Genomic DNA, 72,089 nt, shown 5'->3' with positions numbered 1-72,089 from the left:
AACACAACGTTAACTTGGAGTTATTTTAGCAACTTCATCAAATCTTTAGGCGGGAGAAAAATTATTTAGTAATTACTCACTGTAATGAAATAAGATTATCATTTTCATTTACAAATTAGTTAAATATCAAACCACTGAATAACACAGCGAACACCACAGTACCATTTTAAAAATACGTACTGATATTCGTATCTTTCAAGCGAACACATGTATAAGAAGGCAATAATGCCGATTAATATTTGCCTGGTAGCTAAACAACATTTGCTTGATGGATTTTTTTGTATGCCTCTGGACAGAAAGTATTTGTGAGAGGTCAAGATAAACAGGAAACTCTGTATTTATTTATTTCATACGTCACATTACAGAGGCGTTTGGGAGCTCCAACGTTAGACGCGTCATGGGGCCCCTTAGGGATACGGCTGCGAAGGATGGGAGGAAGCCAGGGTGCACGGTGTACGTACCGGGAGGAGTCATTCGAGATGTGGACCGAGTGTTTCCGGATGCCATGCCAACAGCAGACGGTGGCTAATGTTGGTACCAACGATGTGAGTGGCTTTCGATCGGAAGAGATTCTCTCTGGTTTCGGCCGGCTATCTGAGGTAGTAAAGACGTCCAGCCTTGCTTGCGAGGTGAAGGTGGAGCTCACCATCTACAGCATCGTTGACAGAAACGACTGTGGTCCTTTGAAACGGAATCAAGTGGGGGGTCTGAATCAGGCGCTCAGTCGATTCTGCAAACGTGTAGGTTGCAGATTGCTCGACCTGAGGCATAGGGCGGTGGGTTTCCGGGGTCCGCTAAATAGGTCAGGAGTCCACTACACATTGCAAGCGGCTGTGTGGATAGGACCGGGCTGTTTTTTAGTTTAGAGGGTCTCAGGAACGTGCAGAAAGCGCTTCAGTTTCAAAGGGTGCAGGACGAACACAGGTAGTAAGTAGACATACGAACAACCAATATTATAGTCTTAAACTCTCGGAGCAGTGTTGGAGAATAATCTGAGCTCTAAGCGCTAATAGAAAGCATGAATCCGAAATCGTTATAGCTACAGAAAGCTGGCTAAAGCCGGAAATACGTCCAGAAAGAATAGGTTAAATACAGTTGGTGGTGGAGTGTTTACTGCTGTCAGAAGTTGTTTAACAAGTGAAATTAAAGTAGAGAGTACCTTTGAGTTGGTATGGGTAGAGTTTACACTCGACAACTCGACAAGCAGACTAAAATTATAAATGGTTCCTTTTACCGACCCCACCCCCTCCACCGAGTCAGATTACATAGTTACTGAAAGGTCCAAAGAAAACTTGAATTTCACTTCAAATAGTTACCCTACTCATAGTTATAGTTGGTGATGACTTCAATCTACCCTCGATATACTGGCGAAAATGTATATCAACATCGGTGTTAGGGATAAAACGTCGTCCGAGATCGTACTGAATGCCTTTTCAGAAAATTATTTTGAGCAACTTGTTCAGAAACTGTCAGTGTATGTGGTTGCGAAAACGTACTTGACCCTATAGCAACAAATAATCCTGACCAAATAGGAGCATTATGACAGATACAGCGTTTAGTGTCCACAAGTTTGTTGTAACTAGAATGAATACCGTAACATCCAAACTGTAGTGTTGGCAGAAGAGCCAACACTGTGTTGCAATAGGAGGCCGAAATGCACGCGTTTAATTCACGCCGGTGGCGCTAGGTCTGAAACAGGATGCGGAATGAATGCTATAAAGAAAAGTACGTAGCTGCTGGAATACTTTAATCCATCATTTGTATACAGCATTCTTGATGATACAAGTGAGACTCTCTAGAATTGGTTAATGGCGCCTTGCTAGGTCGTAGCCATGGACTTAGCTGAAGGATATTCTGTCTCTCGGCAAATGAGAGAAAGGCTTCGTCAGTGTAGTCGCTAGCAAAGTCGTCGTACAACTGGGGCGAGTGCTAGTAAGTCTCTCTAGACCTGCCGTGTGGTGGCGCTCGGTCTGCAATTACTGACAGTGGCGACACGCGGGTCCGACATGTACTAATGGACCGCGGCCGATTTAAAGCTACCACCTAGCAAGTGTGGTGTCTGGCGGTGACACCACACAAACCGCCCAAAAATAAACACATAATACGTGTATTTAGAAAAGAAGATAAAGTCTCGCTTGACATCTCCCTAAGAGACAGACTCAACTCCTTTCAATTTGACTAAGTAGGAGACTAGATCCCCCGTGGCACACAAAACGTGACAGAACACTATTCCAAAAGCAACGAGAAAAGATGCCAAATTTAAAAGAGGGCAAAATTCCCAAGACTGGAATAATTATACACAAGCTCGAAATTTAGCACAACCTTCAATGCGAGATGCTTTTAATAGATTCCACAACGAAACTCTGTCTCGAAATCTGGTAGAAAACCTAAAGATCTTCTGGTCGTATGTAAGGTACACCAGTGAAACACGCAATTAGTGCCTTCACTGCGCGATAACAATGGTGATTTTATCAATGACAGTTACTAAACATGATTTTCCGAAACGTCATCACAAAGGAAGACAAAGTATATATTCCAGAATTCGATCTAAGAACAACTTCCAGCATTGTAACTTAGAAGCTCATATCCTCGGCATAGCGAAGCAGCTTAAAACATTTAAGAAAGGCAAGACTTCGGGTCCACATTACAAACCATTCAAATTTCTTGCAGAGTATGCCTATACAATAGCTCCATACTTAGCAATCACACACAACCGATCGCTCGTAGAAAAATCCATACCTTAAGACTGGAAAGTTGCATAAGCTACACCGATACCCAGAAGAAAGAAAGTAGGAGTAATCCGCTAAATGACTGACACATATCACCAACGTCGATATTCAGTACGATTTTGGAACATACACTGTGTTCGAAAATCATAAATTACCTCAAAAAAAACGATTAATTGACAAACAGCCAACAGGATTCAGAAAACGTCGTTCTTGTGTAACACAACTAGTTCTTTATTCTCATGAACTAATGAGTGCTATCTACAGGGTATGTCAAATTGATTCCACATTTTTAGATTTCCAGAAGTGTTTTGACGCCATTCCAGGCCCTCTGTGGTTCCTAAATGATTTTGGAGACAATCTGAGCAGTCCTCTTCAATTGTATGCAGATGATGCTCTCATTTACCGCATGTAAAGTTATCAGATGATCAAAACGAATTTGCAAAATGATTTATAAATGATATCTGTATGGTTGAGAAAGTGGAAATTGACTCTAAATATTTAAAAGTGAGAAGTCGTTCACCTGAAAACAAAAGGAATCCGCCACATTTCAGTTACGTGATAACAAATAAGACAACTGTAAACTCAATTAAATGCTTAGAGATTACAATTACGAATAACTTACATTGGAAGGATCACGTAGATAATGTTGTGGGGAAAGCGAATCGAAGGCTGCGATTAATTGGTAGAACACTTACAAAATGTAAAAAGTCTACTAAAGATATTAGTTACACTATTCTTGTCCGCCCTCTTCTGGAGTATTGCTGTGCGGTGTCAAATTCACATCAGATAGGGTTGACGGAGGATATCGAAAAAGTTCAAAGAAGGCAACTCGTTTTGTACTATCGCTAAATACGGGAGAGACTGCCACGGATACGATACACGAATTCGCATGGCAGTCATTAAAACAAAGGCGTTTTACGCTGCGACAGGGCCTTCTCGAAATTTCAATCACTAACTTTCTCCTCAGAGAGTGAACATACACTACTGGCCATTAAAATTGATATACCACGAAGATGAAGTGCTACAGACGTGAAATTTAACCGACAGGAAGAAGATGCTGTGATATACAAATGATTAGCTTTTCAGAGCATTCACACAAGGTTGGCGCCGGTGGCGAAGCCTACAACGTGCTGACATGAGAAATGTTTCCAACCGATTTCTCATACACAAACAGCAGTTGACCGGCATTGCCTGGTGAAACGTTGTTGTGATGCCTCGTGTAAAGAGCAGAAATGCGTAACATCACGTTTCCGACTGTGATAAAGGTCGAATTATAGCCTATCGCGATTGCGGTTTATCGTATCGCGACATTGCTGCATCGCGGTGAACGCACATTGGAAGCGTGTATTCGTCATCGTCATACTGACGTATCACCCAGCGTCATGGTATGAGGTGCCATTGGTTACACGTCTCTGTCACCTCTTGTTCACATTGACGGCACTTTGAACTGTGGAGGTTACATTTCAGATGTGTTACGACCCATGGCTCTACCCTTCATTCGATCCCTGCGAAACGCTGCATTTCAGTAGGATAATGCACGACCACATGTTGCAGGTCCTGTACGGGTCTTTCTGGATACAGAAAATGTTCGACTGCTGCCCAGGCCAGCACATTCTCCAGATCTCTCACCAATTGAAAACTTCTGGTCAATGGTGGCCGAGCAACTGGCTCGTCACAATACGCCAGTCACTACTCTTGGTCAACTGTGGTATCGTGTTGAAGCTGCATGGGCAGCTGTACCTGCACACGCCATCAGAGCTCTGTTTGACTCAATGCCCAGGCGTATCAAGGCCGTTATTACGGCCTGAGGTGGTTGTTGGTACTGATTTCTCAGGATCTATGCACCCAAATTGCGTGCAAATGTAATCACACGTCAGTTCTAGTATAATATATTTGCCCAATGAATACCTGTTTATCATCTGCATTTCTTCTTGGTGTAGCAATTTTAATGGTCAGTAGTGTATTTTGTTGACATTCAGCTTCATAGGCATAAATGATAATTATAATAAAGTAAGAGAAATCGGAACTTCCGCGGGAAGATTTAAGTATTCGTTTTTCTCGAGCAATGATCGAGAGAGGAACGGTAGAGAACTAGCATAAAAGTGGTTCGATGGACCGTCTGCCAGGCACTTAGTTGTGAATTGAGAGTAATCGTGTAAATATCGATTTAGATGTATACTCTCCTCGCCGAGTCACGTGAACGCAACGATACCAGGCGGTACTCATGGTCGCGATTGTCTGTTCACCGTCTTGTTTTCCTACCAGCGCGCCGGGTAGCGTGTTTACGAACAATTTTACTTCATCCTGTTGTAGTAATGTTTTGGCCCATCAGTGCAGATTCGCGAGTTCTTCTTGCGAAATAGCTTTATCTGAGAATATCATTGCGTATGTAATCGAAAAATACACGTATTTTTAGATATAACGTTGCTTTCACAATGCATAGCAAACACACTGTGACACATCATAAACACACAGACAGATTAACACACATAATCAGGCATTTACAAAATAATATGTGACATGGCCCCGCAGGCGTTAGGGTAGATACCGGGAAAAACAGCAGACAACGCACAAAGCACACTGCTTTCAAACGTGGAAGTTGTGGAGGGTACGGACAGGCACCGTTTCTCTAATAAAGGCCATTTTTTAACTTTAAAATTTTGCAACTTTAGTATCTTGATTTTAAAATATTATGTGAACATCCGTTATCACAAACAACAAGATCCTCAATATAGTTTGTTAATGAAAGTTGCTAAAGTATTACACTACTGGCCGTTAAAATAGCTACACCAAGAAGAAATGCTGATGATAAACAGGTATTCATTGGACAAATATATTATACTACAACTGACATGTGATTACATTATCACGCAATTTGGGTGCATATAGCCTGAGAAATCAGTGCATTGAGTCAAACAGGGCTTGGATGGCGTGTACACGTACAGCTGCCCATGCAGCTTCAACACGATATCACAGTTCAAGAGTAGTGACTGGCGTATTGTGACGAGCCAGTTGCTCGGCCACCATTGACCAGACGTTTTCAATTGGTGAGAGATCTATAGAATGTGGTGGTCAGGGCAGCAGCCGAACATTTCCTGTATCCAGAAAGACCCGTACAGGACCTGCAACAAGCGGTCGTGCATTATCCTGCTGAAATGTAGCGTTTCGCAGGTATCGAATGAAGGGTAGAGCCACGGGTCGTAACACATCTGAAATGTAACCTCCACAGTTCATATTGCCGTCAATGTGAACAAGAGGTGACCGAGACGTGTAACCAGTGGCACCCCATACCATCACGCCGGGTGATACGCCAGTATGACGTGCGTTCACCGCGATGCAGCAATGTCGCGATACGATAAACCGCAATCGCGATAGGCTATAATCCGACCTTTATCACAGTCGGAAACGTGATGGTACGCATTTCTGCTCCTTACACGAGGCATCACAACAACGTTTCACCAGGCAATGCCGGTCAACTGCTGTTTGTGTATGAGAAATCGGTTGGAAACTTTTCTCATGTCAGCACGTTGTAGGCTTCGCCACCGGAGCCAACCTTGTGTGAATACTCTGAAAAGCTAATCATTTGCGTATCACAGCATCTTCTTCCTGTCGGTTATATTTCGCGTCTGTAGCACGTCATCTTCGTGGTATATCAATTTTAATGGCCAGTAGTGTATTTAACAGATCAAAGAACAGCTCTCAGAATCAATTTGCAACCCTTGAAACTCAAAATCCCTTTTCAAGCAAAGAAAAAAATTGAAAAATGCAAGGCTAAATAAAAGATTCTAACTCCACATGGCTACACTAAAATTTTCATAGATACCACCTATGATCTCTAAAGGCCACAAAATACTAATCACAATTTTTTAAATTAAGACAACTTAAATGTAATAAAGTCTGATCACTATTTTCCTTCCTTTTAAACACTTTACACCATAAACATCCTTAAATGTGATGCATACTACAGGCAACGAATTACGACAAATAATTAAAGCATAGATGTTATAAATAACTAGGTATGTAAAAACTTTTCCTTTCAGAACCAAGAAACACAAATCAACTCTTAAGCTCAGTGGTTACATCCATTAAAAAAAATATACAATACATATCTTTTGATTTCGTCGTGGTCATGCGCTGTTGTGCACCGTGCTGTCCTTAAAGGATCACATGCGTCACGGGAAAGATTTTCCACGTAGTACGAAATGGTAACAGGGCGCTACCAACTTGCATTATAGGATTATACGTCGATGTGGGTACGGCTCGCAAATCTTAAAACGGGTGAGGGAGTAGATGCTGTACTACTAAACACTTGGACTATACCGCACAGCAGCAAACAGCAGTACGGTGGGGTAGACAAGATACAAATCAACAACTGTTGCAATGCAGCCTCAGCAGGGCAGTAAGAAAATATTTGGGACTTCAAACTCTTGGGAGGACCACACCAAACCAGAGAATGACGTCCCAAACTAAATTATGAAAATACTATCGTCGATTTCATCACGACAAGTAGAAGCGTAAAATACCATGAGAAGTGCAGTGGAATTAACACAATTCTTAATCGTCCGACTGAAAGACTCCACAGTCAATCTTACCCTCACTAAAATCTCTTGACAGTACCTCCAAAGTTGACTCGTGGACACTACCAGAGTGTCAATTACTCGTCATAACTGTAGATAACAGAGTTTAACACGCTGAGGCCCACTTAGGTTTCTTAATAAGACCAGCAATGATTCGCTGGTTCACTTCGTTCCACCTTCGATCAAAAACAGTCATTTACTTTAAAGCACTTAAATAGTTTACAATGTCGATATCAGCGCTCTCCTCCGAAGCAACGCGCCACAAACATGCACTTTTTTAGAATTATTATGTTCACCTCATACACCAAACTTCGTCGGAACCCAAGGGCAGAACCAAAAAATCACTTTTCAACCCTTGAATGACGACACGATGATAGCCAACGGGACAACACCCTCCCTCCACACAAGGATCTTCCAGCCCATGGCGGACCATCCGCAACCGACTGCTTCTGCGGTGCCCACCGACCAAGCGGCCTTGCCCTCCGACAACGACGTCGCTCCTCACGCACAGTCCTGAGCTAACTCACTGCAAGCCCCTTCTTCCTCCTGTCCGCCTCGCGGCGCGAGGGAAGCCAACTCGCCAAAGATATGCGGCGACCAGAGAGTCCAATCCGATCTCGATATTGACATCGCAGCGAGTACTGAGAAGGCGGGTGGTTTCAAAAACCAAAAAATTTGAATAGCGAGTCGTATCGGCTCAGTATGTAGTACATGCAAAGTCCTCTATTCAGGCCAAACTGGAAGACTTCCAGAAACGATACAAGGAACACTAAATGTTTGCTACACTAACAATTATAATAAATCACCCACATGAACGACACTAGGCATCCATTCATCGATTAAATGTTTGCTACGCTAACAATTATAATAAATCACCCACATGAACGACACTAGGCATCCATTCATCGATATCATTAATGATTTTCATATTTTACATGAAATGGGCAACGGTCATCAAATGGATGTGTATGAGGAATTAGACAGTTTCGTTCACGGTATATGTTGCTAGGTAATAAGCTAGAAAGTGACAGTGTAGATGTCTTCAAATGTTCCCGCAAAGTGGACTGTTTCTTTGATTAATAGAAGGAGTTCACGCTGAAATTGTCTTAACATTACAGTAAACCCAAGAAATAGGAAATAATCATACTATTTTACGTGTGGCCTGACAAATATATATAGAAAACATTGTTTTTGTTTGTTCCGTCTTAGCAACTGAAATAAACTCATGTTAGCAGTTAAAAGTCTCCGGAATGAAGTAAACTTCTGAATATGAACGTGCTTGGCCATCATGATGTGTTTATTACCGTACTCTGGGCTACAGACAAATAATTTAAGTCTAAAACGTGAGTAAATAAACTAATGAAATCATTGAAGTGTGCAAATCACTCAAGGGAGACACTGAAATGTATCGTTCTCTACAGGGTTAAATTTCAGTACATAACCTCAATGGGATACCCATAATAATTCATTTTAATGTACATGTAATTATAAAAGTAGTGCAGCTGATGATAGTTCAATTGGATTAAAGAATCTGGTCCATTCCATGTAAAAACAACGCACAACATTATGGAGCCATTACCATCTTCCACAGAGTCTTGTTAACTACTTCGGTTTACAGTGCGAGATGTCGCTGTGGTTAGCACACTGGATTCGTATTCGGGAGGACGACAGTTCAAGCCCGCGTCCGGCAATCCTGATTTAGATTTTCCATGATTTCCCTAAATCGCTTCAGGCAAACGTCTGGATGATTCCTTTGAAAGGGCACGGCGAACGTTCTTCCCCATCCTTCCGTAATATGATGGGACCGATGACCCCGCTATTTGCTCCCCTTCCCCGAATCAAGCAACCAAAAACTTGGGGTCATGATTTCGTTGAGTGTGCGCCGCACTCGAATCTTACCATCAGCTCTTACCAACTGAAATCGGAACACAGCTGACCAGGCCACGGTTTTCCAATCGTCTAGGGTCCTACAGAGATGGTCACGAGCCCTGGAGGGGTGCTGCAGGCGAAGTCATACTGCTAGCAAAGGCACTCGAGTCAGTCGTCTCCTGCCGTAGACCATTAACGCTAAATTTCGCCGTACGTCCAACATCGATTTCTGAGAATACTACATACATTGTTGCTTGTCTGTTATAACTGACAACTAACTATACGCAAACGCCGCTGCTCACGGTCGTTAAGTGAAGGCCGTTGGCCACTGAGTTGTCCTTGGTGAGAGGTAATGCATGAAAATGGATATGCTCGGCACATCCTTGTCACTGTGGATCTCGGAATATTGGATTCCCGAAGGATTTCTGAAATGGAATATCCCATGCTTAAAAGTCCAACTGCCATTCCGCATTGAAAGTCTGTTAATTCCCGTCGTGCGGCCGTAATCGCGTCGGAAACCTTGTCACATGAATGACCTGACTACAAATGACAGCTCCGCCAATGCACTGCCCTTTTACACCTTGTGTATGCGATACTATCACCGTTTGTGTATGTGCATATCTGTGTCCCATGACTTATCTTCTCAATGTATGATGTAATTAGAGATGAGCCACAGTGTGTGGAAAAATAATTTGTCTTACTCGAAAAAATTAACACTGGCAACAGAAATCAACCATTCTGTGGGTTTTCCCCATGACTTGCAGCTTTTATAACGAGGTCATTTACACTTGTAGGTGACTTGGTTTCACATAAGCATGAAAACCAGTAATACAGCGTTGCTGTGACCATCTAAAATACAAATAAATTCAGTAATCGTTACAAAAGGACATAAGGTACTTGATAGTGCCGAAAAGTGATTTTAAACCGTCGATTCACTTGCTGAAAGTTGACAACAAGCGCAATAGACATGTAGAGCAGACAACTAGACAGGCATGTACAGTGTAAAAGCTGTTTTTTAGTTGGACCATGTCAAGTGTGCAGCGATGCAGCAGACGACGAATTAGTTTTTCCTGTCGCACGTCTTCTGTAAAACGAGCTTCAGCGCAGTGCGGTGCGCGGGGACAAACTACGCGTAGTGTTTCTCCGCGGACTTCCTCGGAAACATTTGTAGGAGACCCCTAACATTTCACTGGGGTCTACCAATATATAATCAGTTTAAAACCGCTTTCACCAGAAGGACTGTGTAAAAATTCGCTACCTTGTGGAAAACTGACATGTTAAGACACATAGCTGCCTCACAGTTATAAGATTTAGAATTTAAGCAATTGCCAGCCACAACAATCGTTGAAAGAGGTGTGTTTAAGTTATATCGTAGCCGCTTTTGGGTTTAGCAAAAATCTCCAGATGGGCCTTACAGCTTCCCTTTCTTTGCTACCGGGCCTTAGACTGTGTTACTTACTGTTGTGGTGATACGATAAACAATAAGTTTTTCACTCACAATACGATAAAGTTACGAGAGACTGTTTTCATTTTGACCTGCGCAGAAACATGTTACGTAAACTGAAGTTGGGAGGTTGACAAAGGAAAGGAAAGAAAATGGAAATATCTATTAATGTCAATAGCATCGGGACTTTATGCGTAATCATCAATGACGAATGTAAATGTGTACTGGAATGGAACCAGTGATCTCCTGCTTACTAGATGGCTGCATTAACTACTGCACCATCTGGATACAGTGTTTACTGCAACTGCGCGGACAAAATCGAGACACCTTCCGGCCGACCCTGTTGTGTTAACACATTGCAGGGCACTCTCACTTCTGATTCGGTGTAGGGAATACGATCTACTGCGATTTGACTTCATACATCATGATGAAATGGTGGGCAGTATTTTATGCTCTTGTTTGTGTGCTCGAAGGAAGGAAATACGGTAAGCTTTACCTGCGTTAGAAGGAACATGGTGCCGACTTAAACGACTGCAGTAAAAGCACGGCGTTGGTGTGCCGACAAAGCGCGATTTTCTGGAAATCGGTGAGGAAACATTTCCAGACGGCCATGTGCCGTGGTCGCATTGTGTAAAAACACATTAGCTTGGCGCCGGACAGGGGGCATACGCCCAGGTATATGGGGCCAGCGTCGAGAAGTCGCCGACAGCGCATTGTAGGCCGACAATAAAGCAGAGGATGGGCCCTTGCTAGGCAGCAAGCCGCCAAATTGAATGTAAGCGTTCTGCGAATCTCCATGGGACAGGGAAACTGGCGTCCAGACGTCCAGACTGTTTCGAAACATGTTTTGTCAATGCACAAAGCTGTTTGCGAGTTTATGTCCATTCTTTGCAAACTTTGAAATAGACGCAACAGACTGAAGGGCCTAGAACCGCTCGGCCACACCGGCCGGCACTTACTTCTAGCCCCGGAGTCACTTGGTTTAACTTTATTTTGCAGTCGTAAAGTCGTCCGAAGTGTCATAGAAGACGTCGGAGTTGGAGATTCATGGCTATAAGCAGTATGTGAAAGTTCTTACTTCGGAACGGGTGATGGCAAGTCCGAAGACGCGTCTTCAGTAGGCTCAATGTGTTTGTTTGGAGCCGCACTGGCTGTTCGTATACAGCTTTCCGCTTCCTCACATTGTTTGGAAGCAGTTCCGAGGTGGCGGGTGTTTGTGTTATGCTCTACACCGCGTGCATCATCTTGTGTTTACGATTATCAGTTGACTGACTTCCGCCTCTTCTATGTTGCCTACCTGTGGCGAGTCGAGAAGCGGCATCGCAACGAATTGCTGTAAACACTCGTCTGCACTCGTATTGACAGTTTCTGCAACGGGAGTTTCAATGTGAATTTGGCGGTTCGTAACTGAGCCGTCCGACATTTGCGTGTCCTGTGTGGAGGCCCGTGTCTCCGCGTCATCGGTCTGATTTTTACGACCTGGTCACCGGAGCCACTACCGTCACTAGTACGGTGCCGTTTGGTACCCACAGATAATGCAACGCCGGCGGCTAAGGGGTGACTGGCCACGTTTTTCTGAGGTAAGGGTGGGAAGGTGTCTTTACCGATATCGTTGACCTCTGGCACAGACACACTTGGTTGGGAATCAATCACAGAAAGTGTCTGATTTTGAGTTAGGATATTAGCCTGTGTTAATCTCTGTCGTTGTTGGAGATCGTTTCGAAGTACGAAAACGCGCCGTGGGCATTCACCTCGTAAATGGCCACTCTTGTTACAGATAAAACAAGTGCCTACTTGTTCATTGTAAATGGCATGAGCCTTATAACCGCAAACCATTATATGGGATGGGATATTGACTTTAATGGCCACGTCAACTGAGCGAAACCCCCACTATAACATTGGAGATTGTGACGGCTAGACCATTTTTCGTTTCTAATCTGTCGGATTTCACCGTATTTGGCAAGGATATCTCTAAGAAAACAATTCTCAACCTCATGTGGCAAATTGAACACTCGCACTTGTTTATATTCGATGTCAGCGTTAGTAATTGAAACTGTACTCACCGACTGATCACGATGTCGGAATTCTGCTGTCCCACCAGTATTCACCAAAATTTTCTCCAGTTGTATCTGATCTAAAAACTTCACAAGGAAACAGTTTTCCGCCTTGTCATAATACGCTGTGTGGACCTGGTCGGACGTGATGCCAATAACATCTACTATCCAGTCGTGGATCTCTAGAGAACTCGGTTGCACATTCCTGGAAGATTTCTCAAATGCAAAACACAGGGTATTTTTCTGGGTACACTGGGAACCATAAATGCGCTATATGAACAGCCGAGACCGCTGTGAGTTAATAAGCGTGTGTACGACGGTAGTGAAGAAGCACTGAGAATATCACAGGTCACAATCCAAGAATTTCTATAAATACGGCTTGCGGCGCTACGACCACGCGGAAGTAATGACACGTCCTGTCGCTGTCGCATCTCAAGCGGAACTGCGCTCGGCCAACATAGCGGGTGGTGCAACTATGAATCAGAATAGAAATCTCCTATATATTTACAACTCTTTTTTGTTTCAGAATTATAATTAACAAAGAAATAAAAGTGTTTAATGTTTTCAATTTCTTACATACTCAGCATTACATCATTTGCATAAAAAATTAAATGCTATCGATATGAGTAAGTATCGACACTTTTAGAGTGTTCATATTAATAGTATCTTAGGACAACTTGAGTACTACTCAGTTGATTAGGAGTCGATGCTTTGATGTTATTAGAACATCCCTACAGAGGGCTCAAAACTTGCATCCTGCACACCATGAGGGCTACCAGCCGATGTCGCCAATCCTCAGACCGTTCTACAAAATAATTTAATCTTTAGGAATTCCAGCCAATCACAATTGGGATCATAATGTAGGCATGATCCTTAGCCATTTCCTGCCTCCGCTCGCAGAGCTTCCGTAAAGAGCTGCTTTCTGAAGGCATATTTAGAACTTTTTGTACGACAGATGTCAGAAAACACGGCCTTTATGAGAAACCACATACTTTTAAGGTAGCCAAATACGCTTGGAACACAACCCATTTATGATTATTACAGAAGACCCACTCATCCCCGCTTCCAACACAACCCATTTGCAGGGTGACAATTATTGAACTATATGAAATAAAACCGTCACAACTTCTGAACGGTTTGCGTTAGGACGTTCAAACCGTACGGTTGGCCGCGGTACATGACGGGAAGTAGCATGCGCTGTGTGGTTTGGTTTAACGACGATGTCCACTTTCAATTTTATGGGTTCGTCAATAAGCAAACTTGGTGCACTTGGGAGACTGAGAATCATCAGTTTGCAATCGAGAAGTCTCTTCACCCTCAATGTGTGGTGTGGAATGCACAGTCACGTAATAATCGGTGCGATATTCCTTGATAGCTTGGTGACTACCGAATGGTACGTGAAGGTTTTGGAAGATGATTTCATCCCCATTAACCAAAGCGACCCAGATTTCGACAAGTTGTGGTTCATGCAAGACGGAGCTCGACCCATCGGAACAGGAGAGTATGTGATGTCCTGGAGGAGCACTTTGAGGATCGCATTCTGGCTCTGGAGTACACACAGAGCGTCACTGGCGTGGGCCTCGACTGGCCGGATCTGAACACATGTGACTCTTTTTGTGGGGCTATGTTAAGGTGTTCAGCAATAACCCCAAAACAATTGCAGAGACAAAAACAGCGATTCAGGAGACTATCGATGTTCCGATAGTCATGCAGAATTTTTCTATTCGTCTGCGCCACATCATCACCAATGATGGGAAGTACATCCAACATGTCATAAACTAAATCCGAATATCTGTAGAGACGTTTACATATTGAATAAAGTGTGCACGCCGTAGTTTGTAACTAATTTACGTTTTTTCATTAAGTTCAATAATTGTCACCCTGTATGATGATTAGAGAAAGAACTACCCATCACCTCACAGCTGGACAACATCTCCTTCCTTCGGTTACTAGCTGTGACAGGCACGATGGCCGTCTGACGAACATACACGTGCGCTCCGGAAATGATATGTTACAGAACTTTATGTCTATGTTAGTTTCAATTTGTAGGAGGGTGATTCACATGAAAACCTTAAAAGTTTCATAAAATTTAGGAATGTTGTATGATGGAGTTGACAGGTGGCAGTACTATCCTTTGACGTTCAAGAAGTGGCCGACAGGTGGCAGACTGATGCTCAACTGCAGGAGAAGGCAGCAGCATCAACAACAACATGGCCACCCCACTGTCAACATGCACAGCTATTGAGCAGAGATCGGTGATTCGTTTTTTGTGTAGTGAAGATGTCAATCCAATCTAAATTTATCACAGATTGACAGATAAGTACGGTCATTCGTATTTGTCAGTGCAGTAAGTGTACGAATAGTGTAGGAAGTTTGAAAGCTGCGTAACTTTCGTGGAGGATGCCCCAAGACCAGGGCAGGCTACCGCATAGTGACAGACGAGAACAATGCGGTAGTGGAGGAGCTTGTAAAGGAGAAGAGACACGTAACTCTGAATGAAATAGCCACAGGTTTGAAGATCAGTATTGGTTCAGAGCAGAATATTGTTTACAATGTACTGCACTTCGCCGGCCGGAGTGGCCGAGCGGTTAAAGGCGCTACAGTCTGGAACCGCACGACCGCTACGGTCGCAGGTTCGAATCCTGCCTCGGGCATGGATGTGTGTGATGTCCTTAGGTTAGTTAGGTTTAAGTAGTTCTAAGTTCTAGGGGACTTATGACCACAGCAGTTGAGTCCCATAGTGCTCAGAGCCATTTGAACCATTTGACCTGCACTTCAATAAGGTGTCTGCAAGTTGGGTATCACATCAACTGACTGCCAAACTGAAAGGCCGTAGCGTCAAAGCCTGTGAAGAACTTTTGCATTGTTTCCGCGTCGAAGGTGATGCATTTCTGGGAAAAATTGTTGCACGTGATGAGACTTGGGTCCGCTACCACCAACCAGAAACAAAAAAGTCAAGCAAGGAATGGCGCCACAGCTCGTCGCCGAAAGAAAGAAATTTTCGTGCTCATTTTCATGCTAGTTCTATTCTCGGGTGCAGATTCAGTGATTCTGGAGCATTGCGTGGATAAGGGAGTGACGGTTATCAGTAATTCTCATTCAGACATGCTGAAAAATCAGCTTCGCTCTGCAATTGGGAGTAAACCACGAGGACTTCTGACTTCAGGAGTATCGCTACAGCAAGAGAACGCCTTATAGCATAGAGTTCGTAAAACAATTGAAACTATTCAAGAAACTAAATCTGAATGTCTGGTGCACCCTCCAGATTTACCTGACCTCGCCTCTAATGACTTTCATCTGCTCGGTGCACTCAAAGTAGCAACGGGAGGCAGGCCTTTCAGAAGCGATCAAGAGGTGGAAACATCGTTTCACGGTGATGATGATGATGATGATGATGTTTGGTTTGTGGGGCGCTCAACCGCGCGGTTATCAGCACCCGTACAAATTCCCAACCTTTGCTCAATCCAATCTCGCCACCTGCATGAATGATGATGAAATGATGAAGACAACACAAACACCCAGTGATCTCGATGCAGGTGAAAATCCCTGACCCTGCGGTTCACGACTCGATACATGCATGACCCAAATAATTCTTTTGTCGTGACATCTATGCGAATCCGAAGCGGTAGAGAACGTGCATTCGACGTCAGGGAGGCTACGTCGGAAAATGGAATGTAAGTTTTATTGTTCATTGTTACAATTAAAAATATTATAGCACTTTTAATTTTTTATTAGAATGACCCTTGTATTTTATGATCCACATTTCTGTGTTTGCACTATTGTATAACATGTTCGCAACGATACGTTTGTTGCCGCTCTTGGTAGAGAGCGACGAGCCGTTTTGGCGCTGAGCACCCCAGCGGTGGCCAGCACTCGGTCGTAAGTGCGGGCGGCGGAACAGCCGCGTCGTAACTGCCCACAGCGACGGGCGTTAAGCAATTTATTGGCCCTCTCGGCGGCCTCCCGGCTCCCCTGGACCCTTTACAAGCTTACACGTCTTAATTCTCCGGCCTAATTTATGGAAAAACTTCCGAGAAATTAATTCTAAAAGTGTGTTTTACAATGACGGTGTCTTCGTGCCATTAAAAAACCATATCGCCTCCTTTCCTTTAACAAAACTTGTATAAGAGTTCTGCTCGCCCGCTCCCTCTGCCCTTTCCCCACCACACCGGCACCGCCCTTCGCCATGTGGGCCGCGGGACGCTCTCAACTTTGTATGCTAAAGAACTTTTTGTGCTCGCAGAGTTCGGTTTTTGCTATTAGGCCCGCTGGCTGGTAAGTTTAAACCCATTCTTTCTCAAGTTTCCCGAAATGAGGCAATTTCGGGTGTTAGTGTAATTTATGTAAACGGCTGGCAGGGGAGCCCGCAGGGGGTGGGAGAGGGCGTTAAAGAAGACCGCCTTCATTCCGGAGGCCGTAAACTAGTTGCCAAGTTGGCCGGCGCGCGGCGCCACCGTGAATCAGCCGTAATGACCGGCGGGCCGCAGCCCACACAGCACCAACATCCAGGCCGGAGCATTCTGTACCGTCTTGTTAAGCTGCCGTCCGACGATTCCAATACAAAGCGTACGACCTTTCACCTGCTAGTCGCTCCAAGTACTGCAGCTGCTGTACCTAAAGTAATATAAGAGTGGTGAAAACTCTCGTATTAATTGGCGAAGAACACACAAAATTCGCTGTCACCGTCGATGGCATCGTCTGCAATACTCGGCAAATTAGGTACACTGCACATTTCGAGAAAGTTATTGACTTTATTCCGTGGACAGATTAACACTCTCATCTGTACACATGCACTAGGCTTTCCTATTTTTGTTTCACACATATTTTTCCAGTATTAAATTAAAATTAGTCCCATGGAGTCTTCCTCGGAGTCATTCCCAAGTAAAATATTCACGGTTTTGATGCCCTGTCACTTAGAATATAACATTCGATATTTCGACGATTGTCTCCGCCATCGTAACCAGCGGTAAAAACAAGAATGTAACGGTTATTATCATATAAATGACGTCTACAACAATCATGGCATATACAGAAAGGGTGAAGAAAAACTGTGTCACTAAATTTTAGCACTGGATAGCTGATGCCCGTAGGAACCTAAATTACAAATGTTTTGTAGGTCGACAACGCACCATTTTTAAACTACGGAAACTTGGCGCCACGAGCTCCGATTGGCCTTGGGATTGCCCTGTTGCCGTTCGTCGATTGATGGGCAACGCTATGGTTGTCGGTTCACACATACAAACGTCCCTCGCCCCATCACTGGCCCAACGTGACACACACACGCTGTTTGTTTCCACCTCACGTCAGAGGCGTTCATACGTAAGCTTCAGTTCGGAGCACACACACGTCACCTGCGATTTAGTCATACAGTAAGCATGACGGTACAGTATTCGTTTGAAGAACAACGAGAGTAGCCGACGGTAATGTGCATGAAGTTTGACGGTTGTACGAGGAACGGTACCCAACAAGACGCCACCCACACCCACGAACGTTTACAGCAGTTTACCGGCGACTTGGCGGAACAAGCTCGTTAGCGGGATGTCATGATGATGCTGGAAGACCTCGAACACAATGGAATACTGCATTTGAAGAGACTGTTCTGGAGCGCTTCGAGGAAGCACCTACGACAAGTACTAGAGCGGTTGGGCACGACATGGCGGCCACTCATCAGTTAAGCCGTCGGCACACGGATCTTGCATCCGAACGTTGAGCGTGCCTAGTTTCTGACGTCATAGCGTGGTATAGCACGTTCGGAAATCTTTCCGAACGTGCAGAGCGATATCTGGCATGTCAGATATTCTGGGCGTGCGTCTGAGCGTTGACCAATGAGATGGCACAGCGCCATCTACGTCACACGCACGCCGTCTCCCTTCAGTACAGAGTTACGAGGCCCCATATTGGCATTCATTTCAAGCCTATATGTATGTATGCCGTTTCTGAGCACCAGCAAATTGAGAATCACTGGAAAACCGGTTGTTAGTTGTGTGAATCGTTCCAATAAAATAATGAGAAACATCATATTCGTGGCAAAAGAATTATTGTAACTTGCGTTTTGTGAGAGTAGGCTATTTGAAGGCAGCGACACACTTAAGATCTACCCAAAACACATTGATCTTGGTACAATTTGTTACAATTAAATTTCAATTAGTAACATAATTATCTACCATTAACGTTTTCAGTAAGCCGTAATATAAAACGATTAAATACAAGGAGTATCAGGTTGGTTTATCGTAATCAGTAGGGTCTCTGTCCGATAATGAGTTTTGATGAGGCAGTGGTCAGCGTCTTAACACTTCCAAATTTTTTTTCCTAACATTCGCTTTTTTATTAGGTTCTGATACTTCATTATTATTTTAATATAATTATATGCTATAATATTTGATGTTATGTAAATATAAGTTCACCTTTTTCTGAGGGGTGACTTTGTTCGATTGGCTTAATCTACAGGACAGCTTAGCTACTTGTATAAAGATATTTTGCTCCTTTTTCTTTCACGCTTCGTAATTCACATGTTGCAAAGATTCTGCTACTAGGTAGGAACAGTGATCAAGTAAGACTGTCCTAGGGGTTTTACTAAAATGTGGGAATGATGAAATAATGTTTATCTTATGAGGAGAAGTATTCCAAGTTTCTACCGCACTGTTTGTAATGGAACTTTTATAAGCCTGTGTCCTTATTGATTGGACATGGTACTTTCCTTTTCATGGACGATGGAGGAAATGTGACTTTTAATAGAGCTAACGTGGTAGTTTACGCGCGCCCGTTGAGTAAACAGTGTGATTTACGAACTAGAAACATCCCTCAAACTGCCGCTGGAGTGCGTTGCGATCGCGTATATCACGTTCGGGCCCACGTACCGTATGCACAAGTAGCATCGTTCCTGAGCGTTCAGCAGCACGTTGAACTTGGCACGCTCAACGTTAACGTTCGACAGCACGGTCCGTGTGCCGACGGCTTTAGTCTCGGAGGTTCTGAGGGATGGCGGCCAGCATCCATTTAGTTTCCACCCTGTCCAAGACCTAAATCCTGTGGCGAGCTATGAACACAGGCTAGGGTTTTGCCGCTGGTTTCTGCGACGTGTTGCACGAGAACTCGACTTTCCTGCCATTGCGTTGTTTACCGACGAGTGCACCTTCCATGGGGGTGGCCTTTACAACACTCTAAACGTTCATTACTCATGCCACTTGCTTCCACGGACACCGGGTACGATTTTCGCTCAACATTTTAGCAGGCATTGTGGGTGACTATCTGTTTGGGTCGGTCCGTCTACCTCCTCGACTTACCGGGACAAATTACCTTCATTTTTTGCAAGAAACTATACCTGGCCTGCCGGAAGATGTTCCCCTGGACACACAGCTACGCAAGTGGTTGCAGCATGATGCGGTGCCCGCACGTAACAGTCTTGTTGTGCACGGATATTTAAATGAACTCTTCGACGGCCGGGTAATTGGCAGAGGTACTCGTAGGACACGCCCCTCTAACACCAGACCTCACACCACCGGACTTTTGCTTGTGAGGATTCTTCAAGGTTATAGTTCACCCACCGGGCGCGAACTACCTAGCAACGAAGAAGAATTAACGGATCGCATTCAACATGCCGGTAATCACATCAGTGCAATGCCAGGAATCTTTGAAAGAGTTCGGCAAAACATCGTTCGACTTCACCAAGCTTGTGTCGCGTCAGAGGGTCGCCAGTTCGAGCACCTGCTTTAAGTTAACAATTTCCTAGCTACAAAAAAGGCCCTTTTCAGGGCCGACACCATTTGTAAAAGACTTTCTGTAAGCCAACTAACAGCTGTTCACGGGTTTGTTCCCGGTACGTCTTACCATGAAACTACAATCGATGTGTCGGGATCCCAGCTGATTCGCCCCCAGGTCCGCAGATTGGAAGGCTGGCGTGCTTCCACCGAGCTTGTGTGGTGCCCTGGGTACATCGCGACCTCCGGCAGGCAAACCATTCGTGGCCATGCATTGCCCAGAGCATCCGGCAACAGGGCAGTCCCACGGACAATCGGAGAACATAGCGCCAATTTTCCGTAGTTTAAAAATTGTGCGTTGTCGACCTACGCATCATTAGTAATTTTTGTTCCGACTGGCACTAGCCATCTAGGTTTAAAATTTCGTGATACATGTTTTCCCCACCCTATATATGTAATGTATATAGACCGATACTTAAATACCTTACTTGAGGTACACTCCCCTGCCGGTACAGAACCAAATACCGATCATAACACATCATCCTGAGAAGCAGTAGCAGGTTGGTCGTGCTGCAGACCAATGCAATGTATAGCTCAATACCAGCAGATACGTCGTCCTAAGTGCTCCCTTGCGTTCTCGCATGTATAACACAAAAATTCTGTGTACGCAGTTTGACTCCGAGCAGATTTTTCGTGAAAACATAGAGGATAAATTATAACAAGTGTTTTGTATTAGTATGTAATTTAATTATCAATATCTTTAGTACAGTAGTTATACAGATTAATCTAACGCTTTCAGAATATATAAATCACAAGTTTAGCACATTTAGCGTCGGTTGGAAATACGGTTTTGGTGGTAGCAGTGCACACTCAGCTGGCGCTGTCGTATTGTCTATATTATTGCTGTTTTCTGTATTGCTTTCCAACGACACCTGGACATGATTCACAGACGTTTGTGTTGTCTCTGGTCCCTGTATGCCTCGACGGGCCAGCTACGCAACCGCTTTGCGATTCCTATTCGATACATGAAATGTATTCTTATTTGCGAATATGGAAAACCATCAGCTGTACAATGGAACAACGACAATCAAAATTTGTACCGGACTGGGTCACTAAACCAGATTTCCCACTTTTCACGAACGTTCGCCTTACAATTTTTTTCTAAACTAAATGACGATCATCTTCGTAAATGAAAAAAATGTGTCTTGATAACATAAATAAGTGCACTTTTTCAACATCAGTTTTTTTCAGATCATGTACCATACCAATTTTTTTTTTTTAGGTCACGTTGAACGCCCTCCAAGCGAAAAGTAATGATGTGTAATTAGGATCAATAACAAAGAAATCATAAAGGGAACTAAACAAAACGCCCTCCTGGCAGAATAAACAAAATAGCATCCGCATCCTGCCAACTTGTGTAGACGCAGCCTGAAACTCAAAGGCAGCCAGGCATGGATCAGGCACGTCCTCGTGAAGAAGATTCCATTTTACCGATACTCTGGATCGAGTCACAAACACACTGCGATCACCTTCTCATACCTGGAACACCGCAGCTGCAAGGGGTTCGAAGAAGTTATTGCCCAAAACGTTGTCATAGTACTGACGGTGTCGCAGATGGTGCGCGAGAAAAGTAAAGCGATCTTGCAGAAACGCCCGAAAATCAAGAACACTCTTATCGCCTTCATGGAACAAATAAGAGATCGAGCGTTGGTCTCCGAACGTGGGAAATAAGTCTCATCTGGGAACAGAAGTGATTTCGGTGTAACGGCATGGGGAGCCGTACATAGAAGAAAGGCTTTCTTATGAATCAGCTGCCACACCTCTGCAGAAGATCCACACATCAGTCGATGTTCGTCCGTATCAAGCGTGTGGTAACGAGAGCACAGCGGCGAATCTGTCATTTCTATGGCATGTAGATGAAGTTGTGCATGTATTTACCATTAACGAACAGATACCAGGTCGCACGAGCGCTCGTGTAGAGGAGGACATAATGCATAGAACGCAAAACCACGGGCCATGCGATCGTAGGATATCGGCTTCCAACAACATTCCGAATATGATTTCTCATCATTACGCGGCAAACATCACGTGCCATAGGGTTCCTGGTACTAGGACAGTCGGCATGGACGTAACTGTATTCGGTGAAAAAGGTCCTGACATGTGAGAGAGAGGAAGAAATAGGGCAACTGCAACGGGTGCCACTCGATAGGGAGGAGCCATTTCGTCAATCAGGCTTCCCGATAATCTGGTTCGGCGGCGGCTCCACGATTTAACCAACATACTTATATAAAGGGTAGCTGCTCTCGCTTGGACGTTGACAAGGCCGAGGCCCCCATCTCGAGGAAGGAGTGTCAGTGTGTCGTAGCGGACTTTGAAGATAAGACCAAGCGCTTACAAAGTAGTCGAACGCCGCCTGCAGTTTGTGTGCCATTGCCTTTAGCATCAGTAAAATTTGTGCTAAATGAGGTAGTCACGAGACTAGATGAGTGTTAACAAAGTCCACCCGTTGTAACATATACAACGCTCTCAGGAGGTTGCCACGAAAGTTCTTGCGGATAGGTTGAAGTAGGCGTTTATAGTTACATGAGATCGAGCGCTATATATCACGCGTGAAGGTGATCCCCAAACATTTGAGCTTGTCCGCTAATGGCAGTGGAGCCACACTCTCTGCTGGAAGACCTCTACCGACGAACCTAACACTAGATTTCGTCAAGTTAACACGACTGCCCGTACTGGTTGATCCATGCCATTGCCTCTCGCACTTCATCCTCCGATGGAACCAAGAACATCAAGTCATCTGTATAGGCGCGGCAGATGAAAGCATGCCCCCTCATTCTTATCCCTGTCAACAGGCTCCTCAAACCGTGTAAAGTTGGCTCAAGGGCTATGACGAAAAGTAGCATCAACAGCGGACATCCTTAAAGGACCGACCGCATGACATTAATGGGGCCCTCCACACGGCCATTGATAAGCACTCGCGACGTGGCACCTCGGAAGATCCGCAAGAGGATGTGTATAAATCTGTGGGGGAAGGCCATCCATCGGAGTACGTTTTCTAGAAAGTCATGACTCAATCAACGGCGTGGTAGAAGTCCACTGGCAATAAGGCACCGCGATTGCGGTAGGTCGTGGTCAGGGCTATGACGTCACGGTAATCGCTGAGTGCCGTCTGAAAGTTATTGTTACCACCAAAACACTGTCACCACCAAAGCACTTTTGATCTAAAGAAATGATTTGAGGGATGACACGCCGAAGGTGAGCGGCAAAAACAGAGGTAAAAATCTTGAAGTCCCAAGTTAACGTGGTCAACAGCCGATAACGTCCAACTCCCTGATCTCCCGATGGCTTGGGGACCGGGATAAGCAAGCATTTTACGAATTCCGGTGGTTGGGGAAGGTCAGGGTTCATCAGTTCATTATACATCGCAGTCCAGCGTGAGCCCATGAATATAATCGGTTGTGGATCCACTAAAAACTGTTTCAACTTGAACCGAAACATTTCAGACAAACTGTATGTGGAGATGGGGGCATTAAGCACCAGGTGTGGAAAACCCAGACCATACGAAACAGACCATACGAAACGTCGACTCTGAAGACTGATGCCAGGACCTGTTTAACGCTTCAAAACCAGGACGCAACTAACGCATTGGCAATGGAATTCCTGTCTGACTATCGTGAATCGTGCCCGGCGCATACTGATGGGTCGAGGTCAAGTGACGGCGCCCGTAATGCTTATTGGATACCCCGAACCGTACCACAAAGCCTATACAAACTGGATCCACACTACACTGTTATGACAGTCGAGCTGGTTGCCGTTTTGGCAGACACGATAGTCATCCTTTATGATGGTATGTCAGCCCTGTAGCTGATTAGAAACCATCATAGTAGTTGTCGACGTTGCGTTTCGGGAGCAGAGGAACTATCGCAACATCGTGATGATGTGGATGAAAGACCATTCTGGGATAACTGTTAATGAACAAATAGACGCCCTAGTAAAGCAGGCATGCTTGCACAGTGCTATTAAATATGATATTCTCCCCCTCACAAATATTATGCTTGTGTTCAGAAAGCGGTTGTCATTGGACTAGCAAGAGAAATGGTCTACCGGCCGGTGTGGCAGAGCGGTTCTAGGCGCTTCACTCTGGAACCGCGCGACCGCTACGGTCGCAGGTTCGAATCCTGCCTCGGGCATGGATGTGTGTGATGTCCTTAGGTTCGTTAGTTTTAAATAGTTCTAAGTTGTAGGGGACTGATGACCACAGATGTTAAGTCCCGTAGTGCTCAGAGCCATTTTAACCATTTTGAGGAATGGTTGCGGACATCTAGAATCAAAGGCAGTCACAACGTACTAATTCACCCCACCACTCCAAGAATACCGTGATGTAATAAGGTAGAAACATCAAGAAGCTTCACGACAGTTATAGCAAGCTGATATTTAATCATTAGAAGTTCTACAAACACCTCTGCCGGCTCAACCTTAGCGCCACACCTCTTTGTGTTTGCGGCAGGAAGAAGATCCAAACCACATTTTTCAACAATGTCCGTGGAACACGTATCACATAACCTTCCTTGCAAATAATCTTCAGGTTCTTGGTCATCAGTTCCCAAGGAACCTCCAAACCTTGTTTGCAATCAACAATATAGCAACGTATTAACTACTGTACAAGTTCAACAGTGCTAATAACTAGATATAGTTCCCTGGGCTGCTAATCTAACGCTCTTGGTAAGAAAATCCAAGCTCGATTAACTGACTATGTCCCCTCGTGCTGCTCAGCAGAATATGGAACGATCAGTCTCTAAATGTATGTCACTGTGTCCTCCTGTATTTATCTGTCTGTAATACCCAAATTTAGTCATCGTAAATTGTTCTCCTGTTCTGTCTAGATAGTACTTACGTACCTGCAAAAATATTCAATTCCCCCGCAGCTTTTGAAACAATTCTAGCAGGACATACAAAAGAACATTTAATTGTTTATTTAGATACATAGACATTAATACGGACCGAATTGGCAATATTCAAAATGTGTACCAACAGCGATTCTTCATTTACCGGTAGGATTTTTATAGCACTCTACCTCTGTGTCCCCTGTGTTACATTTACGTCTTGTTTATTTGATTCAGTGTTCCATATTCGTGAAAGTTGTTTTATGTCGGAAACAGGCCTTTGTTAGCCCATATAACTTTTCACCACATTACGACTTAAACTAATGTCTAACTTGAATAGTCAAAACAAACTGTAACCTTAACATAACATTTCCAGTTTTGAGATGCCTTTATAACACATTCGGAAGGCAAAAAAAAAAAAAAAAAGAAAGGAAAATCGCGCTGAGGACACTGACTTGGCTCAAAACCAGCAATTAGACAGTTCAGTTCAGTGCCTGCAGTACGGTACTCTGAAGACTACCTTGCGACTTAGCAGTTGCTATTTTCGGAGAACTAGGACCAGTAACAGAGTTTTTGCAAAATTACGAGTGGCTCTGAGCACTATGGGACTTAACATCTGAGGTCATCAGTCCCCTAGAACTTAAAACAACTTAAACCTAACTAACCTAAGGACATCACACACATCCATGCCCGAGGCAGGATTCCAACCTGCGACCATAGCGGTCGCGCTGTTCTGGACTGAAGCTCCTAGAACCGCTCGGCCACTGCGGCCGGCAAAATTACATACAGAAACAATGACAATTTTACAGAGTGCCTAGAGACCGCAAAGTTATTTAAAACGTAAGTGCCATGCACAAACTGTGTTAAAGTAAAATACCACTCTGTAACACACGTGTACAAAATTTTTAGGTTATTTCTTATTTTGTTGTCACACTTTTGTTCTAGTGTGCCCTGTCACTCAAGTGTTTAGTTAGCAGGCGTGCAATCAGCTATCTTTAAGGTACCATAGCAGTGAAACATTTTTTCTGCTGTCGTGTATGTTTGGGCTGAATTCAGTTACTACGTTCACAGCAGTAATGAAGGCTATTTCGGCGAAATCCTTCATGAAATCTTCTGGAGTTATCAGCCGAGTCATGGTGTCATGCTGTCGTAATGTTTCGACGAGTTTCCTACACGTCATCTTCTGTGTAAAGGTCAGCTTCATGAGCAGTTCGTTTTTTCGCAGTCGTCGGACTGCAGGCTTCTTCGCTGACTAAGAATCGGTTGCACATGGAAGAAATTTCGCTGGCGGAAGCGAGGGGTGCGGGGAGGAGGCGAAAGGGGGGGGGGGCGGGATGGGGACAGCGTGGAGGGCCGTCCGGGCTTCGAGTCCTGGTGCTGTCTTTCTATTTCGCCAGCTGCCTCAATCGTTTTCACATCAGAACGTTCCTGTCATCTTTTTGATAACGCTGTATCCCTTGTGGAGCTTAGTCGGATACCGCTGTCCCAGTTCACAAGATCGTCATATAGTTATATTTCCACTGCATCTTTGATGACCGAAAACTAGAACCCACTGACACACAACAGCAACCGTTTTCTGCTCAGAAAAATGCAGGCCTCCTTCGTTGATGCTGTGCTCTGCCACAGAAAACTTGTCAATTGGCCGATGTGAACGCTTCTCACATGTTCCACACACTCGTGCTAGACGCACGGCTGCATTTGGACGACGCACTACAAGCCACACTTGAAGGTGATGCTATAGACACGAGGCCTAATTGATCTTCGATTGACCCAAACATGTGCTTCATTTTAGTCGTTTTGTGTTTTCCGGGTTACGAGCCTCAATCGGTAAAAACGGAACACTTATAAAATCGCTTTGTTGTCTGCTTGTCTGTCCGACTTAAAAAAAATCCTTTTTCTATGGAACCGATGGACGTAACAAGTTGAAATTCACGTCACATATTGACTCATATGGTCCCTTGGTGGCTTAAGCAATAGAAGCTTCTAAGTCAATACAATCAAATGACACAGCCATTTATATAAGAACGTAGACTTCCGCGGCCGGTGTCATATTAATTAAAATTCTTCTGGGTATTATGCCGCGTCATTGCTAAAAACTAACAGCAATAATAAACTAAAACCGACTTTCGTCCGAATTGCAACGGCCTTCCTCAGGGCATGACTGGTTTTGCATGGAGATAGGTGCTTATATTTATTACAGACTATCGATGTCTGACGTCACTGTTGTAAAACTTTTAATTGGCCCTCTGATATGATCGCCTAGTCATTACGTAAGGGAAGATGGAAGGAAAGAGGCTATTTGTGGATGCCCATGTCGTCATCGATTGGTAGCTGTCCGCCAATCAGTGTTCGGCTTCTGGTCGGCACGTTTTCCGCCTGGCGTGCGCAGAAGTGGACTGACAGTTGCTCTACAGCTGTTTGTGCAGATACGTCCGTGTCCCGTGCAGCTTCTGCCCCGCGACCGCTCGAGGCCCGTTGGACTGGGATGGCAGGCAGCCAGGACGCCGGGATTTTGTAGCCATCTTCTCTGCTGATTTTGTCAGGCTGCTTAATAATTTCTATCGCCTCCCGTATTTTGCGTTCTCGCATCTACGAATCTTTCCCCAGTGCTCGGGCTTCCTGGAACCTTATAGATTGTCCACACCCATTCCCATGCAAAACCAATCGTGCCCTCAGGAAGGCCGTTGCAATTCGGCCGAAACGTCGGTTTTAGTTTATTATTGCTGTTAGTTTTTAGCAATGACGCGGCGTAATACCCAGAAGAATTTTAATCACAGCCATTTACGTCACATATGGTCGAACTCCTCGATTACCAGAATGGATGAAGTGTCTGTATCATAATTAAGTTTGTACAGAACCCTTGGTGCACGAGTCCTACTCTCACTTGGCTAACTTGTTCCATTATCCCGGCAATCTCTGCCGTGGACGGCCCTGCATACAAATTTAGATGTAGCTGCAATACCTGGTTTCCTTGCCTACCTTTCAACTTTTGCGTTGATCAAACATGTATTCCTTTATGATGATTCGTTCGCGGTTTTTGTAAGGTGTTGTTTTATCTGGCAGTTTATTTCCTTTACTGTGTTCTCATAACTCTGGTAATGCAGACCAGCAAGAGCGTTTTCCTCCGCAAGAGGAATACCGTGCGGTGACGACGTGGCGCGGGTCCCGTCCTTTGTGCAGAGCTGGTTCCGCTGCGACGCCAGCCTAACGAGCGCCGCACACGGAAGGCCGCGGAGTTGGCGGCACAGGAAATGAAGACGCAGCTGCCAACTCCGCCGCCGCCGCCGCAGTGGCAGCCAGATAAGGGGGCACCAGCAGCCTGCAGTGGCAGCGCGCGTGGCGGGCCCGGGGTTTACTGCCCTCCCCGTGTGTCCCGATACGCGGCCGCGAGCCCTACATCACCTCAACCCCTCGCTCGTGAAGACGTCAAAGCCTGCTGTCGACCCCGTCATCGCTCTTTACAGCCGGGGGCGGTCGCGTGGAACACGTCGCCTTCAGTGCTCTTTAATGAGTTCGTCCTTCTCACGGGGGCGCTCCTTAAACGAGACGACAAGTTTCGTCACGTGAGGACTGCACGTCTGAGAATGTCGTCCCCTGCACGCTCATAAATGTAATTGCAACACGAGGTTTAGTGGTAGTTCGCTTCTGTAACGATGTGCTTGGGTACTTTAATGAGTTTTACTGCCGCTAATTTGAGGACTGCTCAAGTGGTTTTCAAACCACGATGAGAGTTGTGTCTTAGCTTGGAAGCAAAATATGGTGGGACGCATATACACTACTGGCCAGTAAAATTGCTACACCACGAAGGGGACGTGCTACAGACGCGAAATTTAACCGACAGGAAGAAGATGCTGTGATATGCAAATGATTAGCTTTTCAGAGCATTCACACAAGGTTGGCGCCGGTGGCGACACCTAGAACGTGCTGACACGAGAAAAGTTTTCAACCGATCTCTCATACACAAACAGCAGTTGACCGCCGTTGCCTGGTGAAACGTTGCTGTGATGCCTCGTGTAAGGAGGAGAAATGCTGCTCGCGTTGGTCGAGATCCAATGACTGTTAGCAGAATATGGAATCGGTGGGTTCAGGAGGGTAATACGGAACGCCGTGCTGTATCCCAACGGCCTCGTATCACTAGCAGTCGAGATGACAGGCATCTTATCCGCATGGCTGTAACGGATCGTGCAGCCACGTCTCAATCCCTGAGTCAACAGATGGGGACGTTTCCAAGACAGCAACCATCTGCATGAACAGTTCGACGACATTTGCAGCAGCAAGGACTATCAGCTCGGAGACCATGGCTGCGGTTACCCTTGACGCTGCATCACAGACAGGAGCGCCTGTGATGGTGTACTCAATGACGAACCTGGGTGCACGAATGGCAAAACGTCATTTTTTCGGATGAGTCCAGGATCTGTTTACAGCATCATGATGGTCGCATCCGTGTTCGGTGACATCGCGGTGAACGCACATTGGAAGCGTGTAATCGTCATCGCCATACTGGCGTATCACACGGCGTGATGGTACGGGGTGCCATTGGTTACACGTCTCGGTCACCTCTTGGTCCCATTGACGGCACTTTGAACAGTGGACGTTACATTTCAGATGTGTTAGGACCCGTGGCTCTACCCTCCATTCGATCCCTGCGAAACCCTACATTTCAGCAGGATAATGCACGACCGCATGTTGCAGGTCCTGTACGGGCCTCTCTGGATACAGAAAATGTTCGACTTCTGCCCTGGCCAGCACATTCTCCAGATCTCTCACCAATTGAAAACGTCTGGTCAATGGTGGCCGAGCAACTGGCTCGTCACAATACGCCAATCACTACTCCTGATGAACTGTGGTATCGTGTTGAAGCTGCATGGGAAGCTGTACCTGTACACGCCATCCAAGCTCTGTTTGACTCAATTCCCAAGCGTATTAAGGCCGTTATTACGGCCAGAGGTGGTTGTTCTGGGTACTAATTTCTCACGATCTATGCACCCAAATTGCGTGAAAATGTAATCACAGGTCAGTTCTAGTATAACATATTTGTCCAATGAATACCAATTTATCATCTGCATTTCTTCTTGGTGTAGCAGTTTTAATGGCCCTTAGTTTAAAATGTCAGGAATAAGAGGGAAACGAAAAATACACTGCCTGACACAAAAAGTGAGGTTCTCAGAAGAAATGATCAGATGTCAATGTTACTTCCTACACGTACACGCCATTAGCGGGTATGTATATGATCAGTGTAACAAATCTCTGCGAATGGTACAGAGTACATTAGTGCTATTCATTTTTACAGTTATTACCAGGCCTGATAGGGTATACAACGCACATATGCAGTACCAAACGATTGATTACTGTGAAGGACACAGAGGTCCCGCACCCTCTTTTGAGACAGCGTTACCAGAACCTGACAGAGTTTGAAAGTGGCCTCAATGAGGGCCTTTATTTGGCCATTTGGCTTACTGGTCGTGCCGTGAAATATTCAGATTTGTGGGGAATTCTGATGTGACAGCGGGCTAGTGTTGGACTCTACGGGATCGTGAGGGCACACGTAGTCGACATTAAGGTTGCAGTCGATCACGTCTAAGCACCTCAAGGGAAGACCATCTAGCCGTGCACTAAACACAGCGCGACCCACTCACATCTGCACCTGCCATCTGTGAACGGGAGATGGGCTCCCCACAACATTCTGTCATCCCACACCAATGACCAGAGTCTAGCAATACCCCTATAACGGGGTTACTGACTCATGCGTAGGCTGCGTTTAACGCCATAACACAAACGGATGCGTTTGACGTGACACTGTGAGCAGGAAGCACGGTTGCCGATGAATGGCGTCACATTTTATTAAGCGAGGACTCGCATTATGCACTACCTTGTACGACCGTAGTGAGCCAGCGGCATGGTCCCATACTTGCAATATCATGGAGTAGCACTGCGGTGTTACCCCTGGTGTCATGCTGTTGCGAACCATCAGGCATGGCTCCAGGAAATGGCTGGCAGTGATTGAGGGAACTCTAATAGCGCAATAGGATGTTACAGACATAGTCCGTCCTAATGTGACAGTGTCGCCGTGCCAGTTTCCAACAGGACAATGCTCGTCCACACATCGCATGTGCGTGTAAGCAGCGCCTATGTGATGGTGAGGACGACGACGACGATGATGGTGATGATGATGAGGTATTCCCGTGGCCATCAATAATCCCAGATACGTCCCTGATACAGCGTGTGTGGAACCAGCTTGGACTTCAACTCCGTCTCAGAGCCAATGTCCAGCATACCTTGGACCAGTTACTGCATTTGTGGGACAGCTCGCTTCAGGAGCGAATACAGTGGCTTTATGACACATTTCCGTACCATGTCAGACGGAGTGCAGTGTCATGTTGTTAAGTGGGCTCATAGTGCCAAGTTCTTAGAAAATTTGTCTTGATTTTCTAACCACTGAAATAAAATCACGTACCTTCTCACGCTGTGAAGTTTCATTTCGTTTCTTCCTCCTGTTATAAGTTGCCTCACTTTCTTGTCAGACAGTGAAAGAGAAATCGCTTCAAATGCATTATTCTGTCTGTGAGAGAAAATAATATTCCTTCATTCAGGTACGTACGTGATCAAAGACAATAGAAAAAGTTCTGAAACCCCCTGGTAAATTAAAACTGTGTGCCGGACAAGAACTCGAGCCCGGGAACTAAATGTGTAAGAATTAGCATTGGGTCGTGCTTGCATAACTCAGTCGGTGGTGCATTGTCCAACAAAGCAAAGTTCTAGATTTCAGTTTCGGTCCCGCACATACTTTGAGTCTTTCAGTGAGTTACAAAACAACGCACACTCTGGTGTATAGTGAAATGTTCGCTCTGAAGTCAATCCCATAAGCTGTGGCTACTCTGTTTCTCGGCAAAATCCTTTCTTCCAGTAGTGTTAGTTCCGCAAATTATGCATAAGAGCTCCTGTAAGGTTTGGGAAATGGGAGAGGCCTACTGGAGGAAGTGAAACCGCAGGGACTGGTCGTGGGTCACTCCTGGATAGCTCACTCTGCTATGAACGAAAACAAGATTTTGGGTTTGTATCGAAGCAGATGTCATTATTCTACAAATTTTCGCCCTCTTAATAATAGCAATAACAAACACGAACAGGCATTCATGAACAGAATAGTAGAGTGACGATACGTTCAGTCTTCTTATAAGTGGACACGCCGACGACACATAAACAGAAGCAAAACTGTTTTAAACTGCGGAAAACGCAATATTATGTTGTTCATGAACTTTGCTTTATCTTGTCTTTAATTCGTTCAGCACCTGACCGGCCCAGATTGTCGAACGAGTTAGTACTCCCCTGCTGGGATTCGGGGAGCCGCAGGACCACGGACCGAATGCGCCCGCCAGATTAACGACGAAGGCCGGTGTGCCGGTTAACCTGGATGTCGTATTTAGGTGGTTTCTCACATCCGACTAGGTGAATACAGGGCTGGCGCCCACGTCCCACCTGTTACACGATTCGCAAATATTTCGAAAACATTCACACATTTTCATATGCACTTACTTAGACGCAGACAGCTGGGATGCACAAATTTCGTCGTGGGGTATAAGGGGAGGCGACAGGATTTTTTGAGTTCCAGGCGAGAACATTAATGGCAATGAAGCCAGACAGAGGAGGCAGAACACTGGCGAGCGAAAGGAAAGGCTTAAGCGGAGAACAAAACAATTCGGAAAGAGCTTTGTCCGCTACAGACAGCCGGCCGGGGTGGCCGAGCGGCGCTCCAGTCTGGAACCGCGCGACCGCTACGTTCGCAGGTTCGAATCCTGCCTCGGGCATGGCTGTGTGTCATGTCCTTAGGTTAGTTAGGTTTAAGTAGTTCTAAGTTCTAGGGGACTAATGACCTTAGAAGTTAAGTCCCATAGTGCTCAGAGCCATTTGAATTTGAGCGCTACAGACAGGGCTCCAGTTTCGTGTCCTGATACTACACAGAACTGTTATCTGTCATGAAGTTTCGAATCACAGTACACTCCGCTGCATAGCAAAAGACTCCTTCAGAAAAAGCAGTACTTTTTGTACTCAGCGGATAGTTCCGTGGAGGAATTTAAGTAGTAGTGCAGTAGCATTTTCTTTGTGGCCTCTTAAGATATATTCGACGGACGCCTTCGAGGAGGTCACTCTGAGACAACTTTGTCAGGAGTGTACAGCGTGCCTCAATGTGTTTTCTGTTTTTTATATTGATATCCTGCATGTTTAATACAGTGTAATTCAAACTGAGCCCACGTCTCCACAACGCCGACCTCGAACCTTGTTCCAACTAAATCCCTCACTTTAGATGTGGTACCAACAGTATAGCTAGCACAATGACTCTCTTAGTGAGTTAAACAGACTGGGGTACTCAGTGCTAATGTACACTTGAGGTGGCGTAAGGGCGGGTGCCTCTTGAGAGTGATGACTGGAAACTAGTGATAACCGACGCAGTACGCGGTGGCAATCTGATGGAAGGGCTCGGGTTTGGCGAATGAATGGACACCGTTACCTGTCATCATGTGTAGCGCCATCAGTGCAGTACTGAGCAGTTGATGTTATGACATGGGGGTGTTCTTCGTGGTTAGGGCATGGCACCCTTATTGCACTGAAGAAAACAATAAATATGAAAAGATATGAACACATTTCACAAAATAGTGTACTGCGTACAATAGAGGAACAGTAGGCACACAATCAGGCATATGTGCGACATTGTATCCTGTCATTAAGCGGTATCTGTGACGCGTTGGTTCATGAGCAACAACGTTCTTGCGATTGACTAACTTGCCCAGTGTCCCAGCCTGGCTCTTAAGGCAGAATGGTCTGCCATTCCTCCACAGATATTCAGACAACACACTGAAAGTGTTCCGAGCAGAGTCCATTCCATCATAAAAACAAAGCCAGGACACTCCACATTGTAACAGCTCTCCAAACACTTTTAATCAGACAGTGATATGACATTACTGTCGTATATTATTATCCGATATTGTTCCATTCTCTGTCATTATTTCAGAGTTACTCTTTAGTAAGCGCTGGATCTGTGTGCTTGGGAGAAAGATTTTGCGTTGTTTTGTACTGTGCTGGGGCACTAGTCGAGTGATCTCAGTGCCCTGTTGTTGGCACAAGACAGTGAGTGAATTTTGTTAGGAGAGGCGCGCCGCCTCCTGGAGATGGGCGTTTTTCGCAGAAGTGTTACTGCTGCCTGATTTGTGCTATTGTGGACTGAGCCGTCACCCTGGCCTAGCTATGGGCAGTGGGCACTGTGCCGCCGCAGTCACCCCTATAGCATAACTGAGTTTGACGTTCTTGTCTTTTCTGCACGGACATCAAAGGCCGAGACACAACGGCATCGCCTGGCCAGCGTGAGAATGACGGTTGCTGTTGCTCCAGCATTTTGGTTACCCAATCGAATAGAGTTGCCACGACACCGTGCTTGGTGCGAAGGGCACTACCGATGGAGGAATCACTGCTCCACGCTGGTACAAACACTGTGTTTGTTAAGGAGCGTTTTGCAACCAAAGTTGCTACTGCGTTCCCCTGTTTATTTTCGTGAAATAAGCTATATTCTCGTCCGTCATACTGTCAACAGCACTGAATCACTCCCTCCATGTAGAGTTTTTCGAAAATAGAGCTGTGAACTTAGATTCTGGCATTCGTCTTCGGGGTGTCGTTGAGAGGGAAAGACTGACAACCATCAGGCACCAATTTGGTGCCCACAAAGTGGTTTGGAAAATGTAAGTTTTGCAAAATTGCGGCAGAGAGCTCTGCATTATGAGCTGTTCGTTACTTGCTTACTATACCACGCAACTTGTACTGCTTGATTCGTTTATAATTTGTGCCATGTTGTTGTATCGTTTGGTTTGGTGACCTTCCCAGATGAGCAGATGTAGTTGCACTTCTTCCATACACACTTCCACAGTTTTTGGTACCTCCCCAACGTGTTAGAGTCATTTTGTAATTTTCGTATGAGCTTTAGTGAACTTTTTCCTTTGTCAATCTTACTGACATTTACAGGGTGACGATTACTCAACTACACTGAAGCGCCAAAGGAACTCATATAGGCATGGGTATTAATACAGAGGTAAATAAAAAAGCAGAATACAGAGCTGCGCGCTCTGAAATGCCCATGTAAGACATCAAGTGTCTGGCGCAGTTGTTAGATCAGTTATTGCTGCTACAATGGCACGTTATCAAGATTTAAGTGAGTTCGAACGCGGTGTTACAATCGGCGCATCAGCGATGGGACACAGCAGCTCCGAGATAGCAATGAAGCGGAGATTTTTCCGTACGACCATTTCACGACTGTACCGTAAATATCAGGAATCCAGCAAAACATCAAATCTCCAACATCGCTGCGGCCGGAAAAAGATCCTGCAAGAACGGGACCAACGTCGACCGAAGAGAATCGTTCAACGTGACAGAAGTGCAACTCTTCCGAAAATTGCTGCAGATTTCAATGCTGGGCCATCAACAAGTGTCAGCGTGCGAACCATTCATCGAAACATCATCGTTATGAGCTTTCGGAGACGAAGGCCCACTCATATACACTTGATGACTGCGCTACACAAAGCTTGACGCCTCGCCTGGGCCCGTCAATACCGATGTTGGATTGTTTAAGAATGGGAACATGTTGCCTGGTTGCACGAGTCTCCTTTCAAATTGTATCGAGCAGGTGGACGTAAACGGGTATGGAGAAAACCTAATGAATACATGAACCCTGCATGTCAGCAGTGGACTGTTCAAATTGATGGAGTCTCTATAATCGTGTGGGGTGTGTGCAATTGGAATGATATGGGACCACTGATACGTCTAGATACGACTCTGTCTGGTGACACGTACGTACGTACGTAAGCATCCTGTCTTATCACCTGCATCCGTTCATGTCCATTGTGCATTCCGACGGACTTCGGCAATTCCAGCAGGACAATGCGACTCCCCACCAGTCCAGAGTGGCTCCAGAAACACTCTTCTGAATTTAAACACTTCCGCTGCCCATCAAACTGACCAGACATGAACATTATCGAGCATATATGGGATGCCTTGCAATGTGCTGTTCAGAAGAGATCTTCATCCCCTCATACTCTTACTGATTTATGGACAGCCCTGCATAATTCATGATGTCATTTCCCTCCAGCACTACTTCAGACATCAGCCTAGTCCATGCCACGTCGTGGTGCGGCACTTCTGCGTGCTCGCGGGGGCCCTACACGATACTAGGTAGGTGTACCAGTTTCGTTGGCTCTTCAGCGCACAGGTAAAGAAAAACGTGAATTAGTTACAAACTACGGCGTACACACTTCCTTCAACATGTAAACGTCACTACAGATATTCGTATTAGGCTATGACATGTTCGATAAAGCCTGCCATCATTGGCGATGATGTGATGGCACATACGAATAGCGAAATTCTGCATGACCCGCTGAAGTGTGGGAACTTCCATGACGTCTAAGACCCCCTGAATGGCTGTTTTCAGCTCTGCAGTGGTTTTAAGGTTAGAACATGTTTTTTGCTCGAGTATCATGTCGTTTTTGGAAACTCAGAATCTACTATGTTGGAATCAACATGGATTCCGGAAACAGCGATCGTGTTCTAAAATTCTACAACAGATCGACATCAGAGATATAGGTCTATAGTTTTGCGCATCTGCTCGACGACCCTTCTTGAAGACTGGGACTACCTGTGCTCTTTTCCAATCATTTGGAACCTTCCGTTCCTCTAGAGACTTGCGGTACACGGCTGTTAGAAGGGGAGCAAGTTCTTTCGCGTACTCTGTGTAGAATCGAATTGGTATCCCGTCAGGTCCAGTGGACTTTCCTCTGTTGAGTGATTCCAGTTGCTTTTCTATTCCTTGGACACTTATTTCGATGTCAGCCATTTTTTCGTTTGTGCGAGGATTTAGAGAAGGAACTGCAGTGGGGTCTTCCTTTGTGAAACAGCTTTGGAAAAAGGTGTTTAGTATTTCAGCTTTACGCTTGTCATCCTCTGTTTCAATGCCATCATCATCCTGGAGTGTCTGGACATGCTGTTCGAGCCACTTACTGATTTAACGTAAGACCAGAACTTCCAAGGATTTTCTGTCAAGTCGGTACCTAGTGTTTTACTTTCGAATTCACTGAACGCTTCACGCGTAGCCCTCCTTACGCTAACTTTGACATCGTTTAGCTTCTGTTTGTCTGAGAGGTTTTGGCTGCGTTTAAACTTGGAGTGAAGCTCTCTTTGCTTTCGCAGTAGTTTCCTATCTTTGTTGTTGTACCACGGTGGGTTTTTCCCGTCCCTCACAATTTTACTCGGCACGTACCTGTGTAAAACGCATTTCACGATTGCCTTGAACTTTTTCCATAAACACTCAACATTGTCGGTGTCGGAACAGAAATTTTCGTTTTGATCTGTTAGGTAGTCTGAAGTCTGCCTTCTATTACTCTTGCTAAACAGATAAACCTTCCTCCCTTTTTTTTATATTCCTATTAACTTCCATATTCAGGGATGCTGCAACGGCCTTATGATCACTGATTCCCTGTTCTGCACTTACAGAGTCGAAAAGTTCGGGTCTGTTTGTTATCAGTAGGTCCAAGATGTTATCCCCACGAGTCGGCTCTCTGTTTAATTGCTCAAGGTAATTTTCGGATAGTGCACTCAGTATAATGTCACTCGATGCTCTGTCCCTACCACCCGTCCTAAACATCTGAGTGTCCCGGTCTATATCTGGTAAATTGAAATCTCCACTTAAGACTATAACATGCTGAGAAAATTTATGTGAAATGTATTCCAAATTTTCTCTCAGTTGTTCTGCCACTAATGCTGCTGAGTCGGGGGGTCGGTAAAAGGAGCCAATTATTAACCTAGCTCGGTTGTTGAGTGTAACCTCCACCCATAGTAATTCACAGGAACTATCCACTTCTACTTCACTACAGGATAAACTACTACTAAGAGCGACGAACACTCCATCACCAGTTGCATGCAATCTATCCTTTCTAAACACCGTCTGTACCTTTGTAAAAATTTCGGCAGAATTTATCTCTGGCTTCAGTCAGCTTTCTGTACCTATAACGATATCAGCTTCGGTGCTTTCTATCAGCGCTTGAAGGTCCGGTACTTTACTAACGCAGCTTCGACAGTTTACAATTACAATACCGATTGCTGCTTGGTCCCCGCATGTCCTGCCTTTGCCCCACACCCGTTGAGGCTGTTGCCCTTTCTGTACTTGCCCGAGGCCATCTAACCTAAAAAACCGCCCAGCCCACGCCACACAACCCCTGCTACCCGTGTAGCCGCTTGTTGCATGTAGTGGACTCCTGACCTATCCAGCGGAACCCGAAACCCCACCACCGTATGGCGCAAGTCGAGGAATCTGCAGCCCACACGGTCGCAGAACCGTCTCAGCCTCTGATTCAGACCCTCCACTCGGCTCTGTACCAGAGGTCCGCAGTCAGTCCTGTCGACGATGCTGCAGATGGTAAGCTCTGCTTTCATCCCGCTAGCGAGACTGGCAGTCTTCACCAAATCAGATAGCCACCGGAAGCCAGAGAGGATTTCCTCCGATCCATAGCGACACACTTCATTGGTGCCGACATGAGCGACCACCTGCAGATGGGTGCACCCTGTACCCTTCATGGCATCCGGAAGGACCCTTTCCACATCTGGAATGACTCCCCCCGGTATGCACACGGAGTGCACTTTGGTTTTCTTCCCCTCCCTTGCTGCCATATCCCTAAGGGGCCCCATTACGCGCCTGACGTTGGAGCTCCCAACTACCAATAAGCCCACCCTCTGCAACCGCCCGGATCTTGCAGACTGAGGGGCAACCTCTGGAACAGGACAAGCAGCCATGTCAGGCCGAAGATCAGTATCACCATGAGACAGAGCCTGAAACCGGTTCGTCAGACAAACTGGAGAGGCCTTCCGTTCACCCCTCCGGAATGTCTTTCGCCCCCTGCCACACCTTGAGACGACCTCCCACTGTACCACAGGTGAGGGATCAGCCTCAATGCGGGCAGTATCCCGGGAAACCACAGTCGTAGTCCGATCGGGGGATGCGTGGGACGAGCTGGCCGTCCCCGACAAACCCCCATCCGGACCCCCACAGTGATGCCCACTGGCAACAGCCTCAAGCTGTGTGACCGAAGCCAACACTGCCTGAAGCTGGGAGCGAAGGGATGCCAACTCAGCCTGCATCCGAACACAGCAGTTGCAGTCCCTATCCGGTAACTTTTCGGCGCAAGGCCGTATACCTGGACGTCTGGCGCCAAAGCTAATGTGTTTTGCACAATGCGACTACTGCACGCTGCCATCTGGAAATGTCTCTTCATCGTTCCCCAGAAAAAACGCGCTTTGTCGGCCCACCAACGCTGTGCTTTTACTGCAGTCGTTTAAGTTGGCACCCTGTTCCTTTGAACGCAGGTAAAGCTTACCATATTTCTTTCCCTAGAGCATGCAAACAAGACCATATACTGCTGCTCACCATTCCATCACAAAGTATGAAGTCAAATCGCCGTAGATAGTATTATGTGCACCGAATCAGAAGTTAGAGTGCCCTGTAATCTCTCAACGTCAAAACGAAATAAGAGCAGATAATTATTTTTTGTTTATTTGCAGCCAAATGCCTGCAGTAGTAGTTCAAAACATACCAGTAAGAATTATAAATCTCTTAAAATATGAAGTGCTCTAAGATCAGCCTGAAATCTACAGTCAAGGCCAAGCATTCGATCAGTCTGTCAAAATAACCTGCTGACAAAAAAGGCTACATAGAAGCTTCACGAAAGTAACGTGTAGTTCTTAGGCTGCCAATAAAAATGGCTACATATAAGCTTCACGAGTAGAGGAGATCTTAAGCCCTTGAAGCATCGATGCACATGGAGTTCTACCTCTTCCACACTATGTGGCTCAGGTCACTCCCAGGATAATATACGTACAGTGATGTGACAAAAGCCATGGCACAGCTATATGCACATATACGGATGGTGATAGTATCACATACGCGAGGTAAAAAGGAACAGTGCATTGGCGAAGCTGTTATTTGTACTCAGGTGATTCACGTGGAACGGTTTCCTTCATGATTATGGCCGCAAGACGGGAGTTAACAGATTTTGAACCGGCAATGGTAGTTGGAACTAGATGCATGGAACATTTCGGGAATCGTTAGGGAACTCAATATCCGGAGATACACAATCTCTAGAGTGTGCCGAAAATACCCAAATTCAGGCATTACGTTTCACCGCAGACAACACAGTGACCGATGGCCTACACATAACGACCGAGAGCAGCATTGTTTGCGTAATGTTGTAAGTGCTAACAGACAGGCAACACTGCGTGAAGTTAATTTGGGACCCACGATGAACGTGTCGACGAAATATGGCGTTAATGGGCTACGGCAGCAGACGACCAACGCGAGTGCCTTTGCTTCCAGCACGAATTGCCCTGCAGAGTCTCTCCTGAGCTCGTGACCATCACGGTTGGACCCTAGACGATTGGGAAACCGTGGCCTTGCCATGTGTGTTCCGATTTCAGTTGGCAGGAGCTGGTGGTATGGGTCGAGTGTGCGACAGACTCCACGAAGTCATGGACCCAACTTGTCAAACATGCACAGTGCAATCAGAGAGTGGCTCCACAATGGTGTGGGATATTTTTAGATGGTCAAACTCAACCGGTCATTGGGTGGAAATGGCTATGATCGGCTACCTGGAGATCATTTGCAGTCACTCATGGACTTCATGTTCCCAAACAACGATGGAATTTTTACGGATGACAATGCACCAAGCTACCGGGACGCAATTGTTCGAGATTTGTGTGAACAACTTTTTGGACAATTCGATCGAAAGATTCTGCCACCCAGATTGCTCGACATGAATCCGTTCGAACATTTATGGAACATAATCGAGAGGTCAGCTCGTGTACAAAATCCAGCACCGGCATCACTTTCGCAATAATGAACGGCTATAGAGGCAGCATGGCTCAAAATTTTCGCAGGGGACCTTCAACGACTGATTGGGTCATGCCATGTCGAGATGCTGCATTATGCGGGGAGAAGGAGGTTCAACACGATATTAGCAGACATCCCATGACTTTTATGACCTCGGTGTATAACGCCTCATTGTTATAGACGATGTGATTAAATGAACATTACTAGGCTATATGGCCTGTGGGTACTAACAAAATGGACAAAGTGAATCTGCCTTACGCGATAAAATGTAATTCCATAATACTCTGCAACGCTACGTCTCAGGCTATGCGGATTCAAGACTAAAGCTGATGCGCTACGTTTTGTTCAAGAGCTATAGCAGCAACAACCGCCAAAGATAACCGAACGACCGCGTGACACTCTTCTCAGAGAGATTAGTGGTACAGAGCGCCAACGATATAGCTGCCACATGCTGAGAGAAAACTAGAAACTCTTCGCAGCTCAATTCATGTAGTATGGTAGAAAGTGAGCGATGATCGAAGAAGGGTAGATAAAACAGATTCCTTTCAATTAATCCAACTTGCAGTGTATCTTACCATGCAGGCAATAGTCTTTATTTTATGTCATTTATGAATGTGGAAAATTATTCTTTTGTTTTTTTAATTTTTCAAAAGCGTTCCGTTTGCTATAGGCAATTGAACCACTCATTTCACTGTTTTATTTTTCATCTACATAAATAGTGTTCCACGATACTACAATCATCTCCATATTTCCGGTGTCAGCACCATTCATTCGACCAGCAGTCAAGGTATGAAGTGTGGTATCGATAGCTACGATGCCACGGCGTATGTGCCAGTTCGTAGGTTGGCACTACGACACCGGGACAGACGACAGCGCTCTCTAGCCGGCGCTGTGCAGCTCTACGGGCGCCGCTCCGGATTCAGTCCCATTTGCTTCCGAGTACACGACCAAGCAACATTGTTTCTATTTCCTACTGGGCGAGCCACGACAGATTTTGCCTTTCTAACTTCTAGCCGCTGTAAGATTTGATGGATGAACGGCTTCGCACCTACGTGCTCATCTGTACGCAAAGTCAAGTAAAAGAGTTATAACCTATACGTAGTACCGAAGCATTTCACCTTTTAGTCCTCCTACTCACTTCCCACATTCGGCCTACCCTCCAGTTTACAGGAGCAGACCCACTCGCCGCCTATCTGGCGGGATACAAAATGAAGATTCGTGTACACTTGCAACTGGATGAATTCTCACAGAAGGACGCCTCTATCCTCAGAACCGTATCATTCCCTGGCTGCCCCTGTGCTGGCCCTGTTCATATTGTAGTCGCTGTGGGCAGTTTCTGATTGTAGGGGGAAGCGGATTTTATACAATGAAAGCTTCCACGACTGGACGTCTTAGTTCTTGGAAAGTCTTCCGGGTTCTACAGTCGTGGTCTAAGAAGCTTTCTGACGTTTCGTCCAGAGCTGCGCTGGACAACTTCGGAGATGCTCCAGGCGATGCTGCATCTTGCCGACTGACAAGTAGGAGTGCGGCATAAATTGGCATAAATTGGAAATTTACTTTACTTATGACAGTGAACAGTGTGTTCTGTACGGACAAGTTACTCTGTAACTACAACATATGATCTGAAGATGGGCAGCTAGCCCGAAACCGGTAATTGAAAATAAAGAATAGCGATCGAAGACTGAAACTCCATATTTTATTTATAAATACAGTGTATAATGGGCGTGGTCGAGTTCACAAGTGATCAGTAGAGATAATGCTTGGAAGAGATAAAACTCAGCAATCAATTGTCGCCCGTCAAGAATAAAAAAAATACCTATCGATTCTGCAGAGCCACTAGCCACATACCATTAAGTTACTTATTTTCTGTTAAAACTATCCCCACGCCTACGTGCGAAACCCCTGCTCTGTTAAACAGAGATTAATGATACTAGCCAGTTGCTTACGTAAATCTCTGCCCAATGAATCACTGCTAATTAAACAGAGCACAGCACAATTAATAAACGCTAATTAACCACCCCAGCAGTGGCCCAATCGGTGAGGATAATCACGAACTAATTATGCAAAAGGATGATTAACTATGAAATCAAATTCAAAGGTAAAATAAATCTCTGAAGTTATTAACAATAGTTAATTTCCAAACATTGTCAATAATTCTGTAGGAACTCTCTCCTGGTATGACAAACAAAAAAAATGGTTCAAATGGCTCTGAGCACTATGGGACTTAACATCTATGGTCATCAGTCCCCTAGAACTTAGAACTACATAAACCTAACTAACCTAAGGACAGCACACAACACCCAGCCATCACGAGGCAGAGACAATCCCTGACCCCGCCGGGAATCGAACCCGGGAACCCGGGCGTGGGAAGCGAGAACGCTACCGCACGACCACGAGATTCGGGCGGTATGACAAACCTTAACAACGAAACGAAGAAACAAAATTTAGAAAAACTGTGGTTGGCATAGCTTAGGGTAAGAAAATACGTGACGGTAAATTGAGCTTCCTACTGTATTAAAATCGACTGACCAAAATCCGTTACTTGACAACAGTGCTTTCTTATCATGCCCGAAACAGAGGTGTATTTGTTGAGCAACTCTACCTGCCCCAGTGGACATGTCGAAGATAGCCGTGATATTTGGAAGGTTACTGAATCCATCTTGACCTATACTGGCAGAACTGGAGGTCGATCTCACCATCACTTGTTGGCTGCGGGTGATGCCGGTGGCTCGTTAAGTCGCCTGTTTTGCGCAGATGCTTCATCATCCTCGGACGAGATCTGAACCAGAAGTCTGATGGGCGAAGTCTCCTCCCGAAACGTCCTGACCAAAGTGTCTCAATTCAGAGCAGAATCCGAAGTGTCGAAAGAGCGCAGAGTCTCTCTTCTGATCTTTTTTTAAACATCCTTGGTAAGGGTCAACATGAAAGTTGTGTCTGGTATGTCCCGTATTTAACCTGAGGAGCCTAAGTGCTGTGCTCATTGTAAAATAAATCTTTGATCATACAAGATGAGGGGGTGTAATAATGTTTCCTGTCTCTAAATTCTTAATATAACTGATTCTTGAATTCAAAACATTGCCACAGAACAGCAAATTGGATGTGCAACAAATTATATTTGTTGGTTTTGGGTCGCCTAACCGTAGAAAAGTCATAAAATACCGAAGGATCTTGAAATCTAAATTAAGACTAAAATCAACAGTTATTTACTTGCTCTTATGATTGACATACAGGGTGACAAATACTGAACTATATGAAGTACAATCGTCATAACTTCTGAACGATTTGCGTTAGGACGTTCAAACTGCATGGTTGGCCGCGGGGTATAATGGGAATTAGTATGAACTGCATTGTTTGGTTAAGCGACGAAGCCCAATTTAGTTCGGATTGGTTCGTCAGTAAACAAAATTGGCACATTTGGGGTCTGAGAGTTCGCATTTCGCGATCGAGAAGTCTCTTTACCCTCAACGGTTGACTGTTTGGTGTGCAGTGTTGAGTCATGGAATAATTGGTGCGATATTCTTTGATGGCACGGTGACTACCGAACGGCACGTGAAGGTTATGGAAGATGATTTCATCTCCATTACACAAAGTGACCAGGTTTCGACAAGCTGTTGTTCGTGCAAGACGGATCTCGACCCCTTCGAAGCAGGAGAGTGTCTCATGTCCGGCAAGAGAACTTTGGGAACCGCATTCTGGCTCTGGGACACCCAGAGGCCACTGGCATCGGCGTCGACTGGTCGTCATATTCTCCGGATCTGAACACACGCGACTGCTTTTTGTGGGGCTCCATTAAAGACAAAGTGTACGGCAATAACCTTAAAACCACTGCAGAGCTGAAAACAGCCATTCAGGGGGTCTTAGACGTCATGGAAGTTCCCACACTTCAGCGGGTCATGCAGAATTTCGCTATTCGTATAACTGACGCGGGACATGAGTATCAGCCCCCTAACCACCTAGTCGGATATGAGAAGTCGCCTAAAAGCCACAGCACGGCTATAGCCAGCGTACTGGCCCTCGATGTTAATCCGACGAGCGGATTCGATCTGGGGCCTTTGCTCCTCCCAGAATCCCGGAGACGACGACATAACGCTCAACAACAAAATCAATAAAGTACCCTGCAGCTCTGCATGGTGGGTGATGCCAGACCTATAAATCTTCTAACACTCGCTACTTTCTCTCACAACATTGCTTACGGCGGAAGCAACAACAGAGATTACCTTACTATCACGAAGCATCCCCGCATCCAAGAATTGAGAATGCGAGTCTATTTCTCACATGCTTAGAGACGTGGAAATGCACTCAGTTTCAATTCGTGCTTGATGAAAGGATGTCAGCGATACTGAAAAAAAGTGAAGGTAAAGTAGACTGGTTTCAACTTCTGCAAGCTAAATGTCTTATAATGGACCTTCGAGTTGCTATGTACCACGAAGGTGATAATATTTGTTCAGTGTTGTATTATATTGATGCTGTTGGGGAAGAATAAGTAATGAAGGCAACGGACTGGGTAACAAACACCCCAGTAATGATGCATTGCCTATTCCTGGCTCTTGTTAGGATATCGCCGTGCTTAACGCTGACGTTCACAAGCAAATCTCCAAGGGACAGGAATGCTTTTGGGTTGCGTTGGTGACAGAAACCTGAACATTAGCATATCTGAGGATGGTCATTGCGGACTGAAACCGGTCATCATCTAAAGAATTGATATTATGATCAAAGACTGGAAAAATAAAAAAAAAAACAATTGATTAGCATATCTCCTATCAGTGGCCAAACATTAACGATGAAAATTTCTTCTACAGAGATGAGAAAGGCAGACAATGACTTCGGGATGGTTGGTGTTAGGAATTCAGCCCGATTATATACATTAATGTTTTCCCAAATCACTTTGACGAACGGCAGAATGTACTTTCTCTACATCTACATACGCACAACGCAAACCACGGCAAGTTTCTTCGTGGAGGGTACTTTGTACCATTAGTAATCATTTCCTTTCCTATTTACTCGCAAACTAGAGAAAGAGAAAAACGATTGTCTATATACCTCGATAGGAGCCCTAATGTGTCTTATTTTCGTGGTCTTTACTCAAAACGTGCGCTGGCGCAGTAGAATCGTTATGCATGCAACTTCAGATGCCGGTTCTCTAAATTTTATTACAATAGTGTTCCGCAAAAATAACGTCGTCATCCTTATCCTCTGCGCAGTCTGATACATTCTTAATTGAAGTGTGGTAGAAGATGGACGTAATTAGTAGTGTTGTATGGACATGTGATTGTATCTGTTAGATGAAGAAAGGACAGCAAACATGAATATCTTATACACATTGAAAGGTGAAAAAATATATATTTTGAATAATGTAAATTCTTTGAAGGGAAGAGGCCTGAGATAAGACTGCTGCACTGCGCAACTAGGAATGAGTATTGTCAGCTAGTTAACTTGCTCAGAGCTGAGAGAAAGACCACCCCACTTCCCTTAATCATGGTTAACATATTAATTGATTAAGCTGTCTGATTTTTATAGAAATTATCTGTTAATTTTGTACCCCTTTTTAAGCCATTGTTAACCTTATGAAGCACAGAATTGTTCAGGCCCATGTTATGTATGAATATCACGCAAAATTTCACTCTGCGTTTCTGAATATATATTTCAATGTAAAATCGTTGTCTTGGAATAGAATTTCATATGAATAGTTACTCTCCCCACCCAAATTTTTATCAGTTTGAAATCTAGCTTAGCCGCTGCCTCCTTGCTGTTTGCTGTTGTGCTTTTGAGAAATCTGCAATAATGTTGTCAAGACGCGAGGTATGTAGAATTTTTTGTTAGGGCCAAAGAATTGTTTTACTTCCGTTGCGCATTTAATACAAAGTCAAACTACAGTCAGATCAGTTACAGTTCAGTTCATATTATGTGCTGTAAAATTGGGCTAAATTTTAGACACAAACAAATGCAGAGAGCAACTTGCAATCACCGAGCGAGGTGGCGCAGTGGTTAGACACTGGACTCGCATTCGGGAGGACGACGGTTCAATCCCGCGTCCGGCCATCCTGATTTAGGTTTTCCGTGATTTTCCTAAATCGCTCCAGGCAAATGTCGGGATGGTTCCTTTGAAAGGGCACGGCCGACTTCCTTCGCCATCCTTCCCTAATCCGATGAGACCTATGACCTTGCTGTCTGGTCTCCTTCCCCAAACAACCCAACCCAACTTGCAATCTCCGTCATACTCGCGTGTTAATCGAAATTACCGGTAACAAATCTAGCAGACCGCCTCAGAGTTGCTTCGACGTCTTCCTTTAATCCTACCTGATGTGAATGCCAGAAGCTTGAGCAGTACTCAAGAATGGGTCTCACTAGTGCTATATACCCGGTCTCCTTTATAGAGGAACCACATTTTTCCTAAATTCTCCAATAAACCAAAGACGACGATTCGGTTTCCGTACTACCATCCTCACTTGCTCGTTCCATTTCATATCGCTTTGCAACGTTACGCCTGGGCTTTTAATCCACGTGACTGTGTCAAGCAGTATGCTGCTAATGCTTTATTCGAACATTACGGACTTGTTTTTCCTTCCCATCTGCATTAACTTACACTTTTCTACATTTAGAGTAAGCTGCCGGGCATCACTCAAACCAGAAATTTTGTCTAAGTCATCTTGTATCCTCCTTCAGTCACTCAACGAAGACACCTTCCCATCCACCATAGTATCATCAGTAAACAGCGGCAGATTGCTACTCACTCTGTCAATTATTTACATGTGTGGGGAATAAAGCGGTCTTATAACACTTCCCTGGGGCACTCGAGACGACACCCTTGTCGCCATCGAGGACAACGTACTGGATTCTATTACTTAAGACGTCTCCGAGGGACTCACAGTCTGGGAACCTAGTGCTTATGCTAGTACCCTCGTTAATAGTCTGCAGTGGAGTACCGTGTCAAACGCTTTCCGAAAGGCTAGGAATATGGAATCTGCCTGTACCCTTCACCTACGGTTCGCAGGGCATCAGTGACAAAAGAGCAAGCTCGAATTGATGCTTTCTCAATACGTGCGGATTTATCGACAGAAGCATTTCCGTCTGAGCCGGCCGTTGTGGCCTAGCGTTTCTAGGCGCTACTGTCTGGAACCGCGCGACTGCTATGGTCGCAGGTTCGAATCCTGCCTCGGGCATGGATGTGTGTGCTGTCCTTAGGTTAGTTAGGTTTAAGTAGTTCTAAGTCTAGGGGACTGATGACCTCAGATGTCCCATAGTGCTCAGCGGATTTGAACCATTTTTTTCCGTCTGAAGGAAATTTATTTTATTCTAACTGAGAATATGTTCAAGAAATCTGCAACAAACCAATGTTAAGGGTGCCTTGACCAGTCCGAGTCAGTGCTGCATGTGTTATGACGTCGATGAGAGTTAGAAATCTGTTTACCTTTTTGTATCAACAAAATTCGGACTAGCTACGCTCAGCTCGAATACCACGACACCAGCGCGTCGTACCAGTCTCTGCTACGGAGCGGCGGTCGATGAATGCTTTAATTATTTTTTTACCCCTCCCAGCTGACTCCCTTATGCACCGGACCGTGTACTGAACCATTCCTCCCGAATATTGGAGCCGAAGCTGACCAGGCGTGCAGGGTGGCTGTGACAATGGGACGGACAGTGGGGGCGGGGGGAGGGGGAGGGGGCGCGGACGCGGCTGCACCTGCTACTGGCAGTCGCTGTCGCTGTCCGCTGTGAGGTGACAGGCGGCCCCGCGGCACGGCGCTGTAATCGGATAGCCGCTAATGGAGGCCGTGTTGTTTGTAGCGGGCATTGTGCGGCGCGGCTTACGGGCGCGTGTTTACCTGCGAACACGCGGCTTAGCCGGCCCGACGGCGGCACCTCCCTCAACCCCTCCCCCCCCCCCCCTCATCACTAGCTCACACCGACAGCCGCTCCACATTAGGCGCCGGGAACGTCACCGACCGACAGCGTCCTGTTTGTCTAAGGTGCGTATTTGGGCGCCGGATAAGACACAAGGTGTCCGTCCGTCTTCAAAAGCGACAGCTATCTCGAGAGACGATCGGAAAACAGGAATCCTCGTGGCAGGCATACGTCGTATACGAGTTGTCCTCCCTGGTGTCGGTACTGGTTTTCATTCCTTACCTCTACTACTGCACGTACACTCCTCAGCCCCCTTACTATATATGTGGTGACCGGTGATCTGTCTACTGCAGGGTTGCACGGGATGTCTTTGTTTCCAAATGCCATTTAAAAAACCGGACAAGTGCGGGTAGGATTCGCACTCTGAAGGTTTCGTACAAACTTCATTACACTGAGACGACGAAATTAAATGGATAGCGATTTGCAGATATACAGATGGCGATAGTATCGCTTTACACAAGGTATAAAAGGATAGTGTGTTGACGGAGCTGTCATTTGTACTCAGGTGATTCATGTGAAAACGTTTCCGACGTGATTTGGTTCAAATGGCTCTGAGCACTATGGGACTTTACATCTATGGTCATCAGTCCCCTAGAACTTAGAACTACTTAAACCTAACTAACCTAAGGACATCACACAACACCCAGTCATCACGAGGCAGAGAAAATCCCTGACCCCGCCGGGAATCGAACCCGGGAACCCGGGCGTGGGAAGCGAGAACGCTACCGCACGACCACGAGCTGCGGACGACGTGATTTGATTGGAGGGTAACTATTTACCTATTTCAGATTATGAAGTTGACGTCATGCACTGTAACAATAATTGAAGCTGGGAATTGGCGCGCGGGATTAGCCGAGCGGTCTTAGGCGCTGCAGTTATGGACTGTGCGGCTGGTCCCGGCGGAGGTCCGAGTGCTCCCTCAGGCATGGGTGTGTGTGTTTCTCCTTAGGATAATTCAGGTTAAGTAGTGTGTAAGCTTAGGGACTGATGACCTTAGCAGTTAAGTCCCATAAGATTTCACACACATTTGCACATTTGAACATTTGAAGCTGGGAATTGTCAGGTTAGCAGGCAGAACTGCTGCTTCCTTCACGTTTGCTACGAATTTTACAATCTGTGTCGCCGCTTTGTTCCTGTAAATGGCAAGAGAAAATTTAGTGCTCCAGAAATATTTCGTCTACTGTGTGCATCCTGTATAAACCTGACTAGGATTTGTAACACCATTCCCAAAATCTGTCTCTTGGTACATCTATCAGTGCTGTCTAAATAGAACATAGGTAACACCCATGAATGCAAATAATTTTTCATTTGTGTGGCCATGGTGCCCGTAGCTACTTTACAATTCTTGAGGGCATTTTCGTTCTGCCGTAGCAACTACAAAAATGTGTGATTTTTTTCGAAAAAAATGGTTCAAATGGCTCTGAGCATTATGGGACTTAACATCTGTGGTCATCAGTCCCCTAGAACTTAGAACTAATTACACCTAACTAACCTAAGAACATCACACACATCCATGCCCAAGGCAGGATTCGAACCTGCGACCGTAGCGGTCACGCGGTTCCAGACTGAAGCGCCTAGAACCGCACGGCCACACCGGCCGGCGATTTTTTTCACCAGACGCGTTCCGTTTTATTGAGGTAAAGCATCATCAGTGATGGTGATTTTCGCTTGTTTTCTCGCTTACATCGGGAAATACCATATGCTAGCACATCGTTGTTTTTCGCCGTTGTTGTTGTTCTTGTCTTCAGTCCAGAGACTGATTTGATGCAGCTCTCCATGCTACTCTACCCTGTGCAAGCTTCTTCATCTCCCAGTACCTACTGCGACCTACATCCTTCTGAATCTCTCTAGTGTATTCGTCTCTTGCTCCAACTCTACGATTTTTACCCTCCACGCTCCCCTCCAATGCTAAACTAGTGATTCCTTGATGCCTCAGAATATGGCCTACCAATAGATCCCTTCTTCTAGTCAAGTTGGGCCACAAATTTATCTTCTCTCCAATTCTATTCAATACCTCCTGATTAGTTATGTGATCTACCCATTCGCCGTCAGACACTGATAATTTTAGTCTAATTTTTAGTTTTTCTGCAGCACTATGCTTTTCTTATGTTTTTCACAACTTACTTTTAAGAACACCACTGTATTCTATTTGTTTTCGTACTTTTAAGCATTCTTAGAACTACAAAAACCAACAGAAAACAGTACGCTCAAGTCACCTGTCAAAACCTCGTAAAGAGACTGACGTGTTCACACAGACAAACGCGAGTGTTTTAGATATAACTCAAGATGTCTTTTTTTCTGTAATCCGATATTGATGAAATGAACTCATACGGTGCTGCGAGCTATGCTCAAGTCACATGCAAAAACACCACGAAAATTCATTTAGTATTTTTGAATAACAGCGTGTTCAAACACAGAAACAGATTTTATTTTTGAGATCCGATTTTGACGAAACAAATCCTAGGCTGCGCCCCAGGCCATACCCAAGTTACATGAGAAAACTTCTCAGAATTCATCTAGTGGTTTTGCAGAGTAGCATGTTCAGAAAGACGGGTACGGCAGTTTTACGTATTTACTATTAGTATAGAGTATTTACTTTATTCGTACATGATAGTTACCAGTAGTGGTAAGTCTTACCAGACGATGTCAAATTCTTTCAAGAGACGTCTGCATTCTTTACAACAACTGAATTTACGAATTACTCATATTTAAAGGTCTGAGTAGTACAATGTTAACCGAAGTATCCAGATGGATATTAGTTGATGTTCAATACGGGACGGTCCATCTTTCGTCTTTCGGAAGGCATGTACTGGGGACACTATCGCTCTGTCTGTAGAGGAATGGAAGCCCATTGTTCCTATAGAGCCGACACCACAGAAGGTAGTGATGTTGGATGCTGTGGTCTGGAGAGAAGTCGATATCGAAAATGTGTTCCACAGGTTTGAGGTCGGGACTCTGAGAAGGCCGGTCCATTTCAGGAATATCGTTCATAAGCCACTGACTCACAGATGCTACTTTATGACAGGTTGCATTGTCAGAACCATACAAACGGTTAATGTCTCCGGTCTGTTCCTCTACTGAACGCGGCACGTAGCGTTGTAAAGTGTATTCATATCCCTTCGCATTTACGGTTTTCTTCAGCACAGTAGGGGGATCACACTTTAACCACGAAAAGCTCCTCCATACCCTTGCACAGCCTATGCGGTACTTGACTGTTGGCACTATACATGATAGCAGGTAATACTTCTCCAGTATCTGCCAAACCCAAACCCTTCCGCTAATTTCAAGCGAGTTTAACAATCACTTTCCGTAATGCTCGACAATGCCCGGCCATCAGTTCAAGGGGTCTTGGTTTAGGTTCGATCTTCCCTTCACGCTTCCACTTCACTATCGTATTGCCGTCGGCACCCTTAGAGGGGTTGAAAGGGCCCTAGTAGATCTGTTGCTCTGGAGATATCCAATGACTACTCCACGTTAGAAGTCACAGAGCACTGTTGACCGACCAACTCTGCTGTTGCTGCCTCTCTCCTGGCAACACAATAATCACTGGAAGGTACACCTCTTTTTTCGTCTAGTGGTTAATTCCGCATTACGAAGGGGTGTCCAGATACTTTTCAATAGACAGTGTATAGTAACAACCTAATTTACTGATTTCTGCTTCCTGACATTCTTTTATAGTGTAATGGAACGTCTGAATAAAACAAAAATGAAATTAAGTAGAGTAAAATTTCTAATCATCCTGTCAATGTCCGGATCACATGTGATTTTTAAGTATAGCCGCTCACCGCTTTTTGCTCTTATCTCAAAACAGTCCATCTTATCCTTCTCCAGAAATCTGAAGCATGCGACATAATACGCTTTACTACACGAAATGTACAGGGTGTTTCAAAAATGACCGGTATATTTGAAACGGCAATACAAACTAAACGAGCAGCGATAGAAATACACCGTTTGTTGCAATATGCTTGGGACAACAGTACATTTTCAGGCAGACAAACTTTTGAAATTACAGTAGTTACAATTTTCAACAACAGATGGCGCTGCGGTCTGGGAAACTCTACAGTACGATATTTTCCACATATCCACCATGCGTAGCAATAATATGGCGTAGTCTCTGAATGAAATTACCAGAAACCTTTGACAACGTGTCTGGCGGAATGGCTTCACATGCAGATGAGATGTACTACTTCAGCTGTTCAATTGTTTCTGGAGTTTGGCGGTACACCTGATCTTCCAAGTGTCCCCACAGAAAGAAGTCACAGGGGTTCATGTCTGGCGAACAGGGAGGCCAATCCACGCCGCCTCCTGTATGTTTCGGATAGCCCAAAGCAATCACACGATCATCGAAATATTCATTCAGGAAATTAAAGACGTCGACCGTGCGATGTGGCTGGGCACCATCTTGCATAAACCACGAGGTGTTCGCAGTGTCGTCTAAGGCAGTTTGTACCGCCACAAATTCACGAAGAATGTCCAGATAGCGTGATGCAGTAATCGTTTCGGATCTGAAAAATAGGCCAATGATTCCTTTGGAAGAAATGGCGGCCCAGACCAGTACTTTTTGAGGATGCAGGGACGATGGGACTGCAACACGGGCTTTTCGGTTCCCCATATGCGCCAGTTCTGTTTATTGACGAAGCCGTCCAGGTAAAAATAAGCTTCGTCAGTAAACCAAATGCTGCCCACATGCATATCGCCGTCATCAATCCTGTGCACTATATCGATAGCGAATGTCTCTCGTGCAGCAATGGTAGCGGCGCTGAGGGGTTGCCGCATTTGAATTTTGTATGGATAGAGGTGTAAACTCTGGCGCATGAGACGATACGTGGACGTTGGCGTCATTTGGACCGCAGCTGCAACACAGCGAACGGAAACCCGAGGCCGCTGTTGGATAACCTGCTGCACTAGCTGCGCGTTGCCCTCTGTGGTTGCCGTACGAGGTCGCCCTACCTTTCCAGCACGTTCATCCGCCACGTTCCCAGTCCGTTGAAATTTTTCAAACAGATCCTTTATTGTATCGCTTTTCGGTCCTTTGGTTACATTAAACCTCCGTTGAAAACTTCGTCTTGTTGCAACAACACTGTGTTCTAGGCGGTGGAATTCCAACACCAGAAAAATCCTCTGTTCTAAGGAATAAACCATGTTGTCTACAGCACACTTGCACGTTGTGAACAGCACACGCTTACAGCAGAAAGACGACATACAGAATGGCGCACCCACAGACTGCATTGTCTTCTATATCTTTCACATCACATGCAGCGCCGTCTGTTGTTGAAAATTGTACCTACTGTAATTTCGAAAGTTTGTCCGCCTGAAAATGTACTGTTGTCCCAAGCATATTGCAACAAACGGTGTATTTCTATCGCTGCTCGTTTAGTTTTTAAAATGGTTCAAATGGCTCTGAGCACTACGGGACTCAACATCTTAGGTCATAAGTCCCCTAGAAATAAGAACTACTTAAACCTAACTAACCTAAGGACATCACACACACCCATGCCCGAGGCAGGATTCGAACCTGCGACCGTTGCAGTCCCGCGGTTCCGTACTGCAGCGCCAGAACCGCTAGACCACCGCGGCCGGCGTTTAGTTTTTATTGCCGTTTCAAATATACCGGTCATTTTTGAAACACCCTGTAAGTGTGTGATATATATTGGATTGGTTTCTCAACCCTTTTCCTAGCTGACAACTGTATGTCTTTCAAGGTGTGTGGTATAGTGGTTTCATTGTTTCTTTATTCATCAACGATGAACATGTTTTCTATAAAGACGTGATTCAGAGGAAACTGGGATAATTATGTCAACAATACCAGCGCTAAAGATGAAAGAAGAAGTCTACATGTTTGTCTAATGAAAACAATCAAGTGGTTTAGAACAATAATGCTGCTTTGCCCCAGCGGTCCTTATAGCTGGTGAAAATTAAGGGGGATATAGGTTTTAGAGCAAATCCTAGCATAAATACTCTTTTTAAGTAGCAGTTATCTGCAACGTGATAGCTGTGTTTAGGAACCTTCCTACTAATGACCTTGTACAGAGGTGCATAGATAGCAAAACCTAGAACCACACTGAAGGTTTGACCTCTGTAATTTGGAACTCTTTTGTCAAAATCAGTGCTTGTGCATTATGAAACACTCAAATTTTTCATTTTAGAAACTCTTTTATGTTTTACTGGTGGTATGTGAAGAAGAATCAATGCACAGAAGAGACTAAGAATCATACAATGGCAGTCACAATATAATCAAATGTAAAATTATAAAAATCTTAAGAACTTTATATTAAACTTTTTAAAACTTCCAAGATCTTGTTTATTTGGTCACAATCGCATTTAACATTTTGTTTTTCAAGTATCGGTAGCTTATCTACCATCTTCAGATCTGAACCAGACAAAGCAAAAGAAATATTGCCTTAAGTAACAAGTTACGTAAAAATTGCCATTGACTTACCTTTAGATAAATGTTTACACCGAATTAACATACCACATGTAGTATTATAAATGCTCTTGTAGTGTACAAGACTGTTGCGTCGTCCGTAACAATCTTATTTTAAATCTCCAAGTAAAACGTAGTATGTACAGCCCAAAACGATGGTAAGGGAATATATATTACGCACCGGCGAACAAATGAGAATAAAAAACATCCATTTAGAGTAAAGCTAATTCGTTAAACGTACTGCGGTATCTATGACAGCAATTGAAACAAAAAGCCTGTAAAGCATCGTAATCTTTTTTAAACAGGCCCCTACATTAAATTGTCCATGTAATTACTTCCGTTACAGTCAGTAAGTGCAAGCAGAGATTTCCCTATGAAAAGGAAGAAGCAAGATAGAAATGTTTGCTCTTAGTTAACAGTGAATAATAGCAAAATGATTTTTCAAAATAGTAAATTATTCCTAGTGAAACATACCATGTAAGCTGTACTTGAAGAGCATATTAAAACATAAAATACATATACAACATCGTCACAGTCGTCCAAATAGTAAAGATATATGTACAGTGGTGACACAACTCCCGCACGTGCTCATAGTTACAGCAATAGTGACCGCCGTGTTTACATGCAAATGACAAGCTAACCGTTACAGAATGTGCCGGTAGTTGGCGTTTTGGAACATAAGCGACAAGTATCAGAAAAGATTTTTCTTTCCCTTCTTTTTCTTTCTTTTATAACATAAAGTCATTAAATTAAAATAATGCTAATGCGCATTGCAAAGGATAAAGAATGTTAAATTACATTAATAAGTTCGCGAGTTAAAATGATAACAAATGTCGTGTGGCTAAAATAGGCGAAGCAAACAAATACTGTAATTCGCTGCACACCATAATTCATTGTCTTTCATTAGGAAAACCGTATAAATCAAGAAATTTGTTCATCAGTACATGAAATGGAAAACTTAATAACGGATATTTAAAAGTAAATGCAACCGAAGCCGTCAACCTCCATCCAGCAGCGGCTACAATCTCAACAACGGGTCATCCTGCTGTCACGTCCCACGAGATGGCGCAATGTTCTCATTTGGTTATCTGTTTATGATCGCTTTCTCCTATTCTAACAATATCAGACATATTCAAATACAGGCATTAGGAAACACAGATTTTTCCACTCTGTAAGGCCGACATGCCTGTTGTTGCAATAAAACGCACAAAAGAAAGGAGAAAACAAAGAAGAGTAAAGGAGAAAGGAGAGAGATTGTCTTTGATTTAAATGATACTGAAAATGTGGCAATGTAAATATTTCGATTCATAATTTTAAGTTAAAAGGAAATATATCTTTAAACAATTTTCTCAAAACTACATGTTTTGTCCTACAGGTACCATTATTTACAGAATTATGGATCAATACATTAAATTGTCTGGAAACGTTCCTACACTATTGGCAAACAAAGAGCTGCAGATTTGCCTTTGTGAGTTTACTACTTTTGATTCAGGGACAAGAGCATCACTATATCTTTTTAATTGTAAGAAAAATGTTTAAGTGGGTCTCATTAAGTCTTAAGTCACTACAAATGCAATGCGACTGGATGTGCACCAGATTTAAGCTATTATTACAAAAAATTTTCCGAAATTCAAGGTTCTCTCCTTAATAGGTTGGTCAGAAACTGTACCCAAATACTTTCAAAAGCAGCATTGGCGGCGTAGGGGAATCAGCTCGCTTATGTTTCCCTTCAAGACAAATACTAGGCTGGTTCCTGTAAGTGGTGCAAGAACTATTTCCTTCCTCATCCTTCCACAGTCCGCGAACGTGGTCGGACTATCATGATATCTTCGTCGGCGGTACATTGAACCTTAGTCTACCTTCCTTTCTAATTAACAGCGCATTCATTTTGCCTGCGCCGAATACTGTACTAATACTCAAAAATTAAGGTCAACACCTTTTTCAGATGTTCGGAATCTGAAAATAACAATGATTTATACGCTAATCTCAGAACTGAAGCCCAAATTGAATTTAGTCTGCCTTACAACCAAACAGCACACATAATACTGCAACATTTAGTCATTCCTTTAAGCATTCTTACAAGGTTCCACAACTAACGAAATTGTCAGATTGTTGTACGAGAAAAAGCAACAAAATATTGATGCCGCTATCTCCACTGTAATGGGATTTGCCATTAGACCCGATACAAGCATTGCGATGTGTATGGTTTGGCAATAGATATTTTATGCAAGGTGAAACAAAGCAAAGCTTTCGACTTGAGGCATGTCATTAAAAAAATGTTAAAAGTACTATGGCTACAGGATTGCTGGTGATCCTACTCGGAATTATTTGATTTGTTTGCATTTATAACGTCACAAGCCATGCCATCTGATGATGACACAAGAAGTTTTTTACTTTAACTGCGTGACATCATCAATAACCTTCACAAGTCCACACATGACGTCATTAGTGATCTTCAATGCGTAAAGTCTTAGGTACGAAACGGGGTTACTATGCTTTCCACTACGTAGTTTGCACTACTTCTCAAGATCGTACTGCTATCCACTTTCGCCTATGTCACAAGATCACCATGCAATAGACACATGTAGCTCATCATAAACAGGACTCGTTTAGGGACTTCTCACAGGGTGGCGAATAAGAAAACCAATATTCTTCTACGGAACATTTTTCACATACAATTACACACAGGAAACAGCTGCTTTTTTTTGTATTTTCAATAATATCAAGGTTCATTTTAAATCTGTATGAAAATCATCTAATCATTTTTCCAATACAATTTTTGCTGACGAAGTAGAAATTTTTCTGACATTATTGCATATCATGTTACAGCTGACTCAACCTCTCGCTTTTTCAGACGTCCAAGCATGTGGGACAAACGGTTAATCGGCAACAGATACATGAGTAAATGGATAAATGGGTGAATGGCTTACAGGTGCATAGGTAAACGATTAATGGGTAGTTGTTACACGAGTAAACGGGGAATCTCTGGCAGTTAGCGTTTACCACTTACGGTCTACCTGTTTGTTCATACACCTGTCAGCCACTTAACTGTGCTACCCATTTATCCATGTACCTCTTATTAGTTTACCTGCTTGTCTCCAAACCTTTTGAAGGCGTGAGAAAGCGAGATACCGAGTAAGATGTAACCTGATATGCAGTTGTATCAGCAAAAATTCTGCCTCATCAGCAAAAATTCTGCCTTGTCAGCAAAAATTGCTCCAATCTTGGACCTTTATCTTATATAAAAAGCCTTGATAGCCGTAATTCATCAGTATTCAGTGATAGTGGATTCCACCAAACTGCTACACATCCCTCAGCAATTAGGGAGGAAGACAAGACCGACTGAAAAACACTTTTATTCGTGGATATTACTAGACGACCTGGATTAGCTTGTTTCTGATACTGATAACATAGATTACACTGCAAGTGGTATTCTCCATAGCACGATGCATTTAAATGAGCTTATACCCATTTCAGAACCATTTTATGACAACATTATGGTGGTCAAAATTAGGAAACTAGTCGACTGAATTAGAGAATGAACGATATGTGATGTTAAGAAAGGAAATGTGTTGTGAATTTAACAGTTAAGTACGTGGTAAACTCTACAAGTTCGTCTCTCCAGAAAATTTTCTTCTACATGGGAACATGAATTTGATAACAAGAGACATATTGGAGAAAATCGATAAGAAAGCCTGGAAACTATTTCGAGGAAATGTAAAATATACAGTGGCCATAACACATAAAATGGAATTGTCTGACATCAAAAAGGCTGTTCTGATGGACCAACTGCATGGAGTATGGCAGTATCTTAGTATAGCGACTACTATCTTGTGGATCTGAATATGACATAATATTTTGCTGGGATTTTCACCAAAATGGACATACGGGACTACCTAACATCAAAATACAATTTCTAAATAACAAAGAAGGCTACCCAGGAAACAACAATGTGACTATGAACAATAATAAGGCAGCTGGAAGAGCCTGTTTAACGTGGATGTTCTCCAGTTGTACACTAAAGACATATACTGATGACAAAAGTCATGGGCCACCTCAAAATATAATGTCGGACCTCCTTTTGCCGGCATAGAGCAGCAACGCGACGTGGCGTGGAATCAACCAGTCGCTGGGAGTCCCCTGTAGACGTAAGGACCCACGCTGCCTCTATAGCCGTCCGTTATTGAGAATGTGTTGCCGGTGTTGGATTTTGTAGACGAACTGACTTCTCGATTATGTCCCATAAATGTTCGAAGAGATTCATGTTGGGCGATCTCGGTGATTAAACGATTCGCTCGAACTGTCCGGATTGCTCTTCAAACCAGTTGCAAGCAGTAGCGGCCCGGTGACGTGGCGCGTTGTCATCCAGAATGATTTCATGGTTCAAATGGCGCTGAGCACTATGGGACTCAACTTCTGAGGTCATTAGTCCCCTAGAACTTAGAACTAGTTAAACCCAGCTAACCTAACGACATCACACACATCCATGCCCGAGGCAGGATTCGAACCTGCGACCGCAGCGGTCTTGCGGTTCCAGGCTGCAGCGCCTAGAACCGCACGGCCGCTTCGGCCGGCCCATGATTTCATCGTTGTTTCAGAAAGTGAAATTTGTGAATGGCTGAATCTGGTCTCCAAGTAACCGAACGTAACCATTTCCATTCAATAGTCGGTTCAGTTGGACCAGAGGAACTAGTCCATTCCATCTAAAAACAGCCCGCATCATTCTGGAGCTGCTACCAGCTTGAAGTGCATTGTTGACAACTTGAGTCCATTGCTTCGTAGAGTTTGCCCCACACTCGATCCCTACAATCAGCTTCTACCAAGTGAAATCGAAACTCATGTGACCAGGCCGTGGTTTTCCGGTAGTCTAGGGTCCAACCAATACGGTCACGAGCCGACGAGAGACACTGCAAGTGATGTGCAGTTGGCAAAGGAACACGCGTCGGTCAGCTGCTGCTACAGCCCGTTATCGCCAGATTTCGCCGCACTGTCCAAACCATTTTGCGCTCATAGTCTGCGTCGGAAACATGGTCGCATTAACTACCTGAGTACAGATAACAGTTGTGTCAATGCTCTCCCCTTTTGTACTTTGTGTGCACGATGCTGCTGCCATCTGTATATGTTCATATGGCTATCCCATGATTTTTATCACCTCAGTATACAGGGTGGTCCATTGATCGTGACCCGACCGAATATCTCACGAAATAAGCATCAAACGAAAAAACTACAAAGAACGAAACTTGTCTAGCTTGAAGGGGGAAACCAGATGGCACTATGGTTGGCCCGCTAGATGGCTCTGCCATAGGTCAAACGGATATCAACTGCGTTTTTTAAAATAGGAACCCCCATTTTTTATTACATATTCGTGTAGTACGTGAAGAAATATGAATTTTTTTGTTGGATCACTTTTTTCTCTTTGTCATAGATGGCGCTGTAATAGTCACAAACATATGGCTCACAATTTTAGACGAACAGTTGGTAACAGGTAACTTTTTTAAATTAAAATACAGAACGTAGTAACGTTTGAACATTTTATTTCGGTTGTTCCAATGTGATTCATGTACCTTTGTGAACTTATCATTTCTGAGAACGCATGCTGTTACAGCGTGATTACGTGTAAATGCCACATTAATGCAATAAATGCTAAAAATGATGTCCGTCACCCCAATGCATTTGGCAATACGTGCAACGACATTCCTCTCAACAGCGAGTAGTTCGCCTTCCGTAATGTTCGCACATGCACTGACAATGTGCTGACGCATGTTGTCAGGCGTTGTCGGCGGATCACGATAGCAAATATCCGTCAACTTTCTCCACAGAAAGAATCCGGAGACGTCAGATCCGTTGAAATGGCGACGACGACCAATCCACCTGTCATGAAATATGCTATTCAGTACCGCTTCAACCGCACGCGAGCTATGTGCCGGACATCCATAATGTTGGAATTACATCGCCATTCTGTCATGCAGTGAAACATCTTTTAGTAACATCGATAGAACATTACGTAGGAAATCAGCATACATTGCCCCATTTAGATTGCCATCGATGAAATGGGGGCCAGTTATCCTTTCTCCCATAATGCCGCACCATTCATTAACACGCCAAGGTCGCTGACGTTCGACTTGTCGCACCCATCGTGGATTTTCTGTTGCCCAATAATGCATATTATGCCGGTTTACGTCACCGCTGTTGGTGAATGACGCTTCGTCGCTAAATAGAACGCGTGCAAAAAATGTGTCATCGTCCCGTAATTTCTCTTGTGCCCAGTGGCAGAACTGTACACGACGTTTAAAGTCGTCGCCATGCAATTCCTGGTGCATAGAAATATGGTACGGGTGCAATCGATGTTGATGTAGCATTCTCAACACCGACGTTTCTGAGATTCCCGATTCTCGCGCAGTTACTCTGCTACTGATATGCGGATTAGCTGCGACAGCAGCTAAAACACCTACTTTGGCATCATCATTTGTTGCAGATCGTGGTTGACATTTCACATATGGCTGAACACTTCCTGTTTCCTTAAATAATGTAACTATCCGGCGAACGGTCCGGACACTTGAATGATGTCGTCCAGGATACCGGGCAGCATACTTAGCACACGCCCGCGGGGCATTTTAATCACAATAGCCATACATCAACACGATATCGACCTTTTCCGCAATTGGTAAACGGTCCATTTTAACATGGGTAATGTATCACGAAGCAAATACCGTCCGCACTGGCGAAATGTTACGTGATACCACGTACTTATAGGTTTGTGACTATTACAGCGCCATTTATCACAAAGCGAAAAAGTGGTACAACTAAAACATTCATATTTCTTTTCGTACTACACGAATATGTAATAAAAATGGGGGTTCCTATTTTAAAAAACGCAGTTGATATCCGTTTGACCTATGGCAGCTCCATCTAGCGGGCCAACCATAGCGCCATCTGGTTTCCCCCTTCAAGCTAGACGAGTTTCGTTCTTTGTAGTTTTTTCGTTTGATGCTTATTTCGTGAGATATTTGGCTCGGTCACCATCAATGGACCACCCTGTATAACAGATTTATAAGTCGAATGACATGCTGTCATGACAAAGTATTTATAAATACGGTATCACGCGGACCTTTTCCTCCACAAAATACATGGTGAGGTATGTCGTGATAAGTGTTGAAAACTTTCATATAAATATTTGTGAGAGTGCAGAGTGAAAATCTCATTCTGGAAACATCCCCAAGGTTGTGGCTAAGCCATGTCTCCGCAATATCCTTTCTTTCAGGAGTGCTAGTTCTGCATAATTCGCAGGAGAGCTTCTGTGATGTTTGGAAGGTAGGAAACGAGGTACTGGCGGAAGTACAGCTGTGAGGACGGGGCGTGAGTCGTGCGTTGGTAGTTTAGCTGGTAGAGCACTTGCTCGCGAAAGGCAAAGATTCCGAGATCGAGTGTCGGTCCGGCAAACAGTTTTAACCTGCCAAGAAGTTTCACAATTATTCGTGTTTATTAATGTTCACATGAAATACTACAAATGTATGTTTTCTTTGTTTGTATGTTTCATGCTCACCACGGACCCGACAGAAGCAGAGGGACAATTCTTCAAGTCAAACAGAAATCGTCACTGGATGAGACTTGTTTCGGAATCGACAGCCACCAGCCGCAGAAGATAGCCCGATGCAACAAACCTATTCCTATGATGACAATTAAAAACAGTTGAAATACTGTAAAAATGATATGATAAATGTAAAATTATGCTACGTAACCTAGTACAGCCATGACTGCTGCTACAACGCACTGATTCGGTCAAAGTTTCGTCATGTGGCAGGAATCTATACACTGCTCTCTGTTACAAATGTGTCAGATGTTCTAAAGAGAATAAAAAGAATTGGTAGGAGTCTAAACAAAAAACTAGTGATGTTTACGGAAGGAGTATAGCAAGGCATTTTCTGAAAGTGAGAGGTACCATAATTAACCATATAGAAGCGACGGCAAAATGAAAGTAACAATTTGTATTTAATTGAAGATTACCAGTTCATGACTCAGAGGTTATTGCCTGCTGCGACTTTGTAGTTAATGTTTATATATGGATTGCTGTAAAGGATGTTCAACAACTAGTTTAAAGCAACTGAAACGTAGGTTTATTGGCTGCTAATAATACTGTAACTTCGAGCCCTCTAAAATTATATCGTCCGTCTCCGATAGCTGAGTGGGCAGCGCGACAGAATGTAAATCATAAGGGCACGGTTTCAATTCCCGGCTGGGTCGGAGATTGTCTCCGCTCAGAGACTGGGTGCTGTGTTGTCCTAATCATCATCATTTCATCCCCATCGACGCACAAGTCGCCGAAGTGGCGTCAAATCGAAAAACTTGCACCCGGCGAACGGTCTACCGCCAGCCGCGGTGATCGAGCGGTTCTAGGCGCTCTGTCCGGAACTGCGCGACTGCTACGGTCGCATGTTCGAATCCTGCCTCGGGCATGGATGTATGTGATGTCCTTAAGTTAATTAGGTTTAAGTAGTTCTAAGTTCTAGGGGACTGATGACCACAGCTGTTAAGTCCCATAGTGCTCAGAGCCATTTGAACCATCTTTTGAACGGCCTACCAGACGGGAGGCCCTAGTCACACGACATTTACATTTAACAATACGTCAGTTAACAGAACCTGCAGCCCCAATACAGTTTATACCTCAGACAGCTTCAGCAGTATGCCTTACGTGCAGTTGATTAATAAGAAAACAGAAGCTCGCAACCACCTATCCAATGCAGTGTACATCCTGCAAAGCACAGGAGCCAACAAAGAAATCGGTTACCACCTTATCAGTTTTATAAAGTGTCCTGGAAGATGTCTACGGGAAACATTAACATCTTCCTTGGTTTTACAACATGGTATTACCAGACTTTAAGCTACAGGATACAATTACGGAATAAACGGTGTGCTTGATTCTGTGGAAAACCGTATAACTGTATTAAATGCCAATAAACTGAATTTACAATGCGTTCCACCGTACTTTCTGCCAATCACTTCTGTGTGGTGTAAATTATCAGGCAAGTTAAAGAGAGATGCAGTGTTGTGTTTAACTGTGTTCTGCAGTAGGTCTACACGGGAAATAAAAATACACAGAAGATGGCTGGTGTACAAGTAGATTTGCAGGCAATCAAAGCCAAGAAAAAATTACAAATTATGATCTTCCTGCCTACAGTTTTAATTATTTACCTCTAAATTGCGTGGAAATTGTTAACACAGACTCCAGAAAAAAAATCAAGTAAGTATCACACGTCAGTGTTATATTGAAGCTGGACAAACAAATTTTTCTGAATCTACGACGTCGTTCTCGGCAATACAGTTAAATATTGATATTTCCGAACTGGGGCTGGTTCCCACAAATAGTGTTATTTCACAGGTCTTAAGAAAAAGAGAATAAGTATCAGAGAGACTTAAACCATTCCCTATTAAAAATATTATTGCTCTAAATGGAATTAATGTGTCATGTGTACGCAAAAGAAACAGGAAGCAGAATATACTGAAATCAAAATACAAAAACCGGAGTAAATCATGAAAACAATTGGCATAACGAAAGAATGTAAAATATTATTGAACAAAGAAAAATCATTGCAGATGCTCAAGCAAGACCTAGATATTATGGGAAACACAGTGTATGTAGAAACCTGAATATGGCTGTGGAACACAAGATATCAGTATTTACCGTAAATAGGAATGCAAAGTGGCCATGCATTGGAGTGGTGTTCGCTATATTAACAGATAAACGAAAACTATTTTATAAATAGCCACGCTTTTTGGGATCTGCATGGAAAAGATGTTTACAGTGTATCTAACTATAATGGACTAGTCATTGTACAACTAGCAACAGAAAAGCCATTTTCAGCTTTGAAAACCACTGGAATAAGTACATTAAGTAACCATTCATTTTCAAAAAGTGAAAATCTGAATTTCTATACAGAAATTCCATAAGAAGGTGGAACAGAAGAGTTGCCAACGTATATTCGAAAAGCTGTGATATGTTTCAATAATAGTGTAATGGGTAGTGAAAAGCATAGCAACCCTAGTTTCATACGTATATGGTAACGCCATGCATTCATGGTCACTGAAGACGTCATCATGCATTATCAAGGTAACTGATCACATCCTGCATTCAACGTCAGTGACGTCATGTGTCATCATCAATGGACATGGCTTGAGACGTCACAAATGTAAACAAATTAAGACGTTTTCACTAGGTGTCCCAGGAATGCTATAGCCACACTTTTCATAAAGTTGGGGAAATCAAGTTAATACTTGTAAGTTGAAATCCGACAGTGTGCTAAGAGAAGCATGTAGCTGACGAATATGAAAAATTCTGTAACTATTTTTTCACATTTACTCTCTTCAGTATCTCTCTGCAATATCTCCGTAAATCTCATTACCTCTCAAAATAACATTGGAGTACTTTCGAGCTTTGTCTTTGACACATTCTCTAGAATAATTTTTGAAATTCAGAAAATGTCAGAACTTTCAACAAAACTTACGCATTTATTGTATTCTTATGAATGTTCTCGTGTTTGAGCCGAACAGTGTGAGTTGACATAGGAAGAACTTCTTTATTTTCATGTGCACCATATGAGAATCATGGAAAAATTTTCACTTATCAGTAGGCATACACATTACACAATTCTTCCACACAGGTGAGGCAAGATCAGACTGTTGACGAAAAGTTAGGACATGCTGATCTTCGTTCACAAGACAGTCCGTCACGCTGAGGACGAGACACTTCACATTGTCTGCGTAATAAACGCCTGCTGCTAGCTTAGTCTTCCTGCAGTAATGTTTTTCATTTCTTCTCCGTGTTCTTATGCTCTGTGTACAAAAATATAGAATATAAATCAATGAAGCGATGCCCGGAAAAACAGGAATGTCAATTAATACCTTTACATTTGTGATACAAAAGCAGAATGAAATGACCGTCTGAAACCTACTAACTGGCATTCACCATAAGTGAATCACGAAAAGCGTGTAGAATGGAACACCGGATGGCATGAGAAGCAGTTGCATCCCGTTCTTCCAGTACTTCTTGCTAATAAAATACACTGATGAAAATTGTGGCCAGATCTGAGTTAGAATAGAACGACCTCGACAATTTAATGATATGGAAGTGATAGTTAAGTGGAAACTAAACAGTTATAAAATTCTCATTGTTTCATGTAGGCGTGATCAGAGCCAAAGAACTGCCTTTTATACGAGTTAAAGTATTAGTAATTTCGCAGCTGTTTAGAAAGCAGTTGAGATGTTCCAAATAGTAACGCAAAATAGAGGCTACGTTTAAACTCGACTAAGAAATGATACCATTTTTAAACCACACGTCACCTGATATATCTTCACAAGTGACTTATTGCCTCGCGCGTAATAATTTGGAATTTTGTGGTAAGTTCTCATGGGACTGAACTGCTGAGATCATCGGTCCCTAGGCTTACACACTACTTAATCTAACTTAAACTAACTTACGCTAAGGACAACACGCACACCCGTGCCCTCCTTCGGGGGGAACCGTGTGAACAGCGGCAAGGTGGCTACACCGAACGGTTCTAACGAGTGAATTTCGGAAATCGTTTCCATGATAGTGAGGTGATTGTGACACGATGTCTCAAAATTGTCATCAAGCATTCTCTGCATCTATACCAAAGCAAATCATACAATCACTGCTCCAAACATGTCTGTTAACAATTTTTCCTGCATCTCTACAAGATCACTAACTCACACAATCAGTACTCGAAATTAGTATATTCGCTGTTTTTAAAGGTTCCCCTTCCATATACACAATCAGTGAGACAAATGTGAGATGTCTAAATGTTTCAACAGGACCAGCTTGATCAAACTTTCGACTATTGACTCGCATTCAAAAATAGTGGGGTTCGAATCGCCATACAACCATACAGGTTTTGTGTAGTTTCCTCAAGACGTTTAAAGTGAAAATTGCAACAATTCTCTTACAAGGCGCACATAATCATGTGTTTGATCTACCGTTGCCTCTTTTTGCCTGTGGTGTGATAAACATAACTTCATAATAAACAAAGGACTAATCAAAGCTTTAAGCTTTAGCTGGTCTTTAGGGGTTTGTTTTCCGCACTCTGGTGATAAGAGTAGTGATCCAGTTGAAAAATTTTTTGTTGGTTGCATAAAATGTCAGTTGTCTTTGCCGCAAAGAAGAATTTCGGCAGTTCAGTCCATAATGAATTCATCTCGTCCTCCTCAAGGGTTTCTTATCTTGCTGTTACCCAGAGTTCCGATACTGCTAGTATTGTAACTACACCTGAACAATGAATTGACAAATTTGGAAGAAAATCACGCAGTACATCCCGTCGGCACACTCAAACTGGTGATATTTCATTGAACAAGGACAGTTCTGACGAGCTTTCATCGCAACTATGACGCCAGTAACATATAATCTGTCGTGAAATTTCTGTATAATAATTTAAACTGATACACATAAGGAGTACGGCTGTCTTGCTTTATTTCGCAATAGTGAAGGCTGAGAACGCACACTCGCCAAATAGGAATGCTGTTCACGGTAAATCGACATACATTCGTGCGGTCTGTACGCTAGGGAGACAAGTTTATTACAGCAAGAACGTAATTTAAATACTCATAAATAATAGAAATAGTGATAGAAGTCCGGAATACACACTCAGAAGTAATTCAATACCACTAAGTTAACAACTAAATCAACCAGTAGCAGCACTATGAGACAGATTTCTAGATACCTCGTTATTAATGTCCTGCAAATGCTCACAATGGACAGACCTCTCAAATCAAATATCTGTGATCATTAGAATATCAGAATCTGGATACTAAATGCCTTTTGACAATAGCACTAAGAATCGCCGAAGGCTTTTATTACATAAGCCACATTGATGATATATAAGACCTTTCTTTGTTAAACTCTGATACCGTTTTTACATCTTCTTTAATGATAGTAAATCTTGCAGGCACCCAGCAGACTCAATGCAAGGAAAGCATTACGTCGATTGTAACAAATGTGCAGCGTAGACTCTGCCATGGGTTTAAGAGGAACATTATCGTGCAATATCACAAACTTACAAGGAAATATTTTTTTTCGGCCAAGACACAATCTAGACCAGCCTCAAATACCTCAACAACGCGGTTTTTCGATCGGATCGAGTTGTTATTATTTATAACTAGAACAGGTCAGCTTGCTGTGATCCGCTGTTAATAATTCGGAAACAAATAGCAAAAAGTTACGTGGGCAACGTGTTCAATAGAGACTGGTGCGACTAGCAGATGCACGCCGGATAGAACAAGTAGATAACTGTGAATAGTACGATGACTAAAAAAACACTGAATAATGTTTGTACATCTACATCTACATTTATACACCGCAAGCCACCCAATGGTGTGTGGCGGAGAGCACTTAACGTGTCATTGTCATTATCTCCCTTTCCTGCTCCAGTCGCGTATGGTTCGCGGGAAGAACGACTGCCGGAAAGCCTCCGTGCGCTCTCCAATCTCTCTAATTTTACATTCGTGATCTACTCGGGAGGTATAAGTAGGGGGAAGCAATATATTCGATACCTCATCCAGAAACGCTCCCTCTCGAAACCTGGACAGCAAGCTACACCGCGATGCAGAGCGCCTCTCTTGCAGAGTCTGCCCCTTGAGTTTGCTAAACATCTCCGTAACGCTGTCACAACTACCAAATAACACTGTGACGAAACGCGCCGCTCTTCTTTGGACCTTCTCTATCTCCTCTGTCAACCCGACCTGATACGGATCCCACACTGATAAGCAATACTCAAGTATAGGCCGAACGAGTGTTTTGTAAGCCACCTCATTTGTTGATGGACTACATTTTCTAAGGACTCTCCCAATGAATCTCAACCTGGCACCCGCCTTACCAACAATTAATTTTATATGATTATTCCACTTCAAATCGTTCCGTACGCATACTCCAAGATATTTTACAGAAGTAACTGCTACCAGTGTTTGTTCCGCTATCATATAATCATACAATAATGGATCCTTCTTTCTATGTATTCGCAATACATTACATTTGTCTATGTAAAGGGTCAGTTGCCACTCCTTGCACCAAGTGCCTATCCGCTGCAGATCTTCCTGCTTTCGCTGCAATTTTCTAATGCTGCAACTTCTGTGTATAATACAGCATCATCCGCGAAAAGCCGCATGGAACTTCCGACACCATCTACTAGGTCATTTATATATACTGTGAAAAGCAAAGTTCCCATAACACTCCCCTGTGGCACGCCAGAGACTACTTTAACGCCTGTAGACATCTCTCCATTAAGAAGAACATGCTGTGTTCTATTTGCTAAAAACTCTTCAATCCAGCCACACAGCTGGTCTGATATTCCGTAGGCTCTTTTGTTTATCAGGCGACAGTGCGGAACAGTATCGAACGCCTTCCGGAAGTAAAGGAAAATGGCATCTACATGGGAGCCCGTATCTAATATTTTCTGGGTCTCATGAACAAATAAAGCGAGTTGGGTCTCACACGATCGCCGTTTCCGGAATCCATGTCGATTCCTACAGAGTAGATTCTGGGTTTCCAGAATTGACATGATACGCGAGCAAAAATCATTGTCTAAAATTCTACAACAGATCGATGTCAGAGATATAGGCCTATAGTTTTCCGCATCTGCCATGATATGTATGGCTGGATCCTATGTCATTACGTGACATAAGCCCCAGATCTCCATTTGAAGATGATTGCGGAAGTGAGTACTTCAGCATAGCGCTCTTCATTTTTTCTGAAATTATAAAACCAGCTCATTGGATCCAGAATGAATTTTCGCTCTGCACCGGTGTGTGTGCTGATTTGAAACTTCCTGGCAGATCAAAAGCGTGTGTCTAACACAGTCTCGAGGCCTGGACCTTCAGCCTTTAGCACGGAGCTGCACTGCTGGCTGATGTACCCAATGACACTCCCCGCACAACTTAACTTACGATTGCACCCGATCTCGTACCTTCAGAACGTCACAGAAGCTCTCCTGTACACTTCCGGAAGAAAGGACATTCCGAAACATGGCTTGCCTACAGCCCAGCTACAGTTTCTACACTAGCTACACCAAGAAGAAATGCAGATGATAAACCAGTATTCATTGGACAAATATCTTATGCTAGAACTGACATGTGATTACATTTTCACGCAATTTGGGTGCATAGATCCTGAAAGATCAGTACCCAGAACAATCACCTCTGGACGTAATAACGGCCTTGATACGCCTGGGCACTGAGTCAAACAGAGCTTGTATGGCGTGTACAGGCACAGCTGCCCATGCAGCTTCAACACGATACCACAGTTCATCAAGAGTAGTGACTGGCGTATTGTGACGAGCCAGTTGCTCGGTCACCATTGACCAGACGTTTTCAAGTGGTGAGTGATCTGGAGAATGTGCTGGCCAGGGTAGCAGTCGAACATTTTCTGTATCCAGAAGGGCCCATACAGGACATGTAACATGCGGTCGTGCATTATCCTGCTGAAATGCAGGGATCGAATGAAGGATAGAGCCACGGGTCGTAACACATAAGAAAATTAACGTCCACTGTTCAACGTGCCGTCAATGTGAACAAGAGGTGACCGAGACGTGCAACCAATGGCACCCCATACCATCACGCCGCGTGATACGCCAGTATGGCGATGACGAATACACGCTTCCAATGTGCGTTCACCGCGATGTCGCCAAACGCGGATGCGACCATCATGATGCAGTAAACAGAACCTGGATTCATCCGAAAATATGACGTTTTGCCATTCGTGCACCCAGGTTCGTCATTGAGTACACCATCGCAGGCGCTCCTGTCGGTGATGCAGCGTCAAGGGTAACCGCAGCTATGGTGTCAGAGCTGATAGTCCATGCTGCTGCAAATTTCGTCGAACTGTTCGTGAAAGTGGTTTTTGTCTTGGAAACGTCCCCATCTGTTGACTCAGGGATCGAGACGTGGTTGCACGATCCGTTACAGCCATGCGGATAAGATGCCTGTCATCTCGACGGCCAGTGATAAGAGGCCGTTGGGATCCAGCACGGCGTTCCGTATTACCCTCCTGAACCCACAGATTTGATATTCTGCTAACAGTCTTTGGATCTCAATCAAAGCGAGCAGCAATGTCGCGATACGATAAACCGCTATCGCGATACGCTACAATCCGAACTTTATCAAAGTCGGAAATGTGGTGGTACGCATTTCTCCTCCTTACACGAGGCATCACAACAACGTTTCACCAGGCAACTCCGGTCAACTGCTGCTTGTGTATGAGAAATCGGTTGGAAACTTGCCTCATGTCTGCACGTTGGAGGTGTCGCCGCCGGCGCCAACCTTGTGTGAATGCTCTGAAAAGCTAATCATTTGCATGTCACAGCATCTTCTTCCTGTCGGTTAAATTTCGCGTCTGTAGCACGTCATCTTCGTGGTGTAGCAGCTTTAATGCCCAGTAGTGTAGAATGAATTTTCACTCTGCACTGGAGTGCGCGCTTTGCCTTTCATAACTCGTGCTTCAATAGCTCAGTCGGTAGAGCAACTGCCAGCGAAAGGCAGAAGGTGCCAGATTGGAGTAATGGCCCGACGCATAGGAGGTTCAAGCTGTTTGTAATTTAATTTTTTT

Source organism: Schistocerca cancellata, chromosome 1, assembly GCF_023864275.1.
Source record: "Schistocerca cancellata isolate TAMUIC-IGC-003103 chromosome 1, iqSchCanc2.1, whole genome shotgun sequence".
Taxonomy (NCBI): domain Eukaryota; kingdom Metazoa; phylum Arthropoda; class Insecta; order Orthoptera; family Acrididae; genus Schistocerca; species Schistocerca cancellata.
Note: the sequence above shows the minus strand (reverse complement) of the source record.